General features: G+C 34.6%; 1 protein-coding gene and 2 long non-coding RNA genes across 6 annotated transcripts; 2 read left to right on the forward strand and 1 right to left on the reverse strand.

Annotated features, from left to right (window-relative positions):
- Window positions 1-9,817: 9,817 nt before the first annotated feature.
- LOC139862591 (uncharacterized) lies at window positions 9,818-11,174 on the forward strand. Its single transcript, XR_011764222.1, has 3 exons — window positions 9,818-9,955; window positions 10,048-10,169; window positions 10,404-11,174. It is a non-coding gene; the product is annotated as an uncharacterized lncRNA (long non-coding RNA).
- A 17,275-nt stretch (window positions 11,175-28,449) lies between these two features.
- LOC139862589 (G-type lectin S-receptor-like serine/threonine-protein kinase At4g27290) lies at window positions 28,450-32,618 on the forward strand. The gene is made up of 7 exons (XM_071851207.1): window positions 28,450-29,794; window positions 29,884-30,039; window positions 30,115-30,269; window positions 30,725-30,935; window positions 31,022-31,259; window positions 31,450-31,600; window positions 31,675-32,618. Exons 1-7 carry the CDS (start codon window positions 28,486-28,488, stop codon window positions 31,978-31,980), a joined length of 2,526 nt encoding a protein of 841 aa, XP_071707308.1. The 5' UTR covers window positions 28,450-28,485; the 3' UTR covers window positions 31,981-32,618.
- Window positions 32,619-33,432: 814 nt separating this feature from the next.
- LOC139862272 (uncharacterized) lies at window positions 33,433-36,147 on the reverse strand. 4 transcript variants are annotated; one of them, XR_011764110.1, is made up of 5 exons: window positions 35,757-36,147; window positions 35,458-35,511; window positions 35,175-35,276; window positions 33,850-35,050; window positions 33,433-33,685 (listed from the first exon to the last, which is right to left on the reverse strand). It is a non-coding gene; the product is annotated as an uncharacterized lncRNA (long non-coding RNA). The 4 variants fall into 4 exon arrangements; XR_011764109.1 differs by lacking the exon at window positions 33,433-33,685 and having other exon boundaries at window positions 33,717-35,050; XR_011764112.1 differs by lacking the exon at window positions 33,433-33,685 and having other exon boundaries at window positions 33,717-35,053.
- Window positions 36,148-72,089: the final 35,942 nt, after the last annotated feature.

The following is a 72,089-nucleotide window of genomic DNA, read 5'->3' on the forward strand; positions in this document are numbered from 1 at the left end:
ATTACCTCACTTGAATCCCACGAGTAAGACACAGATTTAGAGGGAGAAAGTAGACTTACAGTGTGCTCTTTACAAGAAAGAGCAATAGCACAGCGGATGAAGCAGAAACAAGAGATCAGGCACGTAACCCTAATTTTGTTATTAAAAATTAGGGCAAATGATCAATCAGACAAGGTCCAGAGAGCACTCACGAATCGAATCAAAACCACCAGAGAGATAATTACGGCAGTAATCGACCCAATCAAACCCTAATTGCTCGTTTGTAAAAGAAACGAACAATCTTCAATGAAAACAGATCCGAATCAGTTTGACCGCTCTGATACCATGATAAAATACTAGAAACTAAATACAATATTATTATTCAAACACAAATCAAGAACCAATATTACAACCAAGTGCCAAAATTGAAGCAGGTATAATATTCGATTGTAAAATAATCACACACGAGTAATAATCTCGAATATACAATGGAGATGATGAAAGTGATAACAAGATTTGAAGAGTAACAATATGTTGGAGATGATTGAACAAGATGAAGAGAAGAAGCAGAAGTATATCACGATTGTACTGAACCAAGGGACAGGAGACACCAATTTATACTTGAACCCTAAAGCCAAAGTTACAGAATGCACCCTGAAGAACTAAAGAAGGAACACATGCACCCACGCTCCTAATAACCTCACACAAGCAGTCCAATAGCTAACGGCCATAAGGAAAAAGGACTAGCACAGGAAGTCCTGTCAACAAACAAAAGATGTGAGAAAACAGAAGGAAACATGATTAAGGTTAGATTGGATATAATTTTAACAGACTGTAATAGTTTGTTCAAGGAAATGATCGGGTGAGTGAGCTCCGACATTGCGTTCGGGCCTCCGTTAGTGACTCCTAACCGCCATTCAAAAAAAAAGGTCAAATAACCCAAAAGAGTTTGTACACGTCTATCACACTTATTCATATCATATGTTTGAATTTTTTTATTTTTTATTTTTTGTAAGCAAGGAAACCCTCCTATGAACGAGCACATTGGCTCCCTCATAGAAGGTAAAACCTCGGGTAATCAAGCCTCCTGAGCGCGAGACCTGGTACCGGGTGAATTGCGCATTATGCGCACCCTCTAGTCACACTCTCTTTTTGAACAATTTGGCATAGCCAGGAATTGAACCCGGGTGGTGTGCTTCATTGGGCAACTCGGTGGCCATTCAGACAAGCCTGGTTATGTTTGAATTTTATAAAAGGGGTTATATATCTCTAGAGTATGCAGTACTTATTTGCTTTTACGAATTACGAGCGTAGATAAATAGATAATGCAAGTTAACATAGTATGTAATAAAATCTAGCAGCTCAATAATTTTTATATTAAATATTAAATATGTTTGCCTTATTATATACATGTTCCATCTTCCATGAGAATCATTTAAATATTGAGTTACTGGTTCCGTTTGATGATAAAAAGCTTAATATCACAGAAGAACACTTGAGGTATTCACCTAATTTCTTTCAGTCATATGTGTTGTTTCATAATTTATTCGTGCATTCTTTCCTAGCTTCTAATATGCATTGCACACAACCTGTTTGTTAAAAGTCCTCAAAGAACATATTAACTTTATGTCTTTATCTTATAATTAAGTACCATACCATCACTATGACTTTACTATAGAAAACGGAATTAAAAATGTGAAATTGTATTGATTGAATTGCTTTACAACTGATTACAATCTCTATTATATACTCTAATCTATCACAGAGTACTTAATTAACTAACACCAGTGGTTAGTAACAACCGTAACTACCTAATAACGATCACTACATATATTTACAATATCAACCCTTCTACTTTGATAATTATACAAAACTAACTTGAACTTCGTAATATATTCCATATCCTCCCCTCAAGTTGGAACTTCATCAACACCCAACTTGCTAGAAAGAAAATTGTGTTGTCGATTACCCAAAGCCTTTGTCATCACATATGCCAGTTGCAAGTGTGTTGGGATATAAGATGTTCGAATGAAACCTTCTTGAACTTTATCTCTTGTAAAGTGACAATCAATGTCTAAATGTTTCGTTCGCTCATGAAAACATGGATTTGCAGCAATTTGCTGCGCTGCTTTATTATCACAGAACAATGAAATGGGAACTTGAACTTCAATATGTAAATCTTTCAACAGATAGGCTAACCAAACTAGTTCACATGTAGTGGAAGCCATACTTCGGTATTCAGCTTCTGTTGAAGATCTTGAAACAGTCATTTGTTTCTTTGTTTTCCATGAAACTAGGGAATGACCCAAAAATATACAATATCCTGTTAATGATTTTCTAGTCATCAGGCAAGAGGCCCAATCTGCATCAGAAAACCCTGCTACCTTCAAGTAAGGTTGAATGGGATAAAACAACCCTGTGGAAATTGTACCTTTTAGGTATTTCAACAAATGTACTGCTGCCTGCATATGAGTGTCTCTTGGTGCAGAGATGAATTGACTTAGGTGTTGAACTGTGTATGAGATATTTGGGCGTGTCATAGACAAATAAAGCAATCTTCTAACCAATCTTCTATAAGTTTATGGAGAAGATAAAAGTTCACCTTTGTCTATTGACAACTTAAGATACTGAGGTAAAGGTGTAGTGTTGGGTTTACATGCAGTTAATCCTGCATCTTTGAGTAAGTCCATGATGTACTTTCTCTGATGCAAATAAGTTCCCTTCCATGTTCTGCACAACTCAATGCCAAGAAAATATCTAGCTAGTCCTAAATCTTTAATGGTGAACTTCTTATCCAAAGCATCCTTGACCCATTTGATTTCTGCATCTGAAGTACCAGTGACAAGAATATCATCAACATACACCAATGCTGCTGTAGAGGTTTCATTTTGAGCTTTCACAAAAAAGGAATAATCATGTTTTGACTGAACAAATCCTAGTGACAAAAGATACTTAGTGAGCTCTAAGTTCCATTGCCTGGAAGCCTGTTTTAAACCATACAATGATTTAGTTAGCTTACAGACTTGGTTTGGCATTGCCTTTGTGTAACCCTCTGGAGGTTTCATGTATATGTCCTCCTCTACATAGCTATTAAGGAAGGCATTATTTACATCCATTTGATGTAATGGCCAATCTTTAGTAGTGGCTATGGCTATAAACACTCTAACTGTAGCAGATTTGGCTACTGGTGAAAATGTGTGCTTATAATCAATCCCTTCCTTTTGATCATATCCTCTAATAACCAGTCTAGCTTTCAACCTTTCTACAGTACCATCTGGGTTGTACCTAGTTTTGTAAACCCATTTAGAAGAAATGGCTTTGTGATTAGGAGGCAAGTCTGTAAGTGTCCATGTTTCATTTTCTTCTAGTGTCTTTAATTGTTTCTTCATTGCTTCATTCCAACCAGGATGAGAAGCAGCTTGCGAATAAGTAGAAGGTTCAGAAGAATTAAGAACATGATATAATGATGCCACATACTCTTCTGTATACTCCGCAAAATCCTTTTGATTGAATAAAGGATATGTAACATCAGTGTATACCTGATTCACCCTTTTTGATGGTTGAATGAAATCTTCTAACCAAGGTGGTAGATTGCTTGTTTTGCTAGATCTTCTTAGTGGTACAACAAAAGGTTGTGAAACATGCTGACTAGTAGGCAAATCTATTTCTGTATTTATTGTTTCTTCCACTTGATCTGGTGATGAAGATAAATGATCATCAGCTTCTGTGTTATGTGTTTCTTCCATTTGATCTGTTGAGAAATGTGTATGATTCATGTCATCATCACTATCATAGACATGTGTTGGAATGACCTGTTTGAACTGCTTCCTTTGATCAACTTTGAAAGGAAAAATGTCTTCTTTAAAAATAACATCTCTGCTGCAGAACACCTCCTTTGTCTCCAGAATATACAACTTATAACCTTTTTGACCTGGTGGATACCCCAACATTATGCACCTAATACCTTTTGCCTCAAATTTGTCCTTCTGAGGTCTAGTCAAAGCAGCATAGCATAAGCAACCAATTGTTCTAAGATTGCAATAGTCAGATGCCACTTTATGTAAAACTTCATAAGGGGTCTTCCAAGACAAAACTTTCATAGGCATTTTGTTGATTAAAAATGTTGATGCTAAGATACAATCACCCCAAAATTGTTTTGGTTAATTGGCATGTAATCTTAAAGATCTCGCAGTTTCTAAAAGATGCCTATGCTTTCTCTCCACTATCCCATCTTGTTGAGGTGTGTATACCATGGACCTTTGATGAATAACACCTATGGATTTTAGAAAAATGCTACATTCTTTATTAACAATCTCTGTACCACTGTCTGATCTTGGGTATTTACTATTTAGGTTTAGTATCAAACTGGGTACTAACATATGCAAAGAAATTGGACAGAGTTTGAAGTATTGTGTCTTTAGTATGTAAGAGGTAAGTCCAAGTACACCTTGAATAATCATCTACAATGGTGAAGAAATAATGTGCACCATTTAATGCAGGAGTTTTATAAGGACCCCATAGGTCAACATGTATTAGTTCAAAAGGAGTTGGTGACCTGGTTTTACTCAAAGGAAAAGATAACCTGTGTGTTTTAGATAGTAAACAAGTGTCACAGAAAAAATGAGATACATTTGCTTGTTTACAATCAGGTACATGAATCAACTTTGAAACAGAAGTATGACCCAATCTTGAATGAAACAATTCAACAGAAACATCAGACACTTTATTTTGAACATCAACAGTATTAACAAAAGAAGAAAGAGCTATGAATGAACTCTTTGGTAGGATAGTTGAAGTAGATTTGCAAATGTACAGGTTGTTGAAACCCTCTTCAGCAGCAACCATCTGCTTAGCTGAAGGGTCCTGTAAGACAAACCATGAAGGGAAAAATATGGCTATGAGGAATTGTGTTTTGAGTAATTTTCCTACAGATAAAAGGTTGACCCGAAATTCAGGCACATAAAAGACTTCAGTCAAGATTAGGGTAGGATTGATTTGTATTTTTCCAACTTTGGTGACCCATTTACTAGATCCATCTGGTAACTTAATCCTAATAGGTCTAGCAAGCAACCTAGTAGATTGAAACAGTTCCAGATAAGGTGACATATGATCAGATGCACCTGTGTCTATAATCCAATCCTTCTCAAAATCAAAGTCTTTATGCTTTTCTGTTAACACCTTAAGTGAAGCATTGAAAGATATACCTGCATGTGGTTTTGTTGAAGTGCTTCCATTATCACCTTCAATTGATTTTCCCTTAAACATCTTCATCATGTCATGACAAACAACATTAACTAACTTCTGGTCAAGATCAATTTTGTCATGTGATAGCTGATTCTCATACTCCAAACTAAAAGGTGTATCCCTTTGCATATAGGTGTCAAGTTCAGAAAACACTTTTGCTGCCATTTTGTTCCCTTTCTTTGCCTTCTTACCCTTATACCAATCAGGATAGCCTACTCTTTCAAAGCATTGCTCAAAAGTGTGTCCTTTCATTTGACAATGAGTACACTTCTTGTCTTCTTTCACTGATTTTTTGTAACTAGAACCAGCCTTATTCTTGTAAATTGCATAAAAGGCAGCAGGTTCAGGATCATGCTGAGTGACCTGCTTTTGCTTTTCAACTTGTTGCACAATATAGTATGCTTTGTTTATATTGGGCAATGGATCCTTAGAAAGTATTTAGCTTCTAACAGATTCAAACTCATCATTTAACTTCATTAGAAACTGCATCAGCTTTGATCTGTTATTTACCTCCAAGAACTTCTCAGCAATTCCACATGAACACTCTCTTAATTTTCCACAACTGCAAACTGGAATCCCATTGAGGCTTTGTAACTCATCCCAAAACCTTTTCAATTTGTTGTAATATGCAGCAACAGTCAAATTACCTTGTGTCACTTTGTTGAGATCTCTTTCCAGCTAGTAGATTAATGGTCCATTACTTTATCCATACCTTTCTTCAAGTTCCTTCCATAAGCCAGCTGCAGATTGAGAGTAGAAGAATGATTCAGATAGATCAGCAATCATTAAATTAAGTATCAGCATGTCACCATGTAATCACACCTTGGCCACCTTTGAAAATTAGGACCTGTAATAACAGGTTTTGGCAGTGTTCCATCGATAAACCCTAACTTTAGCTTAGCACCAAGCGCCATTTTGATTGTTCTACTCCAACCAAGGAAATTTGTGCCATTGAATGCTGTGTTAGTAAGAGTCATCCCCGGATGATCCGAACTTGCCAGATGCAACGGATCATTCACTGCATTTTGATTGTTCATATCAGTCTGATTGTTGAACGAATTCGTCTCAACGTTCACCATAACTTCGAATTGCTATTACTAATTTGAGAAATTGATCACGATCGATTAGTGAATCTAACTTGATTCAATCGGAGAACAAGATCAATTGAACAAAATTAGCGCACGAAATGATGAAATCAAGTGATTAGAGCCATAGCTTTGATACCAAGAAAACGGAATTAAAAATGTGAAAATGTATTGATTGAATTGCTTTACAACTGATTACAATCTCTATTATACATCCTAATCTATCACAGAGTACTTAATTAACTAACACTAGTGGTTAGTAACAACCGTAACAACCTAATAACGATCACTACATATATTTACAACATCAACCCTTCTACTTTGATAATTATACAAAACTAACTTGAACTTCGTAATATATTCCATATATTTGCTATTTATTAGTACGACATATGAAACCTCCTTCTTATGTTGCTTAGTGGTTCCTATTGGGTCGATGATGATATTGGCTATAAGATGATTTTTGATGTTAAAACCTACATAAATTCACAGGTATTTAAGCTTTATGTTCATGCATATATTTTCCGAGGGAAAATATATCCACAAACAACAATATGAGATGGGTTTTTTTAGGCGTCAACGTTGTTAATCTCCGGTCCGGCTACCGTGATAACCCGTACCCGAGATGATGATCTCGGGAGGGTGGCTAACGAATTACCCGTCGGTCGATAGTCGGGATCTATCGACGACCAGAGGGAGAAAAACCCTACGAGATCCGTAGGAAAAAACCCTAGATCGTGTAATCGCCGTAAAGAGACATTTAGCATGAGATGGAGAGAGCCTTATGCGATGGGAGGAGTGTCCTTGATTTAGGTTTTTGCCCCATATTTATAGTTGGGAATTAGGGTTTAGATAACTTGTTCGCTAAGTCAATTGTAGGCCCTAATTAATAAAACCCTACGTCATCAAGTCCCCCAAGTTCGGTATGATATTTTTGTCAAGTATCGTATCGAACTTCTCGTCAGGCTGCGGAAAACAAGTTCACAAGAGCACGCGCAGGCAACTGCGCATAAACCCGCGAACAAATGTGCAAAAACCGCATGCGTGGTGTGCGTAGAACTGCGGACAACTATGCGAAAAACACGCGAAAAGAGAGCGCACGCACAGTTGTGCAAACGCGCGAATGTCTGCGCGAAAGATACCTGCACCTGAACCACATATAACGAATTAAAAGCTCAATAAGATAGACAAACCTTTAATACCCGCGTGATTGTGAGAGTACGAGACGTCACGTTGCGTCTCTTAACATTTGTTCATGGATATATTTTCCGAGGGAAAATATATCCACAAACAACAATATGAGATGGGTTTTTTTAGGCGTCAACGTTGTTAACCTCCGGTCCGGCTACCGTGATAACCCGTACCCGAGATGATGATCTGGGGAGGGTGGCTAACTGTAACGACCCGTCATAATCGCTATTGATGCGGCACGTTAATCATTGATTCCACAGTGAGGTTTTGACCTCTATATGATACGTTTTGATAAAATATTGCATTCATTAAAATAAGTTACTTTCTAAACATAGAAAATTATAAACATATGGGCGAGTGCTTAGGTATAAGCAAAACCCCAAAATACATAAGTCTTTAATTTACAGGTTGACATCACAGTCCAATTATTTATTACACAACGCAGTTTTATTTTGAATGCAATAAACTTTGTACAAAGCATGAGAGACTCCATGCAGGCAACAAGCACATCACAGCGAAAGCATTCTAAGGACCTGAGAATAAAACATGCTAAAAAATCAACACGAATGTTGGTGAGTTATAGGTTTAATTGCTCGAGTCATAAGTATATAAAGATAGACCACAAGATTTCATCAAAACTTTATCAATAGATTCTACGTAACATAGCACCCTGGTAACTAAACTTAACGCTATAAGGATAATTACCTCATTCGTTTTAATACACGCAAACCAACGTGTCATAAACTCAAATAACATACGTCCGTTAAAAGGCTAGCGCTCTAGCTCGGACGGGGATGTCAAGCCCTATGGATCCATATACAATTATTCGCGCCCACCAGTCCATATCCTATGTACTGGCAGCTACTAGTTACCAAAGCTAAGGGATTTTTGGTTTAACTCAGTGTAGAATTTAGTATGTACTTGTGTCTTATTGCGTTTAAAATAAATTGCATGTATTCTCAGCCCAAAAATATTTAAAGTATTTAAAAAGGGAGACTATAAACTCACAGTTCAATATTGCGATTCAATATTGTAGGCAAATTGCGTAGACGTAGTGATGGTAGACGACTGTATGGTTGGCCTTGGATTCAAGAACAATACCCCGAATAATACCCAATATTTCCTTTGCTTAAAGCGGTTTGAAACCCGAATTAAAAACACCCTCGTATATACCTTATTATTATTAAACTTAAATTTAAAATCTCTCTATATATTAAAGTAAACACACAATTGAGTGACAAATCTCTTTAAAAATAAATCCTAGCCATCCAATTTGTTGATCTCCATCAATCTTGACCATACAATAAGGATAATACACTTAATCACGTTCACGTGATTAGACCCTTCCTTATCATCTAATCAGACTAAAATGCCCTCATCAAAATTAAACAAGCGGGGCTGGGCATCTGTTTTAGGGTTCAAGCAAAGAAACCTCATTTGCATTTACACGCTCCATTCTTCATCATTCTTCCTTCTTACGCTACACTCCTGCATTCAATTAGGGTTGCGATTCAAAAATCATTTTCCATTCTCTCAATGAAACCCAAGCCCTCAATCGAAATACATATAGATTCAACCGAATCGCGTATGAGTTTCATACGAATCAAGGTCCAAGTGTTCGATTCAATCTCAGCATTTAATTCACGAATCAGAGATTAGAAAATCAACGGTACGATCATATTGTTGATAATTTTTTATAATTTTTTTTATTTATAATTCATATGAAACATGAAGATGTTTTAGAAGTTTATGGCTAAGCGTTCTAAAAATTAAGAGGTTTCATTATTTGCGGTTTCTTTGTTTACAGGCGACAGTTACGATTCAGGAGGTTACAAATGCAATTTTCTGAAATCGAAATTCTAATTCAAAATTCTAATCAAAATTCTTTGTGATGTCGCTGTTAAATTCACTTCCGCCATTGATATCTATGTTGTTCCAATCGGTCTATGGTATGGGTTCTTTAACTGACAATTAATTAGGTGTTATGTATATTTTTAGTTTAGTATTTGGCAGGAATTTTTCGTAGTTAGTATTTGGTTGTTACGATTTTGAAGAGTTATACAATTAAGAGGTATACGATTTCGATGTTTAGGGTACGTAATTTAGCCGTTGATATTTAGTTAGTGTAATTTGTAATTGGCGGTATGTGTTACCTGTTTCGGCCCCAGAGCCTTCTACTAAGAGTGTTGTTGTTATTGATTAGGCTTTTTTTTCTCGATTTATGTGATGATTCTAAAATTAAGTGTTAGGGTTATGGTATATTTGTTGATTGGTGGAAGTACGTGTCAGGTCTTGCTGATATGATGTTGTTTTGTTAGAAGCGATTAATTTAGTGAAGGATGTGCTCGGGAATTGTGGAAAGAAGGCAGCTGATGCGATGAAAAATGAGCAGGATTATGCTGGTAAAGTCACAACATCAGACACCTGAAAACGTACAGTAACCTTGCAAATCTAAGGTGAGTTCTAAAAAATTTAAATGTTTCTTAGGCTTTTATAACAATGATCAGGGACTAACCAGCAACAACCACAATATATCAACTCCGTGCAGTGGTACATTGTTCCACTGACTATGGAATGAGCAGGCAATGAATTTTGACATCGAAGGATACTAATCATTGCTCAAACCAGTTGTTCCGACCATTATCTCCAGTTGGGTTATGAACTACAAAGGTATCATTTTTCAGCCATATATATTCACTCTAATTCATACACTGCTTACTCACCCATGCCTTACATCAATCATAACCAGTGGTTATTGTTAATTATGTATTTTCTACTGGTACTACTTGCACGGCCATGGATCAACATTAAGTTAAATTTTTCTGCATTATTGTTTTATGAAGTTATTATGTTACAATCCATTTTAGTTAATTTTTGGGTTTTTTCCTATTTTCGATCATGAAGATGGTTTTTCTGAGGTTAATGTTTCTGCATACTTAAGAATATGGAAGGTGATCATAAATTTTGGTATTTGAGGATCAAGAGTTGTATTCTGATATTTCCAATGATTGCTGACAGCATGCTTTGAATTTGGTGTATCATGCTAAAAGTGTCCAATGTTGTTGTGGTAATGAAATGCCAGATTGGATGAATGCGCCCAGTCCAACTTCTCTTTGTTAATTTTGGTCAGATTATAGAATATGATGTGTGCAGTTGTATCTTAAAAACACTTATATAATCCTCAAGTGTGTATTGATTTTATTGGGTCAATTGGGTATGGGTCAGCAACAATGTGTGAATTGCTAGATGAAGGCTATATGGGTCGGTGGAGATTTCGCATGGTGGATGAGTAAGATATCTGATTCGAGTTAGGATAGAATTTGTTGGATCAATTTTGATTACTATATATGGGAGTTAATCAAAAGAATTGTTTTTTTGACTTTACCATACCATACAACTGAAAGTCAAGATGGAGCATTTGAATTGACTGAAGGTAGCTTGAGCATTTTTTCTGGTATATACATATAAATGACTTTTATGGATGTTGTATTTTTGTTTAATTGATTCATGATTTGATTTTAATTATGACTCATATGTGCGTATTGTGTCTGTGTGGTTTTTTTGAATTATGATGTCTTGAACTAGCATGTTCATATAAAGCATACATATTGTAATTAGTTTTTTCAAGTTACATTTTATATAGGTTATAAGCTTGAGGAGTAATCTAAACTCATTTACATGATTTGTTTTCACCTTTTCCACATGAAGGATTCAAACTGAGGCTTCACGAACTTTCAACAACTTATCCCGGGTTAGAATTCTTACAGAGCATGCCCGAGTTTCAAGAGAGATACAATAAAATCCTTTTACCTATTTATGCGTTACTTTATTATTTATAGTATTTTAGGAGTTCGTTAATCATTTTTTTACATTTCTATTGTGATGGTCAGCTGACAGAATATTATACTACGTGAATACAACGAGTAACGGCTGTCTTACTCTATAAGTGCTCAAGTGTGGGAATTAAGCTTCTTCAATGCTTCATTCTGATGAAAAGGAGGATATAAACAAAGTTCTAAAATAGTTTCATATAATTATAATTATTCTTTCTATAAAATAAATTAAAATGGTTGTACAACTATTATTTTCATGCAAATTCTTTTCTTATGAGCACTACATTCACTTACAGGATTTTTAACAGAATATTCTCCCAGGCTTGTAAATAATTAAAATAATGTTAATTTCATTATTATTTTAATGTTTTTGTTATTATTTTGTTTTACTTTCCAACACTTTTTAAGTAGTTACACTTTTAACCTACTTGCGTATGAATGGGTCGATTGTGGATAGGTTTGTTGTTTGAATTTGTCATACAAATTAGTTTTCTTTCATTCACATTTGTTAATTGTAGCTTATTTGTAAATTCCATTGTAGTTACCTAATTAGTTTAATTATCTTTTATTCAGTTGGGTATTGTTAAAAGATTATACATAATGATGTTATTTAATATTGAGACATGGTACGTCAGTTTCCATATAATTAATGTTTCAACGTATTGTCACTATAACGAGCTTCTGTTTTGGTACAGGTATTGAAAGGGAATATAAGATTTTTTTTGCAGGGTTCGACCTTTATTGGTTGATGATGCCGTTGACTGATGATGTAGCGTGAGGGTACGAAATAGTATTATTTTTACTAGGAAATACTACAAAATATGACACAAGTTTTATTAATTTACGGATGGGATATACCTAAACCTTGCTACAACACTATAGGCAGTGTACCTAATCGTAAAGTAGTGTAGTTTTTAGTAAGTCCGGTTCGTTCCACAGGGAGCTGGTGAAACTTACTATATTTTTAACTATATTTATACAAAATATATATAATTATATAAGTAGTAATATTATTATAAAAGGGGGGTTTTACCGTTTAATGACCGGTTTGTCGATTCTATATTTTAAGCGTAAAGATAAATGACGATAATTAAAGTGCGTAAAATAATGACAATAAATAAAATGACAGTAAATAAAATTGCGAGTAATAAAATGACAGTAAATAAAGATACGATGAGAAATATAATAAAAGAATTATGCTTATTTAAACTTCCGTAATCATGATGTTTGACGTGTTGATTTTAATTTATTACCATGGGTTAATTGTCCTTTGTCCTGGTTTATTTGATACGTCTATCTGGTTTTTGTCCATAATAGTTCATCGGTCATAAATATAAAGTGCGAGTATCCTCGTCAAATTACCCTTATACCCGAAGTCAAATATTCCAACTGATTAAGGATTTAAACTGTGACGCAGTTATCACTTCTGTCAACAATTACACCAGTTATCACTGTATGTAATCCACCCCTGTTTTAATTAGTTTATGAATATTAATTCATCCACTTGATCAGAATGAATAATCAATTACCCAACCCAATTGATTAATTAAATGATTATAACAGATTCCATATGAACGTCACTAAATAGGACAACCATAATCATTATTAATTATTAGGTTAATTAATTTGAAGATAGGTTCGACAGACTCCAATGAGTTGTCACTCAATTAGACAATACCCCCCATCTATTAATAGTCAATAATCCAATTTCCACAAGTGTCGGTCTTTTGCCCAAACCTTAATTATGGTCCAAAGTTCAATAACCCAATTTTAGTAATTAGCCCAACATCATGAGTACTTCATTTTAAATAAGCATAATAACGACTTAGCTACGAGACATTAATGTAAAAAGGTTGAACATAACTTACAATGATTAAAAATAGCGTAGCGTTACACGGACAGAATTTCGACTTACACACTCAAACGATCTCTATCATAAATCTTATTATTATCATAATTTAAAATTAAAATTAAGATTATTGTTATATCTGATTACATTAACATTATGATAGAGAATTATAAATATAGATATTGATATTTGATAGATAGAAAAATAAGAAAAAAATAGAAGAAGAAAAAAAAGATCGGAAAAAAAAGTTCTCCTCTTCATCGTAATACATCGTTCCTTTTATAGGAAAATTAGAATTCAAATTTTCATTTACGACCCCTGAACTATGCTCAATTAACAACTTTTTATTATTTAATATTATTCTTATTATGAATTATTTAAATATTATATTTTATTCTTGTGCATAGTTGACTCGTAATTTTTACACCGTTGCGTCGAGCGCTGAAAGTTGGTTCATGCCTCGGTTCCGGATTTTCGAACGTCCTTTCGTACAATTTTATATCTTGTACTTTGCGTTTTGTAACTTGTACTCTTGTCATTTTTAGACGTTCTTCATCAATAAATTGAACCTTTTGAATTGTATCTTGTACATTTGAGCTTTTTGGACGTTTTGGTCTTTCAAATCTTCGTTTTTGTCTTTAAATCTTCATTTTCGAGCGATTTGCGTCTTTCGTCTTCGCACTTATTTATTTAACTATTACAACTAAAAATAAGGAAATTACATTTAAAAACTTTACATATTGGAACGATATTGCTACTAAATATATGTTCATTTGGAGCACTATCAAATATCCCCACACTTGAGCGTTGCTTGTCCTCAAGCAATACAGAACTTGAAATAAAAACATACATGAATCACTTTTTTATTCATCACATTTTGTACATCAGTGATTTTGATATAGCGGTATAAACAATGACAGTAATGATGGTTAAAGGTGGGTGTGTCATCCACAGTTGCCTCGGGTTTAGGTCAACGACACTTGCAATCAAATAGCCGATTTACTTTCGATTTCCAAAGCAAAGTACACATTTGAAAGGCGGTTTACAGTCCCACATGACTATAAAAATGTAGATCCTTTAGGGAAATTGGATCTTTATGAAAACATTTAATCTTTTGAAAATTCAATCTAGCTTTTACCCTAGATAAGTTTTCTGATTTGATCCACCATTGGTGTTGCAAAATATATTTGTGGATCAATATTTTGGCTAAAAACATTTAGGTTCGTGTAATCCACTGCTATCCCGGTATCGGAAAGCACACATCCAGTTTACTTGTTCCGTATATTACCTTTCGGCAAACTACCGTCCGGTTGTAAAGGAAAGCGATGAACAAGAAACTGTTAAGGCAATGTCTAATGACATGCTTTTGGTTATGGTCTTTTAACGTGTCGGATGCTAGAACTATCCTTGGTAGGAGCGATAGTAAAGATCATCCTATGATTTTTCGGTCTGGCACAAGGTCCTGTCTCCGACCATGCTATGCAACCACCGTTCTTACGGTTGACACCCGATTTGGTTCAGGTGACCTAATGAATTCCAGGTGAATTCCTAGGATTTTACGTTCAATGGTAATGAACGCATTGAAAATGGGTTTTCAGAAAACAAATCGGTTTGTATTTTGATCAAAATATTTTCTCGTTCAAGCTCGAGTTTAGACATCATCGAATTCCATGAGTTTGAATTCTCAATCTTTAAGGTCAATCTCAAGGATTGAGTAATATCAGGCTTAAAAGCTGATTTTTGATCTTTAAGGAGATTATCCTTTCTGGGGATCTGATTCATTAGTCTTATCAAGCTAATTTGCACGGTGCCTCCCCATTGTACGAGATAAATCCTTCTCATGGTTAGGATAAATCTGACCACTTGGCGACCCTGTTTGATGCTGAGGTCCGTGGATTTCCTGCTGATTTTAGAGATGACTTTTCTAGATTTTTCGTCAACCTACAGCTGGTCTGGACGACAACTTCTTGACCTAAATCAAGAAGCGCGTGTCTTTTTCGGAAGACTTTACTTCCTTTTAATGATGGAATTGATTCATCGTGTAGATCCATCTTTCTTTCAAATATATTACAGTAAACCGGGTAAAACTGATTAGTATCATCCAAAACAAAAGTACCTCTAATAATCTTGTACAAAGATATGTGATAGATAGTTTTTAATTGAATAACTTGGTACATTCTCCCCACACTTAGTTTCTTTCTTTGCCTTTTTATTCTCCTTTATTCCATTTTAAATGAATTCAAGCAGTTTAGGTTGTTTCTCAATTTATGTCCTTTCCGATGTAACGATAATTTCGGTATTATCACCTAGTTTTCACCGTTCATAAATATGTATAAACATGATTTTGACTTCATTTAATTGAAAATTTTTCAAATTTTTACAAAATTTGGCAAATAAACCAAGTATAAACCTGAGAGAATTTATAACCCTTCCCCACACTTGAGATCATGCAATGCCCTCATTTGCATGAAATCAGACTATAATTATAAATTCATGAGGGTGATTAGTGTAGAAAAGTTATTAAAAATACCGAGTTTGCAAACATATTGTTATTTCACATTTGATTTTTTTGCGTCTTGTCAAAATCAGTAGCTTTTGCTGAACTTCATGACAGTCTTTGAAAGTGCGCTGTTTTACCCTGTTTTGTACATAAGATAATATACAAACATATATATATACATATTTTTGAAGTTTGGTACATAACCCCACGTTCAAAAATTTATAATATATAATATTTTTGGCATGCTTTAGATCAATAAAATTAAAAATAATGATAACAAAATTTATCGCCCCGCCCTCGGGTAAAGCAATTTCGGTTCAATGACCTACTGTTCAACTTACGACGAATTTTAAAAATCATATTTTTAACTTAAAGAAATAAAGTAAATTTTGTTTTTTTTAAAATCACAATAAAACATAAATTAAAATGCATATTAATTTCAAATAAAACCTAAAAAAAAATAAAAATTCAGAATGGAGGGAGAAAACTAGTTCTTTAGTGTCTGCTAGCGGAAAAGACCAATCGGGTTCCATTCTCGGAACTACACGAGAACAGAACAACTAACTCTAGATAGCATTTTCTTTTTAGAACATTTGAATCTCCCCACACTTAGGTAGCCGTGGTGTCAAAATTGTGATTAACTTCATCGTTAATTTCTCTTGGTCCATAATCAACTTGCATATCCGTGACTTTTTCTTTAAGCCAGTGCCCGACTTCTTCCGTAATATCCCAAAATTCAACTAGTTTCGCCTTTTCTTTAGGTGACAGATTGGATACTAACCGGTTACATAACTTAAAGTTCCCCTTACTTCTAGCATCGATAGCCCGTTTAAAAAGTTTCTTCATTGAACTGTTAATAACGGGGTCATTTAATTTCGTATCAACAACGGGGTTCTTTATTATCAAGTCATCATTAGGTTTTACTTCATTTTCCCCACACTTAGGCGTTTTATTATTATTAAGCACTACCGTTGGAGTTGGTAAAACAACATGGTTGTTACCAATCGTTTTTGCTGGTTCAATGGTTTTGGTTGGTGGAGATTTAGACTTTCGAATCATAAAGGTGATCGATTTGTTACCACTACTAAGTGTCATTCTTCCATTTCCTACATCAAATAACGCCCCGGTGGACGCTAAGAATGGTCGACCTAAAATTAGAGGAATGTTTGGGTCCTCTTCTATGTTAATGACAATGAATTCGACTAGAAAGGTTAAATTGCCTACTTGAACGGGTAGGTTGTCAGCAATTCCAACTGGGTGCTTAATGGTTTGATCAAAGAGTCGAACACTCATATCCGTTGGACTTAACTTACCTACACCTAATCTCTTATATAAGGAAAGAGGCATAACACTTATACTCGCACCTAAATCTGCTAGTGCATCATACATGACACAATCACTAAGTAGACAAGGAACAATAAATTCACCCGGATCACCTACCCTAGGTGGAGGTTTTGGTGGAACTGTCTTCACCGGGTTTATATTTACGGCTTTTGTTTCTTGCACTTTCTTATTCTTTTTCTTCTTCTTCTTTCCAGAGGTATCACAATCTTTATTACCTATCACTTGCTCATACTCAACTCCTTTTCTTGGAAACGGGATGGGCGGTTTGTATGGTGCCACCACTGGCTTTACATACTCGGGTGGTGGTGGTGTAACTTCTTCATTGTTACTCTCATCTAAAACCTTCCCATCTTCTGATGCTGGTTTTTCAGAATTCGTTGACACCATATTAACATTCTCATTCCGAGGATTTACTTCAGTATTACTCGGTAGCTTTCCTTGTTCCCTCTCACTCATCATGCTAGCAAGAGTACCTACGTGTTTTTCTAGATTCAAAATGGAAGCTTGTTGAGTTCTTAATGACTGATCAAACCTCTCGTTCGTTTGGGTTTGAGATGTAATGAATTGTGTTTGAGATTCAATCAGCTTTGCCATCATTTCTTCTAGATTTGGCTTTTTCTCTTCGGGTTGTTGTGGTGGTTTATACAAGCTAGGTCTTTGTTGATTGAAAGTGTTGTTTTGAGTTGGTTGGTTATTCGGACCTTGTTGGTTATACCAGTTATTTTCGGGTCCTTTTGGATTGTAAAGAATGTTTTGATTTCGATTTAAGTTTAGCCTTGGCGGTTGATAATTATTTTGATAATTATTTCCCGGCCTTTGGTTCATATAGGAAACATTCTCTCGTTGTTCCATCGTTGGTTCAATGTGACAATCTTTCAATAAGTGTGGTCCACCGCATTGCTCACAACTGATTCGTATTGCGTGAATATCTTTATTCATCTTTTCCATTCGTCTTTCGAAAGCATCTATTTTTGCGGAAACGGAATCAAAGTCATGGCTAGAATCGGCTCTAGCCACTTTAGATGATCGAAAGATATCTTTTTCTTGATGCCACTCATGTGAGTGGGAGGCTGTGCTATCAATGATCTTGTAAGCTTCAGTTGCGGTTTTCTTCATAATGGATCCACCAGCGGTTATGTCGATGTCTTTTCGTGTGGCGATGTCTACGCCTTTATAGAAGATTTGTACTATTTGAAAAGTATCTAATCCGTGTTGAGGACATCCTCTCAACATCCTTCCGAATCTTGTCCACGCCTCATATAATGTTTCATTTGGATTTTGCGCGAACGTAACAATTTCTCCTTGAAGTCTCACGGCTTTGGATGCCGGAAAGAATCGTTTAAGAAATTTTTCAACTAAAACATCCCATGTGTCAATCGCCCCTTCAGGTAACGATTCTAACCAATCTTTGGCTTCTCCCTTTAAAGTCCAGGGAAATAACATGAGATAGATTTGTTCGTCTTCCACTTCTCGGATTTTGAATAGTGTACAAATTCTATTAAACGTACGAAGATGTTCGTTTGGGTCTTCATTCGGCGCACCACTGAATTGGCATTGATTAGTCACCATGTGTAGAATTTGTCCTTTGATTTCATAATCTGGAGCATTAACTTCTGGTTTAATAATTGCATGACCTTGGCCCGTGCGTGTAGCTCTCATTCGGTCTTCCATACTTAGAGGTTCTAGATTTTCCATGATTGGAAGTGTTGTATCTGAATCACTAGAGGTTTCTGATTTAATGGTTTCTTCCTCAACAATCTCTGTTTGAATGATTGGTGGTTCCGGAGGAATAATTAATGGATCAGGGTCTCGGAATTGTCCCTGAGTATTCTCCGGATTCTCAATTGTGATATTGGTTTCAAAAACTGGATTATCGGAAATTTGAGTTGAAGTACTCGGTCGACTTGATGACGAGTATAAAGAAAAATCAACGGCAGCTATATTTGTTAAACGATGTCTTGATCGAGTTACAGGTGGTGAACGTACAAAAGGTGGTGAACGTCTTGCTCGGTGCATTCACTGAATATCCTATTAGTTTTAAAAAGGAAAGAAAAATTATAATAAGTTATCCAACCAATAGACTTTTCTGATTTTGCCCACGTTTCGAATAGCCAAAAGATGCAGCAGAGGGGCAGGATTCGTTTGGTCTCAATATAATTGAGGACTGTTTGGCTCCAATAACCCGGTCCACGTACAAATCCAACTATTACTACGAACCAGAAAATTTTGATGTCTATCAATTTAACCACTTAAAATAAATTTTCGTAATTTTAAGAAATTTAGAGAAGAAGTAGAAAAAAATTCTAAGTCCTAAAAACTAGAATGGCGAGAAATAAGAAAGAAATAGATTGCGCGTCGAAAAATGTCGAAAAATAAAAGGTCGAAAAATAGGCGTCGAAAAATAAAAATAAGAAAGTAGTGCGAAATACGGCGTCGTAAAATTCTAAAGCACCTAAAACTTAGTCTAAGGAATAAGCACTTAAGGGATTTTACGGCAAAGCCTAAAAATTCTAGAAGTAAAAATAACTATGGCAAAACTAAACTTAATACTAAAAGTTGCGACTATAGTCTAAAAATCTAAAGGTAATAAAACTAAAAAAAAAACATTTTTTTTTTATAGACAAAATTTTAAAAATATATATATTTTTTTTAATAAATTTTTTTTTTTTTTTTTTTTTTTTTACGTTTTTTTTTTTTTTACGTTTTTGTTTTTTTTTTTTTTTTTACGTTTTTTTTTTTTACGTTTTTTTTTTTTTTTTTTTTTTTTTTTCAAAAATTTTTTTTTTTTTTTTTTTTAAACGATTTTTTTTTTTCTTTTAAAAAAAAACGATTTTTTTTTTTTTTACACAAATTTTTTTTTTTTTTTTTTTTTTTTTTTTTAAAACGAAATTTTTTTTTTTTTTTTTTTTTTTTTTTAAAAAAAACGATTTTTTTTTTTTTTTTTTTTAAAAACGATTTTTTTTTTACAAATTAATAATTTTTTTATAATTAAAATTTTTTTTAAAACTTTTTTTTTTAATTCATTTACTATTCATGAATAGTAAATGAAAATAAATTAATTAATTTACTATTCACATGAAAGCGATATGATAGCAATTATTAATTATAAGTTACATAATATACCCCTGAAGTATTTAATAAATACGACTTTTTTTTTTAAAAAATTTACGTAAAGATTCTTAAATATTTTTATATTATTATATTCTATTTCAATATTATTATATTATTATATTCTATTTCAATATTATTATATTATTATATTTTATTTCAATATTATTATAATTAAAAATATAGCGTTTTAGCGCTCCCCGGCAGCGGCGCCAAAAACTTGATGTCAAAGCAGAGGGGTATAAAATACTATTAATTTTTAGCAGGAAATACTATTAAATACGATACAATTTTACACAAGATATTTATTTATTTATAGAATGGATATACTTAAACCTTGCTACAACACTATAGGCAGTGTACCTAATCGTAAAGTAGTGTAGTTTTTAGTAAGTCCGGTTCGTTCCACAGGGAGCTGGTGAAACTTACTATATTTTTAACTATATTTATACAAAATATATATAATTATATAAGTAGTAATATTATTATAAAAGGGGGGTTTTACCGTTTAATGACCGGTTTGTCGATTCTATATTTTAAGCGTAAAGATAAATGACGATAATTAAAGTGCGTAAAATAATGACAATAAATAAAATGACAGTAAATAAAATTGCGAGTAATAAAATGACAGTAAATAAAGATACGATGAGAAATATAATAAAAGAATTATGCTTATTTAAACTTCCGTAATCATGATGTTTGACGTGTTGATTTTAATTTATTACCATGGGTTAATTGTCCTTTGTCCTGGTTTATTTGATACGTCTATCTGGTTTTTGTCCATAATAGTTCATCGGTCATAAATATAAAGTGCGGGTATCCTCGTCAAATTACCCTTATACCCGAAGTCAAATATTCCAACTGATTAAGGATTTAAACTGTGACGCAGTTATCACTTCTGTCAACAATTACACCAGTTATCACTGTATGTAATCCACCCCTGTTTTAATTAGTTTATGAATATTAATTCATCCACTTGATCAGAATGAATAATCAATTACCCAACCCAATTGATTAATTAAATGATTATAACAGATTCCATATGAACGTCACTAAATAGGACAACCATAATCATTATTAATTATTAGGTTAATTAATTTGAAGATAGGTTCGACAGACTCCAATGAGTTGTCACTCAATTAGACAATACCCCCCATCTATTAATAGTCAATAATCCAATTTCCACAAGTGTCGGTCTTTTGCCCAAACCTTAATTATGGTCCAAAGTTCAATAACCCAATTTTAGTAATTAGCCCAACATCATGAGTACTTCATTTTAAATAAGCATAATAACGACTTAGCTACGAGACATTAATGTAAAAAGGTTGAACATAACTTACAATGATTAAAAATAGCGTAGCGTTACACGGACAGAATTTCGACTTACACACTCAAACGATCTCTATCATAAATCTTATTATTATCATAATTTAAAATTAAAATTAAGATTATTGTTATATCTGATTACATTAACATTATGATAGAGAATTATAAATATAGATATTGATATTTGATAGATAGAAAAATAAGAAAAAAATAGAAGAAGAAAAAAAAGATCGGAAAAAAAAGTTCTCCTCTTCATCGTAATACATCGTTCCTTTTATAGGAAAATTAGAATTCAAATTTTCATTTACGACCCCTGAACTATGCTCAATTAACAACTTTTTATTATTTAATATTATTCTTATTATGAATTATTTAAATATTATATTTTATTCTTGTGCATAGTTGACTCGTAATTTTTACACCGTTGCGTCGAGCGCTGAAAGTTGGTTCATGCCTCGGTTCCGGATTTTCGAACGTCCTTTCGTACAATTTTATATCTTGTACTTTGCGTTTTGTAACTTGTACTCTTGTCATTTTTAGACGTTCTTCATCAATAAATTGAACCTTTTGAATTGTATCTTGTACATTTGAGCTTTTTGGACGTTTTGGTCTTTCAAATCTTCGTTTTTGTCTTTAAATCTTCATTTTCGAGCGATTTGCGTCTTTCGTCTTCGCACTTATTTATTTAACTATTACAACTAAAAATAAGGAAATTACATTTAAAAACTTTACATATTGGAACGATATTGCTACTAAATATATGTTCATTTGGAGCACTATCATTGACACTGAAACAAAGGTTGCTACTTATCCGACATCAATCTAAAATCTTGGCCTACGCGTTGAAATAATGCGACAAGGTACTATTAAAATATATCCTTTTGGGCATAGTCGACTTTCTTGACCAGGTTTAGTACTCTTATCTGTTTTTTTTTTTTTTTTTTTTTTTTTTTTTTTTTTTTTGCTTTTAAAAAGGGCAAAAGCAATATTTCGTGTTTGATAAGGTGTTCTTGCCTGAATCATCACAGGAAGAGGTATTTGTGGAGGTCTCACAACTTGTACAAAGTGCTTTGGATTGTTATATGGTAATTTATGTTGCTAACTATCTTATAACATAATATCGAACAAAAGTGATATGGATTTGGGTTGAAAAAAACATTTTTAGTTCGGTCAAATGGGTCAAGAGTTGATCTACACGTTTTTTTTTTTTGAGTTTTTCTAAATAAATAATGAGTTGGTTATATTTACTAGAACCTAACTATTGCATAATAATCTAAATCTTTAACTAAAACGATATAATAGGTAGTATAATTCTTGCACGATAATACTTTAGGCGACTTTTAGCCCGTTTTACCCATTTGGACAATAAAAGATATGTTATAAACACAGAATCTTATAACAAGGGTATTTGGCAGAGTGGCTATTTCAACCCATTTATGAAATTAGTTAATTCTGTTATATTTACGGGTTGCAAATGGGTAAATTCTCATTGGAACTGGTCGAATGGGTTGAACTTGAAAGTAACCTGAATGGTTTATAGATGCTTACAAACTGATAAATTACTTTTATCAGAAATTTTTTAGGCTTTCTTTAATTAATTTACGTGATCACTTTTGAAACTTCAATCATGCATCTACTTTTACCAGTTTTGATCATTTGATAAAAGCCATCTTAGAATTTATAGTCTTTCATGATGTATCCAGCTTGACCTTTATTAATTAACCATACACTTTTGAAACTTCAAACTTTCTTTATGTTTTCATAATATGTTGACTTTTTTTCAGTTACTGTATGCGGGTACTTATGGAAGAGGCTCCCGCATTCTGAAAATGCGACAAATGTGAACAAAGTAAGGTGATTTCACCAACAAAAATCTTTAGAGGTCAAAAACCCGAATCTTGTGCACCAAAAAGCGCTTATACAACACTAAAAGCCACAACAAATACAGAATTTTTAATGAAAAAGAGTCCGCTAGCCGCCACAGTTACAAAGAGGCACGGGTTCATAAAGGCAATACACAGTTTAAGGTATGTTTGAACTTACGTTATGAATTGTAAGGTCACAAATTAAGGTATGTTTGAACTGATGTTGTTACTCAAATATGTTTAAGTTAATCTTGATTAGGGTTTAAATCCATTCAATTCACATCAATTGATTACGGGCGGTTCGCTGACTGATCGATCACACTTGATTCATCTTCTTTATGTGTGTATATATACAGATAGAAATTGTTTTATAGATAGTTGTGGAATCAAATCGGATAATAGCAGGGTAACACCGGACCAAAAACCCCTTCGCCGCCAATTAACATATTTTCCGGTGAGTGATCTTTCATTTGTTATTATCATTTTCGATTTACCTTTCATCTCATCTGGGTTATTTCCATCCTGAAAATATTTCAACATCTATTCATCAAAAGCCCAAACTTTCTAACTTTATCCCCTTTTTTAACGTTACCGCCTACAGTTGCTTAATGTGGGTAATTAAAATATGTTACAATCTTGAGTTGATTGGGAATCAGAGTATCAGACCATGTGTGTTCTTTTCCAGTTCCATGCACCAAATTAATCTAAAAATGTAAGCTTTTTAGCAGATTGTAGAATAGATGGCTATTTACTTAGTATTAGACCATGTCATTTTTCTTTAAAAAATATTCATAAGTCAAGTTGGGACTTCCATAAAATGAGAGAATTGATGGTTGCAACTTAGGCGGGTTGGCGAATTGGGTTAAGTGTAAAATATTGTAGCAAATTGGTAAGTTATTTATAAGTGAAGTTGGTCTAATACACTTATGTTCAATGACTTTGGTATCATGATACTCCATAAGGTAAAAAATAGATTTCTTTTTGTTAGCAGCATTCGATGTCAAAATTTTCATTCAAAAAGAAAAACCAGTTAACGTAACGAAAACTGATGTTGAATATTATAGGTGTCTTTCAACTTCTAACAAAATTCGAGTTCTAAGAGGTCGAATTGTGGGAGATGAGAACACCTGAATTTGGATCAATTGAATGCGGGTTTGCTCTACGTAGGAACTTGGTAGCATGTATTAGTTAATCATGCCAGGTGTTTGATAAGATGTTCGATACTCTAATTTTTGTGAAGTATAGCTTGCTTATTTGGTTATTATGTGCTTCGTAATTTTTTTTTGTTTTACTGAAGTATAGCTTATCCGATAATTTCCTTGATTTAAGAAATATGTCTACAATTCAGGACAACTACTTAATTTGCTTTGATTTTTATCTTATGCGGGTCCAGTCTTTTTGCATAATAAGTTATGACTTCTGTTGACTGAATTTATGTCTGTAGGAAGAAAAATGACAGGATTTTTGGTGATCTGAATGTTGTAGAGATGGTGGTCAACGCAAAAGCAGTGGCACAGTACAAAATGTGTTAAAGGTCTCCGAGCAGTACAAAAGGTGTTAAAGGTCTTCGGGCATTTAGTTAACAGTTAAATTCAGTATCTCGATGTAAATAAGTTGGTATAGTAAAAAATGGTATGGACAAGGAATTCGGGCATCGGGTGTAAGAGACCCAACTTGAAGTTTTTCTTTCAGCAAATAAACATATACATGTATTGTCTTGAAGAAAACGATTTGTGGTTGTATTATTAAAATTCACATTGTTTAAACACTCGGTAGAGGTGGAAAACTGATCACAGGCCAACAATATTCAGGTTTTGAGACAATAACGTTTGTTACAGCCACACCATTTAATTATGGCAGTGGTCATGTTAATCCCAAACCGCTTTGGATCCTGGCCTCATTTTTGATGCATGTTTGTTCTTTTTATGCACAACTAATATGGTATGAAATCAAGTTTGCAAACTGAATGGGTTGTGTTATCCTAAAAACTTATTGACGACATTTTTGACTCCCAACAACAATTATTATGTCAAACATAACTACATAAATTTATAATGTCTCTTTTTATAAAGTCTTAGCCTTATAAATATTAGCCTTATAACTACAGAAGTGTTTTATTGACAAAAAAATCTACACATTATAAATCATGTAGCACTGTTATTCAGTTGATTTACTATAAACCTAACAAATACTTATTAACATATAATGATTCTAACAAGTCAACACATGTTCAAAACTTACTGATCCTGCGTTACATTATTTCTTTATAAACACTCACATAGCCCCGCGAATTCGCGGGTCCTCCACTAGTTATAATTATGATATAAATATAAATAAATTACAGAAGAAGAAAAAAAAAAGATGTGTTACTTCGTCGAGCAAAACTGACATTTTATAGTACTTTTCCATTTACTGTAGCTCATGCGATCGCATGAGTTTTCAGCGTTTTTGCCATGCGATCGCATGGCCGCCTTATCCGTTTTTGTTTGCTAGTTCGTCGACATCAAATAGTGTAATGTAGCAATAGTGTTTACTGTAGTAAATAGTATTTACCGTAGCAAATAGTGTTTACTGTAGCAAAGTCGTTTTCATTGTAGCAATTCACTGTATCAAAGTCGTTTTCACTGTAGCTACTGTAGCAAAGTCGTTTTCACTGTAGCAAAATAGTGTTTTACTGTAGCAAAGTCGTTTTTACTGTAGCAAATAGTGTTTTACTGTAGCAAAGTCGTTTTTACGGTAGCAATTAGTGTTTTACTTGTATATATATATATATATATATATATATATATATATATATATATATATATATATATATAATATTAAATCATATAGAGAATTGGTTTAAAATAGTTGAAATTTTCCGGGTCATCACACTAACGAATTACCCGTCGGTCGATAGTCGGGATCTATCGACGACCAGAGGGAGAAAAACCCTACGAGATCCGTAGGAAAAAACCCTAGATCGTGTAGTCGTCGTAAAGAGGCATTTAGCATGAGATGGAGAGAGCCGTATGCGATGGGAGGAGTGTCCTTGATGTCGGTTTTTGCCCTATATTTATAGTTGAGAATTAGGGTTTAGATAACTTGTGCGCTAAGTCAATCGTAGGCCCTAATTAATAAAACCCTACGTCATCAGTTTAGTTATTAAACAAAACAAAATAAAATTAAAATAATTTAGTATTGTGGCATTTCCATCCGTACGACATTTTTTTTTAGGGTGATGATTCGTACACTACCAAATTTTAGCCATTCACCACTAGTTGTGCTTTAAAGCACTGTACTGTACAACTGTCTGATGCACATTTAGTGGTGTATGGCTAAAAATGGTGGTGTACGAATCAGCTCTTTTTTATATACTATTTTGATGTAGAACAAAACGTCAAACTACACGCTATCCTTAAGAATTTCCTTTGTCCCTACTGTCCTATGTCGACGAATTTATTTTAGAATGTTTTTGTTTTTCGTTTTTTATTCTCAGCTGTCAACATTTGCTTTGTATTTTTTTTATATAATAAAATACTATGGCTCTATTAATCGAGTCAACAACAAATGTCGATTTATTAGCCTCTTGACTGTCGCTTAGAGCCTAAATTGAACTTCAGGTATGTTTAAAACCCATGAAAATTTGTAACTACCATTTTCATGGCGTCTCACACTTTTTTTCTAATCTACTTAGTGGCCGGAGGTCCATTCGGAAGCAATCTCTCTTTCCGCTGAACATTGAGAGGGATGAATTTCTCTACTCTTAGGGTGTTTCACTCAGATAAATGACTTTTTTTTTATTTTATGATAGAGGAATAATTGTGTACATCTTACTTCCTCATGCTCCACTTACGTAAGATTGAGTTTTGTTGTTGTAATAATAATAGTATAATATTAAAGTTAATTAATTACTCCCTTCGACCAAATTAATTGTCCCTAAGAAAAAGTGATTGTACCTTTTGTGTACTTTTTCTTTACTTTACAATTTTACCCTCAATCAATTAATTGGAAAACTCACTTACTTTTGTAATATAATTAATTGATTAAGGACAATATGATATACCTGACTAAATTTATTTTTCATATTTGATAGTGGACAATCAATTTAGGACATTTCAAAATAGAATACTGAATAATTAATGTGGGACGGAGGGAGTAATATTTAATATTTAATATAATATATATAATGTAAACATTGGACATTTGTAAAGTTCTTTGTCATTCACAAAAAAAGATAAAATTAATATAGAGTTGTTTTCTGACCAAAATGTAGGTAATTTCGTGGTAACAGACATATCCAGCAAATAATTTATTTCTTACAATCACGAATTTTCAACATATTATGTAATGAGAACTTAATGAGTATATAATTTTTATTTAGCAATAACTCATTATACATGATATATTTAGTTGGTAAATGAACTCAAGGCCACACAGTCAGATAGCACTCGGGCCATCATGATCAAGCATTTGGGTAGTTTTTTTCAGAATGGGACCAAGTTTTTATCATTATATGAAAAATTCAAGCTAAAATGTATGTCTATAATTAAAGCTATTCTCATTGAAGAAAATGGATGGTTTTAAAACTATTGGTACTGCCTGTTACCACCAAGGTTGCTAAATTTGTATTTTCGGGATTAATCGGCCGGTACTTTAGAAGGAGTAATTTGAAATTCGGAAATTAATCGAAAATTAATCAGATTGTACTTTATATATTTAAATATTAAATATTAAATATTATATGTGTAAATATAGAAAAAAACCATAAACATAAAATTTACTCGTAACAAATTATCTAAAATTGTTCATTTGTCCATAAACTCTAAAGTTTTAGTCTAAATTCATGTTAAAATGTTGATCAATTTTGACTTTGACCGATTTTGATTACCAAATTCGATTTTGATTCATCAATTGACGTTGACCGATTAACTAAACATATTTTGGAAAATCTGAACATGTTACTTTTAAAAATGAGTAGTCGGTGATTAATCGGATTTTTTACAACGGTGGGTGTTAGTTTGTTACTACAAAAAAATGCGCTAGGTGGGCCATCATCTTTGACTTTTGAACAGCTGCACAAACTAATTCCCTCGGTCAGGAAATTTCCTGTTTGCTGTTATTAGTTCATATTTTTAATGTCATACATTTCAATTCAGATTAAAATAATCCTGAATATCATATGAGAGAAACCAGTTCACATTCATCAAGTATAATAAACATACTTTATTGTTCTTGTGTTCTGATTTCAATCTTGATAACTTGTGCAGCTGTAGATACCATATTAGTAAATCAAATTATCAAAGATGGTGACACCATTTTGTCATCTGACGAAAATTTCAAATTGGGATTCTTTAGTCCCGGCACTTCGAAAAATCGATATGTCGGAATATGGTACACCAACATATCGACTTGCACTGTCGTGTGGGTCGCTAATACCGAGACTCCGTTGACCAATAATTCTGGTATCCTCAGAGTTGGTCAACGTGGATTAGAAATTCTCAACAGTAACGGTAACGGTAACAGTAACAGCAACAGTACTGTAATTTGGTCGACGAATTTAACGGTATCTGTTACGAATAATGGTGTCGTAGCGCAGCTTTTGGATACCGGGAATCTCGTTTTACGGAATCAAGAAGGTATTATTATATGGCAAAGTTTTGATTATCCTGGAGATACACTTTTATCAGGGATGAAAATTGGGTTGGATTTGAAAACGGGTAAAGATATACACCTTACGTCATGGAAGAGCGATAATGACCCATCTGCGGGTTCGTATGTTCTTCGTGTTGATAAAAACGGGTATCCACAATTGTTTGAAACGCGGGATTTGGATCGACAGTCGAGGTTTGGACCATGGGATGGTCTTACGTTCAACGGCATGCCTAATTTAGGATTAAATGCAATATTTACACACCAGTTTGTGTTTAATGATAATGAGATATATTATAGATATGATCTTGTGAACAACACACTTGTTTCCAGGATGTATTTGTTCCCGGATGGAAACATTCGATACTTGAACTGGATCAATCGCACGCAAAGTTGGAATTATTTTTCGACTGCAACGATTGATAATTGTGCACGTTACGGGATTTGTGGTCCAAACGGGGTCTGTAACATTTACAATGCCCCGCCTTGTAGTTGTTTGGATGGGTTTGAACCACGAAGCCCTAAAGATTGGAACATTTCTGATTGGACAAGTGGCTGTCAGCGAATAAAACCGTTAGCTTGTGGAACCGGGGATGGGTTTCGTAACGTTTCGGGTATAAAGTTTCCTGACACGAATGTTTCGTGGTACAATCAGAGCATGACACTTGGCGAATGTGAATTGGCTTGTAAGAAAAACTGCACTTGTAATGCTTATGCTAGTTTAGATATTAGAAATGGTGGAAGTGGATGCTTGCTATGGTTCGGTGATCTAATGGATATTCGGTTGTACGATGAAAATCAAGAATTTTACATAAGAATGCCGGCTTCCGAATTAACAAGTAAGGCTACACATGTTATATAAAGTTCATGTTTTTATTTGTATAAAACAAGAATATAACAATTATTGTCAATAACATTTGGAATAAAGGTCCAACATCTTCGGGAAATGGATCAAAAAAGACAAAGAAGAAGCAAACGATCATAATAGCTGTGACGATTTCGCTTGGTTTGGTCCTTGTATGTCTGATTTTTGCAATGTATGCAGCATGGAAGAAGAAAAAGAAAGCGCAAAAACCGGATTTAGGTTACCCGAATTAGTTCCTTTCTGTAGTTTAAAACTAGCCTGAAGTAAAGACAGTAACTTTATCGAAATTTGTAGGTCCAGGGCAAGGTCGCGATGAGAACTACGCCAATGAGAGTCATAAGGACGATACAGAGTTGTCGTCTTTTAGCCTTTCTGTCATTGCTAAATCTACAAACAACTTCTCTCCCAATAATAAGCTTGGTGAAGGTGGATTTGGTCCAGTTTATAAGGTAAACTGTATAATTATAATTATATAGACATATGAGGATTAAATATATAACTTAGGGTGCGTTTGTTTGACTCTTAAGTCAATGGTTTAACATTCAATATTCAATGTTGAACCATTAAGCATTCAGTGCGTTTGTTAGTGATATCCGAATGACAAATGATGTTGAACCATTCAACAATTTGTGTTGAACCATTCAGAGTTGAAATACTCTCTTAACCATTCATCACCTTCATTACCTTTAATATCTTCCTTAAGTTATGTCCAACACTTATCAAACAATTATATACTTTTATGTATTCAATTAAAAAGTTAATAAATTAATTTTACATCATTTATATAGTTCATTCAGAATTATTATCAAACAAGTTATTGTCGTTCAAAGTTCAGTCAGAACCATTAAACACTTAACCATTCATTCAATGTTAACCAAATATCTATAACCTGAATCGTCTTCAGGGTGTACTGGAAGATGGTCTAGAAATAGCTGTGAAACGGTTGTCGAAAACTTCAACACAAGGGCTTGATGAGTTCAAGAACGAAGTTAAGCTCATTGCTAAACTTCAGCATCGGAATCTTGTGAAGCTTCTAGGATACTGTATTCAAGGAAACGAAAGAATGTTGATTTATGAATACATGGTGAACAAAAGCCTGGACTCGTTTATATTCGGTTCGATACACAAGCTTTAATCCTCATATATGCTAGTAGTACAATTTATTGTATTGCAGGTAATTTAGTAACTAATGTTTGAACAGATACATCAGAAAGTCCAATGCTTGATTGGGCTCGTCGTTATCGTATTATACATGGGATCGCTCGTGGGCTTCTTTATTTGCATCATGATTCACGTTTACGAATCATCCATAGAGATCTAAAAGCTAGCAATATTCTGTTAGATAAGGACTTGAACCCGAAGATATCAGACTTTGGCCTTGCTAGAAGATTTAGCGGATACGAGAGCGAAGTTAATACAAACCGAGTAGTTGGAACATAGTAAGAATTATAATTCCTTTTTTTTTTTTTTTTTTTTTTTTTTGGAACAACAAACACACCCTGTTTTTCACGACGAGACTCGAATTCAAAAGTTGATGGGTTCCCTTAATACCGCTAGACCAGAAGCCCTTTGGTTTATTAGAGTTTGTTATTTTTTCACTCAAAATGCTCATATTAAACTTCTTTGTAGCGGTTACATTCCTCCAGAGTATGCAGTGCACGGGCTTTTCTCTGTAAAGTCGGACGTCTATAGTTTTGGAGTTTTGGTGCTCGAAATTGTGAGCGGGAAGAAAAACCGAGGGTTCTCTCAGGAAGAACACAACGATACACTTATTGGACATGTAAGTTTTGGGTTCGTTTATATAACAAACACGTACACGTTCTTGTTTATGATTGTTTGTTATTGATTACTTAGGCATGGAGACTGTACAAAGAAGGAAGGTCACTTGAACTCGTGAGCTCGTCTGTAAGACTCTCGTGCGTCGAGTCTCAAGTATTACGATCGATACATATTGGTTTATTATGTGTGCAGCATCTTGCAGAAGATAGGCCAACTATGTCATCAGTGGTTCTCATGTTAGGAAATGAGAATGCTCTACCTTCACCTAATCCACCTGCATTTTTCGCCGAAGAGGAATTGCCTATACTCACATCTATTTCATCCGGACCCACTTTGGGTTCTGTTAATGAGATCACTATAACACTTTTGAATGCCCGATAGCATAGAATACAAGTAAACGGATAAGTTTTTTCATTGTTCGGGGGTGAGTATTTTCGCTCGGTTGTACGTGGCCTCACCGGGTGATCCCATGACCATTTCTGCCTCTTTCCTAGACCACCCCAATATAGGCTGCTAGTAAAGTTTGAAACTGAGACATTTTGTGAGGATATCATTACCTTTTTTAATGACTCTTGATAGCATAGTATATTCTTCCTTGTTAGGCTGTATTCTCGAGATTTTTTTTTGCAAAGGGGATGAAAGGAATGGATAAATCACTATTTAGTGATTCTTGAGTTTTTTTAATCAATGGAAAGGAGTAGAAAGGGGATGGTTAGGAGGGATAGTAAATTAGCTTTTTACAAAGAGCACTGTCTGCTCAATTTTGGACTGATTACGGTGGAAAGCAAATCACCTATATATATCAGAACCAAATAAACAAGAATTTTGGACAGATCTGCTATATGTATATGTATGATATGGTGTGCTTTTTGCTTTTATTTATTTAAATTAAACTAGCAAAAAACTGGCCGCACTGCGGCATGTTTGGTACTATCCTTTTGCAAGTGATTGTAATTATCAAAAGAATCATTACAGTGACTGTAGTTGTTTGCTTTACACACTATAGTAACATATATATTAGTATACTTAACAAAAGAGCAGTTGACCAAAGGGGCCATTATAGACATTGTAGTTGTTTGCTTTACACACTATAGTAACATATATATTAGTATACTTAACAAAAGAGCAGTTGACCAAAGGGGCCATTATAGACATTGTAGTTGTTAGCTTAGCGAAGTAACATTACATATATATATCAGCATACTTAACAAAAGAGGTCGTTGGAGATTACATCTGTAGCATAGGTGTTGTAATAGTTAGCAAAGTGCTTATGGAAATGCCAACTTCCTTATGTTTTGATCAATAGTAATGCAGCGACAGTAACTGAATTGATGCTACTAACATGGAAGTAACATATAAAAAGACAATAAAAATGATGTAGGCCCCTGAGCAAACTCGTTACTGCAATAATAAGCGCACCATGTGATAATATGTCATGTAAAAAAAGAGATTAACAAGTTCAAGCTCAAAACCAAATACATCCTAACAAAAGTATCGCCCCCTTTAATATTTAAGCTTCCACCTAACCATACATTTCACTATTTCAAACTTCTCATCTAAATAAGAACATTTGGCGAAATTCTTATAAAACAATTTGTACTTGTCTACTGCTACATGACCATCACTTCATCTTAAAATGTCTAGCTCATGTGAGATACATAACCAAGTATCACGTTGCGTTCAAAATTGACAATTTAAATGCTCAATAAATCAAAACATCATGAAATGTCTAGCTCATGAGCAAATATATGCAGCTAAAGCATCACTTCATCTTAAATACAACAGATGCTTAGCCTTTGATTTCACTAATTACTGAAATTCATAAATTTGGTAACAATTTTCACATGAAATCAAGTATTCATTTACTCTCTGAATTGACAACAGCAACAGGTAGTACATACTCTGATACTAATTCCGAATCAAAAACACATCTACACGCAACTAAACAAAAAATGAAACATACTTATATTCAAAACCCTAGCGAGCAGAACAATACCTACCTATACTTGATCATATCAGGAAAAATCAAAACATCTCCATCAGATAAACCAGTAACATCACCGCCCTGGCATATCGTCAACAGAGTCTACAAAAGTAATAACACTAATTAACACTTTAAACATTCAAATATTCCGCGGCGGCCAACCATTAATACGTTTAACGCGAGTCAATTTACTAATTAATAAAAGTAAACAATGGTGTCACAACTGGAATATGTAGTACGTGGAGTATATAACAAAGGTGTCACACCTGGAATAGATAACAATGGTGTCACACTTGGAATAGAAAACAATGGTGACACAAACAATTATACTAAAGTTTACACAACTCGATGGGTAAAAGCAACGCTTTCGATCCGTTTCCCATTTCAGTGAGGACAGCAACATTAGTACTTAGCAACAGCAATACGCCTTTTTCGTGAATCTTGATATAAAGATGACACACCTGCAATTAATAAAAAAAAAAAGGAAATATGCATTACACAATGTCATGTTAAATTTATAACAGTTGGGGGCGAATGAACATTGTCAAAATGAGTAAATATCATTAATGGAAAGAGAATCTGCACTCAAATAACATAAATAGTAGTAGTTGTCAATATGAAACATCCAACCTAAGCTTACCTTAAATAGGCACTTTACAAAAAGAGTAAGTACCTTTATTTGTAGAGCGATGAAGGAGTACCTACACTCAAACAACTCAAATAATAGGCTTCAATGAGAAGCCCAAAGTGAACGCTTATTTTGTTTATTTTAAAAGACCAAACTACTACAAAAACCCTCCACAAAAGCACGTACCATGATAAAACTCACATTCAGTAAAGCATAGAAGAAAGCAAACGAAAACCCAAAAACATTCACATACCATTTTTCTACATAAGTAACAGTGTTGGCATTCGTTTTTCCTCCCGAGACCAACGAAAAATATAAGATTTAGAATTCCAGCTAAAGCTGAATATAAGTTACAGCAACTGCACTAAGCTGATTCAAATTGTAGTTAAAGTAACATTAGTAAATTTAGAGCTCATTTCATAATATGCATAGTGTAAATGAATTAAAGTAGTATATATCACAATTTTATCCCAAATTCCGCATGTTAATTGGGCAATATGATAATAGAACTGTTGTTAAAGCTTTAGATTTTCAGTATTATAAGTAATATGGGTACTCTAACCTTATAGTTTGTGGATTTAGGTACGTACTTGGTATTTATTTTTCCTTTTTTTCTAGTTCGAGTTCTTCAAACTATACGGGGGTTGATTGGAAGTATGTTATTGTCTGCATATCATCTTTGGTACCTGTGATTAAAAAGCTTCTGATCAGATTTGAATAATCTAATGCAGAAAGAACGCTTTATTTGAGCTAATGACTCTTGTATCAACTGGTCAAACTCCTCCACATCGGGCTTTAGGTGGTAGTGGGTTGCTGAGATTCCAAATACGGTGGTTTTCCTGCTACAATGTAATGGTGTAATGTGTTATATTCCTGGCTTCGTTAGACAATATGGTGTTTACGGTGTATATAGATTTTATTATTTGTAACTGTAATACAAATTTTTAACATAATTCAACATACCATTATATATTGAAGAAATATCACAATACTTCGCTGATGTCGAGTTATCTGATATCGATCCACCACTGGTGCTCAACAAAAGTTCAAGTTTTTAATTTCCAACTGCAACAAATAGATTGAGGTAAAGGTCCGTTATACATAATTTTCAAAGTATAATTAATTGATTGCACATAACATGCTGCATTCCAATTAATTAGACGAATGCTAAGACTCCAAAACCTAATGAATTTATATTTATATCTACATTAATCAAAAAGTAATAAGAACAAAATGAAACGCTAACCTTAATGACGATCTTCCCTTGTTAACTTCTTTGATCCTTTTAATTAGTTGCCATCTTCCGTCGACATTTTTATTTACACGTCACAAAATAAAGTTAGTCAAACACCTTAAATGAAAAATCATAAAGGAACGACATTATACCTAATTCGTTTAGTATGCAATGTAAAATGGCTACTAACATGTGCCAAAAAAAAAAAAAAAAAAAAAGATCGTATCATAAGAATGTCAGATTAAACTTAAAAAGGCCAAAATGTCACCTGGATACAAAAAAGTGAATGAGAGAACAATAGATAAAAGTACCTGCAAATAAGATAAAATCACCATCGATTTTAGAAGCGTATACCAAAATTGCAGCAAGTTTAAGGGAAAACGAATATATCAAAAAGTATCAATAACAGAGCCATACCAAAAAGCCTCTTCAATCAGTGTTAGTAACCCAGAAAAATCCAAATCAATCGCAAACAACAAACCAACTTAAAACCCTGATTTTTTAGTTCCAAACTGTAACCCGAAGGTGACCAAAAAGCAGGGTATACAAAACAACACTATAAATGAAAACTAAATTTATTATATCCATCCAAAATATGTATAAATCTTTCTATATAATTCGAAATAATAGTTCACAGTTTGAAACTAACTACTAATTTAAATCATAATCTCCATGTTCATAAATCAGAATATATAATTCCTAAATTAAATTAATGCTCCGAATCCTATTTTTTTTTTTTATATTTAGATAGTGTATAAACTTATTTGGTTAACAATTACCTGGAAAGCCGGCTTTAACAACCATCCATTTATAAGCGGCGGTGGTGATGGGTTTGTTGGGTTTATTAGTTTGTTTCCATTTATGTGAAAGTAATGGCCCAAGCCTAACAAATTAGGCCCAATTGGTTGTTTGACTTGGTCAACCATCAGAGGGCATCTTTAATTTGAAGTTGTGCAGCTGTTTTCAATGATACGAGAGAGTGAGATTAGATAGAGATCAAGAAAAAGAGTGAAAAACACATTTCCCGTCTACAGTGACAGCAGGCCAGAAAAGAGACGATCCTCGGAGATCCGACCGTTGAATCTTCACGATATTTGGGCTGTGTCTTCCTGACATCAGTGCCAACATTTTCAACCGTTGAATTCGTCTAGAAAGGCCTGTAGCTCGTGATTTTGCTGCTGGAACAGAGGGCAGTTTATTGGTAGTGTTGTTCATCTTTTGTCTTTAATTTCTTCATATACTTGTTGATTATTGTTGTTCAAGAGTATGATGATGTTGTATACCTCTAGTTGAGCTAGAGAAGGATTATTGTATTGCTCTCCTTGTTGATGATAGTGGAATTTAAGTGGCTTACGAGTCCCGTGGTTTTTACTCTCGATTTTGAGGAGTTTTCCACGTAAAAAAGTCTCGTGTGTATTGTGTGTGCTTTGTTATTTCGTATTTGCTGATTTGGGACAGAATTGGGGCTGATTTGTGGTGATTGTGGTATACCTTATTTGTTAGTTTCCTCACGGGTTCATACGGGTCGGGAAATGCTTGTCAAACGGGTTTGTTTCCGCTTTGTAGTTTGCCCGTTGTGACAATTTTCCCATCAAATTGGTATCTAGAGCTAGGTTATTTGATTTGACTTGTGTGAAAGATGGAAGCTAATACAAGTAAGATGATTAGTTTAAATGGTTCAAATTATCATGTTTGGAAAGGCAAGATGGAGGATCTTCTTTATGTAAAAGATTATTATTTGCCTGTTTTTACTGAGGATAAACCTGAGGAAAAATCTGATGCTCAATGGAAAATTTTGCATAGACAAGTATGTGGGTATATTCGGCAGTGGGTTGATGATAATGTAGTGAACCATATTACTGGGGAGACTGATGCTAAAGCCTTATGGAAAAAGCTTGAGCAGTTATATGAACGAAAGACTGGGAATAACAAGTTGTTCTTAATTAAGCAGATGATGGCTTTGAAGTACCATGATGGGACTCCTATTACAGATCACCTAAATGCATATCAGGGTATTATAAATCAGCTTGCAGGTATGGGTATCAAGTTTGAGGATGAGATTCAGGGTCTCTGGTTACTTGGTACATTACCGGACTCTTGGGAGACTTTTAGGACATCTTTGTCCAACTCTGCACCGAATGGTACTATCACCATGGAATTGGCTAAGGGTAGTATTTTGAATGAAGAGATGAGAAGAAAGTCACAAGGTTCCTCTTCACAGTCAGATATCTTGGTCACAGAAACGCGGGGGAGAAGTCATAGTAGAGGTCAGGGTAAAAGAGGCAATCATCGTAGCAGCTCACGCAAAGGCAAATTTGCTAATGTTGAGTGTTATAATTGTCATGAAAAGGGGCACACAAAGTGGTATTGTCCAAAGTTGAAGAATGAGAAGAAAAAGGCATATGACAAGAATAAACAAAAGAAAAGTGATGGTGGTGATGATGATAAGGTTGAAGTTAACGCTATCACAGATGAGTTCTTTGTTTGTATTGATTATGATATGATCAATCTTACTCATGATGACACGAGTTGGATTGTTGATAGTGGTGCTACATGTCATGTTGCAATTTGTAGAGATCACTTCTCATCTTACACTCCAGGTGACTATGAATTTGCTAGGATGGGTAATGCCGGGTTATCAAAGATCGTTGGTATTGGAGATGTTTGTTTGAAATTTGACACGGGAATGGAGTTAGTTTTGCATAATGTAAAACATGTTCCGGATATGAGACTTAATGTTATTTCAACAGGCATTCTTGATGATGATGGTTATTATAACGGTTTTGGTAATGGTATTTGGAAACTAACTCTTGGTTCTATGATAGTGGGAAGAGGCAAGAAAGACTCAAGATTATACATCACGCGTCCGAAGATTATCCAGAACATTGTTAACGCAGTGGACAATGTTGATTCTACTGAGTTGTGGCATAAAAGACTTGGCCACATGAGTGAAAAGGGGATGTCTATCTTGTTTAAGAAGAATGTGTTGTCGGGTGTTAGTGATATTAATTTGAGTAAGTGTTCTCACTGTTTGGCAGGGAAACAGACCAGAGTTGCGTTTAAGAGTCATTCTCCTTTTCGAATGGAGAACATACTTGATCTAGTTCATTCGGATGTTTGTGGGCCTATGAAGACTAGGACACTTGGTGGATGTTCCTACTTTGTTACATTCATCGATGATCATTCCAGGAAGGTGTGGGTTTATACCTTAAAGTCAAAGGATCAAGTATTTGAAAAGTTTAAGGAATTTCATACACTAGTTGAAAGGCAAACGGGGAAGAAACTCAAGTGTATTCGGACTGATAATGGCGGTGAATACATTGGCAGGTTTGATGCTTATTGTAAGGAGAATGGTATTTGTCATAACCCGTCCTTAACCATAAGAACGTGTTAGATAACGTATGATTTCATTGCGAGGTATTGACCTCTATATGCGACATTTTTAAAAGAGAAACTGCATATATTATACATTACAAACCATAACCATTATTTTTGTTACAAGCTTTAGACAATAAAAAGATGATTATCGTTTAGCGATAATCTTCGACTTACAAACTTTACATATAATGATAACAACACGATTTCGAGCATATTTTACAACACAAATCCTTGGGTATGCAGTTTTATTTTTGACACAAATATGCGTACGCAAGATCCTGCTCAAATTCAACATAATGCAGCGGAAGCTTTAGTAATCACCTGAGAATAGACATGTTTTAAAAGGTCAACATAAAGTTGGTGAGATATAGGTTTAATGCCGGCAGCAATATATATATATATAGACCACAAGATTTCGTATATAAACAGTTTAATAAAAATATTCTAAGTGGTTGAGCACTTGGTAACCATACTTAACATTTAATCACGTCGCATATTCCCTTTATTATGAAATCTTACTACACCGTACCAAGTGTAGTCACGAAACGAAGTACTGTGCAACCGTTGAATACTGGTCGTCCAGTCCGGTTGGGGTTGTCAGGCCCGATAGATCTATCAACAGGATTCGCGTTTACAATACCGCTGTAAATAACAGTTACCAAGCTACAGGGAAGTATGCCAGTGGTACAACTCAACGTAGAATATATTTTTCAGTTACTTGTGTCCATAACGTAAAACATAAAATACATGTATTCTCATCCCGAAATATTTAGAGTTTAAAAGTGGGACTATATACTCACTTTCGTCTTGAAGATATATATATAATTTGACTTGGTCTCCGGTTGATATCACGAACCTATCCATATATAATATATCAATACCTTTTCTTTTTAAACAACCGTCACATATATATACTTGTTATACTTTTAATACTTTGAATAATTCCTTAGTCCGTAGTTAGCAGTTCGTTGTTAGTAATTCAATTTTAATGGTTCATTTTTAGATGTTTAATATACCCGCAATGAAATAAATAAAACCCCCAACGAAATAAATAAAACCCCATCGTATATGTATTGGTCGAGATTAATCTTGACCCATGGTACCGGTGTTGTCAAATGACGTGTTGCGTACATAAAGTACCGGTGTTGTCAAATGACGTGTTGCGTACAATCATGGGATCTTATGATTAATCTTCTCGTGTTGTTTACGGGTGATCCTGAACCATATAAAATTGAATTATAAGTACATATATATAAAATATCATGTTAACTTAAAAAGATGTGATTTATTTAATTTTTTCCCAATTATTTTCGTGGCTAAACTAGTCTTGGATATCCGATTTTGTTTCGGTCATAGTTTCTTCGTTACAACTCCGTTTTCGTTGATTCAACTTGCCATCTCCTTGGATCGAGTCCCTCTTTAAGACTATGAACTATAAATACCTTAGTTTGTATTCAAAATCACACGGCATAGGTCAAACTTTAGTGAAACTTATGAAGTTAATCATTTTCCATCATGTAAACAACCTCAAATGATTATTTTTCTAAAAATACTTATACTTTGAGTTAAATCATGAAATTTTTATGTGTTATCATATTCATAGTAAAAATCATTTTTCCAGAAAATAAAACTCCAATTCAAAGTTTAAGATGGTTTTTAATTATCCAACCCAAAACAGCCCCCGGTTGCACTCCGACGTCGTAAATTCAGTTTTTAAGGTGTTCTTTGAAAAACCAAGTTATACCTTGTTAAGTTAGCATATAATTAAGATATGTTACAGGTCTTGAAGTATTTTAAAAGTTAAGTTAGAAGGATCTATTTAGTTTGCGAACAAGTTTGAAATCATTCAAACTATGTTCTAGTTTATAAACTCTTATATATATAGCTTTAAATATATGAATTGAAAAAGAGTTGAAGTAGAGTTTTTACCTCAAGTTTAAAATGTAAAGTTTCTGGAAAGAAGTAGTAAAATAAAAGATGAGAGAGTTCTTGCAAGTGTGTGTGAAAATTGGAAGTAAAATTTGGAAAATGAATGTGTAAAAATGAGTTAGAAATGGTGCTTATTTATAGGCTTGAAAATTTGGTTTTTAGTGGAAATATCTAAGATAAGTTAAAATTTATTATGTCATGAATGACATATTATTCCAATAATTGAAGATTTCTATTGGTATATACCAATAGTAAATACTTCTAGAAGCTGTGTATAGTACCCTAGATATACGTATAGGATTATTGAGGAAACGGAACGAGAATTCAAATATAACTATCTTTTGTAAATATACTTATATTGTTTTATGTATAAAAGCCCTTTAAAAATGATTAAATACATTACTTATACGATATATGTATAAACATTATAAATCATCAGTATTTATGTCAAATAACGTTACGTAGGTTATTGTTTTGAAAACTTAAGTTAGTAGTTTCAAAATATACTTATGACTTTTTGTTATTAATACAAAATGAGATATTAAAACATCCTTAGATCATGTTAAATATGTATGTATAATTATCATATATTGTATAGTTCGTGATATCATCGGTCAAACTAGACGGTCAAACGTTGTGTAAAACTCTTTTCAAAAACATAAGTCTCAACAATTTGGATTGCTTATCATGTTGGTAAGGTTTAATTTATGTAAATATTAATCTCATAAGTATAGAATTATCGGAAAAGTGCGGGTCGTTACAGTACCTACCCGTTAAATAAATTTCGTCCCGAAATTTTAAAATTGTACCTATTTTGCGTCATCGAGAAACAAGTGTGGATACTTTTGTTTCATCTGATCCTCTCGTTCCCAAGTAAACTCAGGACCTCTTCGAGCATTCCAACGAACCTTAACGATTGGTATGTTGCTCTGCTTGAGCTGTTTAACTTCACGATCCATGATTTCGATTGGTTCTTCGATGAATTGTAGTTTCTCATCGACATGGATTTCTTCAAGAGGAATGGTGAGGTCTTCTTTTGCAAGACACTTCTTAAGGTTTGAGACGTGAAAGGTATTGTGTACTCCGGCGAGTTGTTGCGGTAACTCGAGTCGATAAGCTACCGGTCCAATGCGTTCGATGATCTTGAACGGGCCTACATATCTTGGGTTCAGTTTACCTCTTTTACCGAAACGTATTACACCTTTCCAAGGTGACACCTTTAGCATAACCATGTCCCCAATCTGAAACTCTAATGGTTTCCTTCGGACATCGGCGTAGCTCTTTTGGCGACTTCGGGCTGTTTTCAATCTCTCCTTGATTTGTACTATCTTCTCAGTCGTTTCGTGTATGATCTCGGGACCAGTTAATTGTCGATCTCCTACTTCATTCCAACAGATAGGAGATCTACACTTCCTTCCATACAATGCTTCGAATGGTGCAGCTTTAATGCTTGCATGATAACTATTATTATACGAAAATTCTGCTAACGGTAGATACTTATCCCATCCGTTTCCAAAATCGATCACACATGCCCTGAGCATGTCTTCAAGAGTCTGAATCGTTCTTTCACTCTGCCCGTCGGTTTGCGGATGATATGCGGTACTCATATCTAAACGAGTTCCTAGTGCCTCCTGCAGTGATTGCCAGAACTTTGAGGTAAATCTACTATCACGATCGGATATAATGGAAATAGGTATTCCATGCCTTGAAACAATTTCCTTTATATACAATCGTAATAGTTTCTCCATTCTATCCGTTTCCTTTATAGGCAAGAAATGGGCAGATTTGGTAAGACGATCAACAATTACCCAAATAGTGTCGTATCCCCAGGCAGTCTTTGGTAACTTCGTGATGAAATCCATGGTAATACCGTCCCATTTCCATTCTGGGATTTCTGGTTGTTGAAGTAATCCTGACGGCTTTTGGTGTTCTGCTTTGACTTTGGAACAAGTTAAACACTCCCCAACATATGTTGCAACGTCTGTCTTTAAATTAGGCCACCAATAATGCGTCTTAAGATCTTGATACATCTTTCCAACTCCAGGATGTATCGAGTATCTTGTCTTATGTGCCTCATTCAATATCAACTTCCTTAATCCACCCAACTTCGGTACCCAAATACGGTTTGCAAAATATCGAATTCCATCTTCCCGTATAACGAGTTGCTTCTCATACTTCTTCATTATTTCATTTCCTATATTTTCTTTAGTAAGTGCTTCTCGTTGAACTTCTTTGATTTGTGAGTTGAGATTCATGCGAATTTTTATGTTCATCGCTCGTACTCGAATTGGTTCTCGTTCCTTTCTGCTTAGTGCGTCAGCCACCACATTCGCTTTCCCGGGATGATAACGAATTTCACAATCATAGTCGTTTATTAACTCGACCCACCTACGTTGCCTCATGTTCAGCTGTTTCTGATCAAAAATATGTTGAAGACTTTTATGATCAGTAAACACAGTGCATCTAACCCCATATAAGTAGTGTCTCCATATCTTTAACGCAAACACGACTGCTCCCAGTTCTAGATCATGCGTCGTATAATTCCGCTCGTGAATCTTCAATTGTCGAGATGCGTATGCAATAACTTTCTTTCGTTGCATAAGAACACAACCAAAACCTTGTCGCGAAGCGTCACAATATATTTCAAAATCATCGTTCCCTTCAGGTAACGATAAAATAGGCGCCGTAGTTAACTTCTTCTTCAGTAATTGAAATGCGTTCTCCTGCTCCGAGGTCCATTCGTATTTCTTCCCTTTTTGCGTTAATGCTGTCAACGGCTTAGCTATTCGGGAAAAATCTTGAATAAACCTTCTATAATAACCGGCTAAACCCAAAAATTGGCGTATCTGCATTGGTGTCTTAGGAGTCTCCCATTTTTCAATGGCTTCAATTTTTGCTGGATCAACCTGAATTCCTTTGCTACTAACAACGTGGCCAAGAAATTGCACTTCTTTCAACCAGAAAGCACACTTAGAAAATTTAGCGTATAGCTGTTCTTTTCTCAACAACTCTAATATCAACCTTAAATGCTGCTCATGCTCTTGCTCACTCTTGGAATAGATAAGAATGTCATCAATGAAAACGATAACAAACTTATCTAAATACGGACTACAAACTCGATTCATGAGGTCCATGAATACAGCTGGCGCATTCGTCAATCCAAACGGCATGACCAAAAATTCGTAATGACCATAACGTGTCCGAAAAGCAGTTTTCGGAATGTCCTCTTCTTTGACACGTAGTTGATGATAGCCCGATCTTAGGTCGATTTTCGAATAAACACATGATCCCTGGAGTTGATCAAATAAGTCGTCAATTCTCGGTAGTGGATACCGATTTTTGATAGTTAACTTATTTAATTCACGATAATCTATACACATCCTAAAAGATCCATCTTTCTTTTTAACAAATAGAATCGGAGCTCCCCACGGTGAAGTACTTGGTCGTATGAATCCATGATCCAGTAATTCTTTTAACTGACTCTGAAGTTCTTTTAACTCGGACGGTGCAAGTCTATATGGAGCACGAGCCACTGGTGCGGCTCCTGGTACTAAATCTATTTGAAATTCTACAGATCTAAATGGAGGTAATCCCGGCAACTCTTCCGGAAAAACTTCAGGAAAATCTCTTGCCACAGGCACGTCGTTGATGCACTTCTCTTTTTATTTCTTTTCGACTTTATTAACATGTGCTAAGATAGCATAGCACCCTTTCTTCAAGCACTTTTGAGCTTTCAAATAACTAATGAGTTTTAGCTTTGAGTTACCCTTCTCTCCATAAATCATCACCGGCATTCTATCCTTACAAGGAATGCGAATTGCCTTCTTGGCACACACAACTTCAGCTCCTACTTTGGACATCCAGTCCATGCCGACTATTACATCAAAACTTCCTAATTCTACGGGTATTAAGTCAATTTTAAATGTTTCTCCGGCTAAATTTATTTTACAATCACGGCAAATTTTATCGGCTTTAATTAGTTTACCATTAGCTAACTCAATCATGTACTTAGCATCTAGAGGTAATGATGAACAATTCAATTTAGCGTAAAAGCCTCTACTCACGTAACTTCTATCGGCACCAGTATCAAATATAATAGATGCGGATAAGTTATTAATGGTAAACGTACCCGTAACAAGCTCCGGGTCTTCACACGCCTCTCTAGCATTAATAACAAATGCTCTCCCACGTGCAGGTCCGATATTCTTCTCTGGATTCGGGCACTGGCTCTTATAGTGACCTTGTTTTCCACACCCAAAACAAGTAATGGTGGCCAAAGCAGTTCTATTTGCATTGGTGGCAGGAGTCTTGGTACCATTTGTATTTGTAACGAGAGCCCTACAATCTTCAGCAAGATGACCCTTTCGATTACATTTGTTGCATACCACATTACAGTAACCAGAGTGATGTTTGTGGCATCGGTTGCATAAAGGATTTTGTCCTTTATAACCAAAGCTTAAACCACTACCCGCACCTTGCGTGTTTTCTTGTTTCTTAAAAGATTGTTGTTGGTTACCTCGATCATAATTTCCATTCCACTTTCTTTTGTTACCTGATACCTTCACATCAGTATTGGATACTTTCTTATCCATGATGACCTGATCCATTAGCTCGTTTGCCATGGTTATAGCTTCATGAATTGTCTTAGGTTTCGATGCTGTAACATTTGCCTTGACCTTTTTGGGCAAACCATCTTTGTACATTTCAATCTTCCGTTCTTCGGTTGGAACCAATTCAGGACATAGCAAAACTAATTCCATGAATCGCTGATTGTAGTTGGTGATTTCAGTACCAATAACCTTCAGACTTCGTAACTCATCTTCCAACTTCCTAACCTCGTTCCTTGGACAATATTCGTTGATTAACATTGTTTTGAATTCTTCCCACGGAGTATCATAAGCTACATCTCCTCCTACAGCCTTCACATAATTTTTCCACCACGTGAGTGCACTATCTTGTAAAGTGCATGATGCATACTTGGTCATGTCCTTTTCAACACAACCACTGATTTTAAACACAGTCTCCATCTTTTCTATCCACCGGGTTAAACCGATCGGTCCTTCTGTTCCACTGAATGATGAGGGCTTGCAAGCTTGAAAAGTTTTGTAAGTGCACCCCACACGAGGATTTGGGTTAACTGCAGCACCTCTTGCAGCCTCGACCCATAACATTCTGTCGTTCACTCGCTGATTGATGAGTTCCTGGATTTCTTGTTCCGTCATTCGGTTCAATCGCGCCATATTCTTCTATAAGAATGAAAAGAAAATAATTATTCACATGGAATATTATAGATGTAGTGTATATTTACAGTACATTATAGCTTATTAATAATATGAACCAGGTATTATTATAAAAGCCTTTTCTTCTTATTAGCGTTTTATAATTATATCTAGGGTAGTACCTACCCGTTAATGTCCATACTTAATAGCTTAGTACAGAATCAATTACCACCATCTAAATAATACTTAACCATGGAAAATTATTGCATTTCACACTTCACTATTTTACATATGCTTATCTTATATCGAACATTAAGCAAACCATACTAATAATATTATACAAAACATTATATGATCCCATGGTTTAATACGGCAGCGCATCGTTTGGTCTATTTTCTAGGACGTTTAGGTTCAAGGAATGGCCTAACGCTTATCCTAGCTGTCTGCCTATATTTTGGCTGTGGGGCTGAAGAACTGGATGCCGGGACAGAACGAATAGGAATAGCGGGAATAGGGGTGGTAGTGTCTAGTGGAGTTGGTGCCACATCATCCTTATTAAACTCAGGATTTGAATTTTCTAATTCATTAGCCTTTCGTTTCTTTCCTAGTTCGAACTCGTCTTTTGTAATTTCCTGTATTTCTTCCTCGGGTTCACTTTCCTCCTCGGGTTCACTTTCCTCCTCGGGTTCACTTTCCTCCTCGGGTTCACTTTCCTCCTCGGGTTCACTTTCCTCCTCGGGTTCACTTTCCGGGTTCTCTATAGTTGGTTCATCCGGAATTTGTGAGTCTTCCCCAAAGATATCATTTTCGTCATCGGATAGGTTAATGACTGGAACACCATCTGAAGATTCTGGTTCGGAGTCGCTGAATGTGATAACAAGTTTTGAGCCCGACATCTATCATACAACAACTAACCCATTAGTACTACATAATATTTACATATAAATTTTAACCAACAATGATAAGCAATGGTTTTTAAATCAGACCCGGTCAAAGTCCAGACTTACTAATGTATCCTAACGATTTATCGGTTAGACACACTAATGCAAACCTGGTTCGCTAAGACCACCGCTCTGATACCACATGTCATAACCCGTCCTTAACCATAAGAACGTGTTAGATAACGTATGATTTCATTGCGAGGTATTGACCTCTATATGCGACATTTTTAAAAGAGAAACTGCATATATTATACATTACAAACCATAACCATTATTTTTGTTACAAGCTTTAGACAATAAAAAGATGATTATCGTTTAGCGATAATCTTCGACTTACAAACTTTACATATAATGATAACAACACGATTTCGAGCATATTTTACAACACAAATCCTTGGGTATGCAGTTTTATTTTTGACACAAATATGCGTACGCAAGATCCTGCTCAAATTCAACATAATGCAGCGGAAGCTTTAGTAATCACCTGAGAATAGACATGTTTTAAAAGGTCAACATAAAGTTGGTGAGATATAGGTTTAATGCCGGCAGCAATATATATATATAGACCACAAGATTTCGTATATAAACAGTTTAATAAAAATATTCTAAGTGGTTGAGCACTTGGTAACCATACTTAACATTTAATCACGTCGCATATTCCCTTTATTATGAAATCTTACTACACCGTACCAAGTGTAGTCACGAAACGAAGTACTGTGCAACCGTTGAATACTGGTCGTCCAGTCCGGTTGGGGTTGTCAGGCCCGATAGATCTATCAACAGGATTCGCGTTTACAATACCGCTGTAAATAACAGTTACCAAGCTACAGGGAAGTATGCCAGTGGTACAACTCAACGTAGAATATATTTTTCAGTTACTTGTGTCCATAACGTAAAACATAAAATACATGTATTCTCATCCCGAAATATTTAGAGTTTAAAAGTGGGACTATATACTCACTTTCGTCTTGAAGATATATATATAATTTGACTTGGTCTCCGGTTGATATCACGAACCTATCCATATATAATATATCAATACCTTTTCTTTTTAAACAACCGTCACATATATATACTTGTTATACTTTTAATACTTTGAATAATTCCTTAGTCCGTAGTTAGCAGTTCGTTGTTAGTAATTCAATTTTAATGGTTCATTTTTAGATGTTTAATATACCCGCAATGAAATAAATAAAACCCCCAACGAAATAAATAAAACCCCATCGTATATGTATTGGTCGAGATTAATCTTGACCCATGGTACCGGTGTTGTCAAATGACGTGTTGCGTACATAAAGTACCGGTGTTGTCAAATGACGTGTTGCGTACAATCATGGGATCTTATGATTAATCTTCTCGTGTTGTTTACGGGTGATCCTGAACCATATAAAATTGAATTATAAGTACATATATATAAAATATCATGTTAACTTAAAAAGATGTGATTTATTTAATTTTTTCCCAATTATTTTCGTGGCTAAACTAGTCTTGGATATCCGATTTTGTTTCGGTCATAGTTTCTTCGTTACAACTCCGTTTTCGTTGATTCAACTTGCCATCTCCTTGGATCGAGTCCCTCTTTAAGACTATGAACTATAAATACCTTAGTTTGTATTCAAAATCACACGGCATAGGTCAAACTTTAGTGAAACTTATGAAGTTAATCATTTTCCATCATGTAAACAACCTCAAATGATTATTTTTCTAAAAATACTTATACTTTGAGTTAAATCATGAAATTTTTATGTGTTATCATATTCATAGTAAAAATAATTTTTCCAGAAAATAAAACTCCAATTCAAAGTTTAAGATGGTTTTTAATTATCCAACCCAAAACAGCCCCCGGTTGCACTCCGACGTCGTAAATTCAGTTTTTAAGGTGTTCTTTGAAAAACCAAGTTATACCTTGTTAAGTTAGCATATAATTAAGATATGTTACAGGTCTTGAAGTATTTTAAAAGTTAAGTTAGAAGGATCTATTTAGTTTGCGAACAAGTTTGAAATCATTCAAACTATGTTCTAGTTTATAAACTCTTATATATATAGCTTTAAATATATGAATTGAAAAAGAGTTGAAGTAGAGTTTTTACCTCAAGTTTAAAATGTAAAGTTTCTGGAAAGAAGTAGTAAAATAAAAGTTGAGAGAGTTCTTGCAAGTGTGTGTGAAAATTGGAAGTAAAATTTGGAAAATGAATGTGTAAAAATGAGTTAGAAATGGTGCTTATTTATAGGCTTGAAAATTTGGTTTTTAGTGGAAATATCTAAGATAAGTTAAAATTTATTATGTCATGAATGACATATTATTCCAATAATTGAAGATTTCTATTGGTATATACCAATAGTAAATACTTCTAGAAGCTGTGTATAGTACCCTAGATATACGTATAGGATTATTGAGGAAACGGAACGAGAATTCAAATATAACTATCTTTTGTAAATATACTTATATTGTTTTATGTATAAAAGCCCTTTAAAAATGATTAAATACATTACTTATACGATATATGTATAAACATTATAAATCATCAGTATTTATGTCAAATAACGTTACGTAGGTTATTGTTTTGAAAACTTAAGTTAGTAGTTTCAAAATATACTTATGACTTTTTGTTATTAATACAAAATGAGATATTAAAACATCCTTAGATCATGCTAAATATGTATGTATAATTATCATATATTGTATAGTTCGTGATATCATCGGTCAAACTAGACGGTCAAACGTTGTGTAAAACTCTTTTCAAAAACATAAGTCTCAACAATTTGGATTGCTTATCATGTTGGTAAGGTTTAATTTATGTAAATATTAATCTCATAAGTATAGAATGATCGGAAAAGTGCGGGTCGTTACAGTATTCGACATCAAAAGACTCCACCAAAGACACCTCAGTTGAATGGCTTAGCAGAGAGGATGAACAGAACTTTGGTTGAGAGAGTTAGATGTTTGCTTTCACATGCAGGGTTGTCCGATTCCTTTTGGGGTGAGGCTTTAAATACGGCAGTTCATATTATTAATCTAACCCCTTGTGTTCCTTTGCGTTTTGATGTTCCTAACAGGGTTTGGAGCGGAAAAGATGTTTCTTACCGCCATTTACGAGTTTTTGGATGTAAAGCTTTTGTTCATGTTCCCAAAGATGAGAGGTCAAAGCTTGATATGAAGACTAAGCCATGTGTATTCCTCGGCTATGGTGAAGATGATTTTGGGTACAGGTTATATGATCCAGTTCAGAAGAAACTTGTACGAAGCCGAGATGTTAAAAGATGTTGATAAGGCAGATTCAGTTCCTCAACCTAGTGCTGATCTTGTTGATTTGGATCCAGTTACTCCACAACATGTTGGAGATGATGTTCATAATGATGAACATGGTACTGATGATGATTATGCTCCGGAGCAGGTAGAGATTCCAGTACCAGATGTGCCCCCATTTGTCCCACTTAGGCGGTCTACCCGAGACCGTCATCCTTCTGTTAGATATTCTGCTGATGAGTATGTATTAGTTACTGATGGGGGAGAGCCAGAATGTTATTCAGAAGCAATGAAAGATGAGCATAAGAAAGAGTGGGGTGAAGCTATGCAAGATGAGATGAATTCCTTGCATGAGAACAATACTTATGAGCTGGTGAAGTTACCTAAAGGCAAGAGAGCTTTGAGAAACAAATGGGTATTCAAATTGAAGACAGATGAGCTTACTTCACAACCAAGGTACAAAGCTAGGTTAGTCGTTAAAGGATTCAGCCAGAAAAAGGGTATTGATTTTGATGAGATTTTCTCACCGGTTGTGAAGATGGGATCTATTCGAGTGGTTCTTGGATTAGCTGCTAGTCTTGATCTTGAGGTTGAACAGATGGATGTCAAGACTGCTTTTCTTCACGGTGATTTGGATAAGGAAATCTACATGATGCAACCTGAAGGTTTTCGGGTTAAGGGTAAAGAAAATTATGTTTGTAGACTTCAGAAAAGTTTATATGGGTTGAAGCAAGCACCGAGACAGTGGTATAAGAAGTTTGAGTCGGTTATAGGAAAGCAAGGCTACCGAAAGACAACTTCAGATCATTGTGTTTTCTTTCAGAGGTTTGGTGATGATGATTTCATCATATTGTTGTTATACGTTGATGATATGTTGATTGTTGGTAAAAATATTAAAAGAATTGCGCAGTTGAAGCGAGAATTGAGCAAGTCTTTTGCTATGAAAGACTTGGGACCAGCAAAACAGATTCTTGGCATTCGGATTTCTAGAGATAGAGGTGCTAAGACGTTACATATATCACAAGAGCAATACATTGAAAAGGTGCTAAGTAGATTCAACATGAAGAATGCTAAAGTGGTTAGTTCCCCTCTTACAAACAACTTTAAGCTAACAGAAAGAGATTGTCCTACTTCAAAGGAGGATGTTGAGGAGATGGATATAGTTCCATATGCGTCAGCAGTTGGTAGCTTGATGTATGCTATGGTGTGTACTAGGCCTGATATAGCTCATGCGGTAGGTGTTGTTAGTCGGTTTATGTCAAATCCGGGTAAGAAGCATTGGGAAGCGGTTAAATGGATTATGAGATACTTACGAGGTACTTCAAAGTTAGGTATCACATTCGGAAATGGAGAGTCGATGCTTGTTGGTTATACAGACTCAGATATGGTAGGAAACAAAGATAACATGAAATCCACTTCTGGATATTTGATGACTTTCGCAGGGGGAGCAGTTTCATGGCAATCAAGGTTACAAAAGTGTGTTGCATTGTCTACGACCGAGGCTGAGTATATGGCAGCAACAGAAGCGTGCAAAGAACTATTGTGGATGAAAAGGTTTCTACAAGACCTTGGGTTTAAGCAATCACGATATGTGGTTCTTTGTGATAATGAGAGTGCGATTCATTTGGCTAAAAATTCTATGTATCATAAGCGGACAAAACATATAGATGTGCGGTATCATTGGATTAGAGAACGTCTTGAAGATGGTTTGTTTGAACCTGATAAAGTTCATACCGATGATAATGGTTCCGACATGTTCACAAAGGCTTTAGCAAGTGAGAAGCTCAAGGTATGTTGCTCGATCGCCGGGATGGCGAACTCTTTCACATAATTGGAAAGGGGGAGATTTGTTGAGTTTATTAGTTTGTTTCCATTTATGTGAAAGTAATGGCCCAAGCCCAACAAATTAGGCCCAATTGGTTGTTTGACTTGGTCAACCATCAGAGGGCATCTTTAATTTGAAGTTGTGCAGCTGTTTTCAATGATACGAGAGAGTGAGATTAGATAGAGATCAAGAAAAAGAGTGAAAAACACATTTCCCATCTACAGTGACAGCATGCCAGAAAAGAGATGATCCCCGGAGATCCGACCGTTGAATCTTCACGATATTTGGGCTGTGTCTTTCTGACATCAGTGCCAACATTTTCAACCGTTGAATTCGTCTAGAAAGGCCTGTAGCTCGTGATTTTGCTGCTGGAACATAGGGCAGTTTATTGGTAGTGTTGTTCATCTTTTGTCTTTAATTTCTTCATATACTTGTTGATTATTGTTGTTCAAGAGTATGATGATGTTGTATACCTCTAGTTGAGCTAGAGAAGGATTATTGTATTGCTCTCCTTGTTGATGATAGTGGAATTTAAGTGGCTTACGAGTCCCGTGGTTTTTACTCTCGATTTTGAGGGGTTTTCCACGTAAAAAAGTCTCGTGTGTATTGTGTGTGCTTTGTTATTTCGTATTTGCTGATTTGGGACAGAATTGGGGCTGATTTGTGGTGATTGTGGTATACCTTATTTGTTAGTTTCCTCACGGGTTCATACGGGTCGGGAAATGCTTGTCAAACGGGTTTGTTTCCGCTTTGTAGTTTGCCCGTTGTGACAATTTTCCCATCAGGGTTTATTCGTTGGTGCAAATTACGTCGTTGTCGATGGCGGTGAGGGTGGCGTTGGTGGTTACGCCGTCAACGATGGTGGCGAGGGTGATTTCGTTTCGCGGGTGACGACAATACCGCCACGGTGGTTAGGTTGGTGTTCAGCGTATTTAGCGGCGGTGGTGATGGTTAGGTTGTTGGCAGAGAGAGATGGGGATGAATGAGGTGTTTGGTTGAAGAAAGTGATCGAAAATTCTGGGAGGCTGATGAATAAATATCCATGAGTGTCTAAAGATCAAAATACCTTTTTTAAATATAAAAAAAAACTAGTTTATAACCCGCGCATTCGCGTGTATTTTATCCTACAAGATTTTAAAAATATATTATTAATAACTTATTTATGCTAATGATATTGTAATAGTTAACAAATGCTTATCATTATCAAACACATCTGCATTAAAACCCCAATCACCTCTCACGTTAAGTTTCTCTATAACATACAACACACACATGTTGGACACTTGATATAAAGTTGTATTTTTATATATTTAAAAAACCATAATATATGCCAAAACCCTTTAATATTAATATTGATATATGGAAATAAAAAACGGAATTTTTAATTCTATATTTTGCATCATGAAATCATTAATCATAGTAATCATAGTAACCAACATTGAATCCATATGCTTTAACCAGAAAAACAAATAAAGTTAGATTGTCAGTAGGCTATGAAATCAAAATATGAAGGGCTATTTGAGAAGTAGCATGTAAGCTAACAAATACAAGAAATTAATAACAACATAAAAACATATATAACCTGAGACAAAAATGACCCATTTGCATTATTCGTAGAATTAGACGATAACTTACCCATTTGCATTTTTTGTCTCTATATGTGTAAAAATTACTCATGTAATCTGTATATATATATATATCTTCATCTTCATACAAAATGGACACAAAAATAACCTAGAAAAGCATATTAAAACATAAAACAACAAAACACAAAACTTAAACCGTGAATCTTCATTAATCGGTTTTTCTATAGAGTTTTCAATTTCTAAGTATCATGACCATGCCGGCATTCGAGAGCAATGTTTTACTACATACACATTGACGGTTCGATATGAAGCGTAGACAAATTAATTTGAAAGTAAGAATAAGTAAATAAATAAGTGAGATGAGGAATATATCATACCAGATGTTGTTGGAATGAGAGAAAAAATCAAATCAACATGACGATTTTTTAGTTTACTCGATAATCACCGAAATTATTATTTTTTTCCCTAGTTTGATGAAATCGATTGAAGTATGAGAAAATTGAAGATGGGAGGGGATATAGATTGGAGCAGTTGTATTTCGCTTTAGCCATAACGCATCTCAGATGATCGATCTTCATTGAACTCTAATTTGTGTTCCCATGCATCTGTATAAGTGTGAGAGATTTGGAAGAAATGTGAGAATGGAAGAGGCGTAAATAATTTGTCATACAGTCTTTTCATAAACGATGGTTATTAAATATGTTTGAAGACTTTAATTCATGAATTTGTAACTGCCGATTAGATCTCTTAATCAAGGGTAGGTGGGTAATTATATTTGTAAACTGTCCCTAATTTCAAGTAATGACGTCAATAACAATTTAAAAGGATGAGATTAATTTAAGTAAGTCTAATCTAAAGGCTAGAATTTTGCCATGTAGGAATTTTTAAATTTTAATGTCATCATAATAGTTTTCTTATTATAGATAAGAAAGATGTACTGAACAGTGTAATGAAATTTGCTCCACGGAAGCTTCTGGCACTCTACGTGATAAGTATCTTATTTGTAAAATGACTAAATTAACCTTTTCGAATAAATTATTGGAGTGAATAGTAAAAACATACATTCAATTGATATATATATATATATATATATATATATATATATATATATATATATATATATATATATATATATATATATATATATATATATATATATAATCCCATGATCACTCATGTTCGTGGGCGATGTGGGATTTGTCTAGGGTGTTACATTCACCCCCCTTAGGGACTCATCGTCCTCGATGAGGTTTGCCCCACCACCCCCAACGGCACATGAGTGGCTCTGATACCAACTGAAAGGACCCGTTCATATACATTATAAACGATTCACAATAGTTGATTACATTGCGAGGTATTTGACCTCTATATGATACATTTTACAAACATTGCATTCATTTTTAAAAGACAAACTTTCTTTACATCGAAAATTGACAGGCATGCATACCATTTCATAATATCCACTATCCAACTATAAATTGATTTAATAATAATCTTTGATGAACTCAATTACTCGAATGCAACGTTCTTCGAAATATGTTATGAAAGACTCCAAGTAATATCTTTAAAATGAGCAAATGCACAGCGGAAGATTTCTTTAACACCTGAGAATAAACATGCTTTAAAGTGTCAACCAAAAGGTTGGTGAGTTCATTAGTTTATCATAATCATTTATTTCCATCATTTTAATAGACCACAAGAATTTCATTTCCAGTTCTCATAAATATACGTCCCATGCATAGAGACAAAAATAATCATTCATATGGTGAACACCTGGTAACCGACATTAACTAGATACATATAAGAATATCCCCTATCATTCCGGGATCCTCCTTCGGACATGATATAAATTTTGAAGTACTAAAGCATCCGGTACTTTGGATGGGGTTTGTTAGGCCCAATAGATCTATCTTTAGGATTCGCGTCAATTAGGGTGTCTGTTCCCTAATTCTTAGATTACCAGACTTTAATAAAAAGGGGCATATTCGATTTCGATAATTCAACCATAGAATGTAGTTTCAATTACTTGTGTCTATTTCGTCAAACATTTATAAAAGCGCATGTATTCTCAGTCCCAAAAATATAAAGGGTAAAAAGGCAAATGAAACTCACGCATATAAATATTGTAAAACAGTTAATAAAGCATTTGCATGTATTCTCAGCCCAAAACGTAAAGAGTAAAAGGGAATCAAATGAAACTCACCATACTGTATTTCGTAGTAAAAATACATATAACGTCATTGAACAAGTGCAAGGTTGGCCTCGGATTCACGAACGTATCAATATTGAGATTCAATATTGCAGGAAAGGTACATAGACGCAACGGAAATGATAAACACTATATTGACCTCACGAGCATACCCATGAACCATACTCAATCACCTCCATAGCTATAACCCATAATTTCCTAAATCCTATCCTACTCGAAAAACAATTTCGAAATCACTCGGACAGCACTCCGTCGTAATATTTTATGTATACTAATAATATCTTGAAATAATACAGAGTAAATATATATATGTAAATCGATTGAGAGAGTTTAGAGAAAAATATTTTCAAATTTCTATGAAATAATGAAACCTATTAAATTCTATTTATAATAGATTTTTGAATTATTAAAGTGAATTATTAAAGTATGAATTATTAAAGTGAATTATTAAAGTATGAATTATTAAAGTGAATTATTAAAATATGAATTATTAAAGTGAATTATTAAAGTATGAATTATTAAAGTTAAAGTAAAGTAAAAATAAAGTAAAGGTAAAGTTTAAGTATAGTAAAAGTATAAAACTATGTACGTATAATACGCGTATAAATATATATAATATTAATTTAAATCGTTATACATATTTAATAAAATAAAATATAAATATCGTTATCTTTATCATACTAGTTAAGTAATGAGTTGTCAAAAGTGATTCTAGATATTTATAAAAGTTATATACGTTTTAATAATAAAGTTCTTTTTAAACTGAAAACGTTTTTGTACGTTTGAAACTAAATAGATCAATCGAGTCTTTATGAGATTCAATCTTCCACTATCATTTGTCTAGTTCTCAATGATTGACAATTTGTTCTTATTTATAAATCACTTTACCATTTTTCGAATATTGTTAAAATGGAAAGATTTCTCAAATCAACGTGGGCCTTTCAACAGAGACTTGTAATCATAATTCAATATATCTGATAATTCAATCATTTGATCTTATCTTCTAATTCCATTGATAAACATTTTAAAACAGATACAATCATATAAAGTATTTAATCTAATATTTTGTTTACGTTTCAAGTTATAATATATATACACATATACATATATAATCATATTCGTTTAATGGTTCGTGAATCGTTGGAACTTGGTCGAGGTTGAATGAATGTATGAACATAGTTTAAAATTCTTGCAATTTAACTTAACAAATATTGCTTATCGTGTCAGAAACATATAAAGATTAAAGTTTAAATTTGGTTGGAAATTTCCGGGTTGTCACAGTACCTACCCGTTAAAGAAATTTCGTCCCGAAATTTAAGTGGAAAGGTCGTGAATGATAATAAGTATGTTTTCATGATGCATACGGGCTGAAAATTAGAGTTTTATCATCAGCGAATAATTTGGATAAACAATTCATTTATATAAAGAGTACGAATGAAGCTAACATAGAAGAGTGAAATGAGTAAGTGTAGATTCATCTTATCATTTGACGTAGATATGTTTGATTCCCAGATTTCAAGGGATTTGAAGAAAATCTTCTTAATAAGATTTGACTCTCCGGTAATCAAGGGAATTAGGATCCGCTTTAAATGCGATCGTCCATTTTAATTGTTCTGTCGGAGATTTTCTTATAAATTCACCTCCTTCGTTTCCTTACAACTCACACCTTCTGTTGATGCATTTTATGCAAGTCCTTAGACATCTACCCATGTCCATTGCAGGTACAACAGTTTACAGGCCACATGATTGCTCGTTATTATCCTATCCGTGTTTGTATGTGGTTACAGGAACTGCAGGAATGAGATTTAGATGTTTGAATATGTTAGACTTAGTCAGACGTACGAGTGAAGCCTCACTAGTACTTCTGACAGGATCATACGCACGGTTGATGCTGAGCTAAGTCACAATTACAACCTAAATGAGAAGACATGAGTGAGTGATCATCCGTACGGCTGATGAGGCCAACTCGTACGTGTGATGAATGAATCGTATGGGTGAGTCAACAGCAGGGGTATATAAAGTCTTATGTTCTTCATTTTAGGTTAAGCCTCTCATTTGTTACACACACTCAGATCTAGTGAGCTCCTCCGATTCTCTCTCAGTCCAAATCACCCAGGTGGTGAATAATAGCTCTAGGTGTTGATCTAATCACACTTGATTTAGTTGTGGTTTGACTAAATTAATCAAAAAAAAAACATAACCTATTCACTAGAGGGTTTGATTCACTTATTCCGCCATTGTGTGAGTTAAATCTGTTGATTTCTAAGTTCCTAGTCATGTTTCATCACCTTCTATTCTTTCCCCCTCAACTCATATTTTAAAGTATTCATCAATATGCTCCATCCAGTTCTGATTCTCGATATACTTCTAATTTTCATATCGGTCATTCTTCTTTTTCATCTACCGCCAGAAGAATCTATTTACTTCTACTATACTCTTGGGTTTATAGTGTTTCTAGTTCTCCCGTGTCTTTATATTGCTATATGCATCGATATATATGGTTTATAATTTCTGGTTTATCGTTGGGCTTTATATGTTCCCTTATATTTCAAAGTCTCTGCTTTTGTCTTCTATAATCATTATCATTCACAGTTAATGCTCTCTTTTATTTGCTGCAATTTATACCCCAATTTCTATTTCGGAGTTTTGTCCTTTCGTTTCTTCTTCTTGCGATTAAGCACCGCTTGTAATGGTCCAGAATTCACAGATAAGAATTTCGGAATGAACATTGTTAATGTTCTAGGAAGGAAATTGTGATGGCACGATCTTGACTTGTCAAATTACTAGAATACCTTAGAAAAGGCCGAATCATCAAGAAATATTTTCTTGATATTTTAGAGGTTAAATAGAATACAAGAGTCGTATAACATGGCACATGATGATGTTATGATCTGTGAATCATCACGTTCCATTTAGAAACTTAGCATGACTTACTGTAATATAATCACGTTGATCAAGTGTCATTATATTATACTAATTCATGCTTCAGTTCCCAACACTACTTCAAAATATTCATATTTTAAACTTGAATGTTTCAGAATTTAGAAACTAAAATAGTTTCTTTTATGATGTAATACAGATAGCGCGAAGAGGTAAATGATTTCAAATAAGAAAAATTAAGAAAATATCTTCAGAAATATGGAGGATATTTATAATGAAAGATATGATGATATTTTAGAATTTCTAATATCAGAGGATGATGAAGAATATTGTCCGCAGGGGTTTAGAGTCAGGAGCAAGGTATTCGTTAATGACTTTAGCAGGTACTGAATTATTTGGATCCTTTGAAGTCAGGTTCAGTCTTTGTAATTTGTCCACAGCCTCCTTCCTACTTTGCTCAATCCATTTTCCAGTTCCAAAACTTCTCTTTTTCTGCGCTTTGCCAGCACACTTCATCATTATCATCCAGCTTTTACCGTTTAAAGTCGTTTATAGTTTTTGCTGCTTCATCAGCATTTTTTTTTTATCATTTTCGGAGAACCAGTTCGTAGTTCGGAGTGTTTTTCAGAAAATTCACATTCAAATTAAGTCCAGAAGATAGACGTTATATATACACATATATCTGTTGGCGTAGACATCCTGCAAGATTTCAAAATACTGATTGCTAATTCCCAATGATTCGTATGGCAATTCTCATTACAAGATGCGAATGAGTAAATGATGGGGTTTCAATGAATAATTATAATGACTTTTTGGAAAGGCTAAAGTCAAAGGGTAATGAAGTTGTTGGTACATCTGCTAATAATGTGGTGGAATGTAAAAGGTTCTCTGGTAACAATGGTGTATATCTCAAGGTTATAATAAGGTTAGTCTGACTGAAAAGTCGAAGTTGACTTGCTGGAGCTGTGACAAAACTGGCTACTTTGAATAGGAGTCGCAAAGTTATTTTTGCTAATAAATGCCAAAGAATCTGACGCGGATACGTTGTTTAAACTTTTACTTTGGTTTCAAGAGTTTTTCGGGTACATAACTGTGGGTAACATGTGGTTGGATCATCATCTTGATTGCTCATCATTCGAAGTGTCTTCAGAAATTTTCGAAGGGTTTGAACACAGATTGTAATCGTTAACATACATTTGATGTTCTAACACAGTTTTGAAGTCAAAATATAGCTTGTGAAAGATGTAAGGATCTAAGAGTGATGATTTTGGTCATATCTCAAGTTGAATTTTGAGATTTCAAAATCAGAATATGTAATTAAATTTTGAATGAGTATGGTTGTTTTGATTTCTATAAAAGAATGTATATTGTTGTGAAAGTAGGGAGTATAATGGATGATTTGCTGAATCAGGTTCGAAGAATGTAACATATTAATTGTGAATTTATATATCTCTCGGGTATTACCTACCCGTTAAAAAAAATTTCACATTTAATATTTTGTACAAAAGAATTTATTACAGTCTTTATGAAAATATATATATATATATATATATATATATATATATATATATATATGTATATTTTCTTCAGATGTAACATAGATTTAATGAGTTAATGTTAAATTAAACTCATTTGATTTACGGTTGAAACTAGAATTGAATAATCCCTAACGGCTTTAAAAAGTACATAACTTTTACGCAGTATTTCTTTAATGACATTGAAATTATGAATCAATACTTCGTTATTTGTTGATGTATGATGTTCGGTTCGTTGAATTCTTGTGAATTTCGCAAAGTACGAATGATGTTATCTGAAAACTTTCGGGTACATCGATGATGAAAGTGTAAAATCAAATATATACTTGATTTATTATGAATTGGAATTTGTTGAATTGTGACAGAGATTGTAGTTAACGCTGGTTAAGTTGCGGCCGAAGGACGTACATTATTGCATATTTGTAATATGAATTAACCGAGTAGTTAAGATTCACATACAATAGCTTAGCACGGAAAGATTTATTTCAAAAAAATATATATATATATATATATATATATATATATATATATATATATATATATATATATATATATATATATAATATTCATATAATTTCTTCAGAGGGAATGAGTTAATTCTTCATAACTCGTTGATACAATATACACGTTATTGATTTGTAATGATGTCCACAGTGATTCTTGAACTGACTGAGTTTGTGATGTTATCGGTGTTGTTGATTCGGATGTTGACTATACTGACGATGCTGGTAACGCTGATGGTACTGTTGATGCTGTTGGTAAAGCAAGTTTAGCTTGTTAATCACACACCATGTGGGAACCCATAAGTTACGATGTGTTTACTTTGACGCATATATTGCGGGGAACCCAAATGCTATTTTATGCAACGGGTTAAGAAATTATTTTGACTCAATGTATCCGAATATAGGACTTCATGATTTAGAAAAAGCGGCTAACATGCAACATAAATAAGCATGCTATGCTTACGGGTTAGTAATGTTCACTTCTCACCAAAGTGAGAACAAGAACATCGGGCTACAACTATTAAACAAAACGTTCCCACAAGTGACGGAGTCAGTAATTGGGGTAAGAAATGAGGTTTTTAGGTTATTACGAGACTGTTGGTCATTACGTAACCCTCGTCCCTTTGACGACGTTACAACACGCTGTCTTATCAACGGCCATAACGGTTATGTTCCACAAGACCAAGGATGGGAAGTAGTCCTAGTAAAACCAGAATGCATGACTTGTTTCTGGACGTATGAATTACGTGTCTTTATTGCCTTTACTGAACGACTTGTGTACTAGCTAGAATTATCTTCACAACTATCTTGTATCAAAGTTATTATGTGCTATATTTTATGCTTTATGTAAAATAAGCGGTATTGTAAGTTTGTAAAATATTGTATAAAAGTTTGAACGCGAAATATTATTATAATCAGTTTTTCATATAGAATTGTAGTAGTTGAATTGTATATTAGCTACTAAGTATGAACTTAACGGGTAGGTACTACCCGAATTTAAACTTATAAAACGCTAATATGAAGAAAAAACTTTTATAAATGAGTTCATATTATGCTACGAAATACTATTAACTACTCTTAATATTCTGTATGATTAACTTGTTCCATTTGACTATTTTGAAGGAAATGGCACCGACTACTCGACACACCGTGAATATGAATGAAGAGGAATTATGTACTTTTCTAGCTTCAAACATAGCCGCAGTACAGGCTGCGCTACATACCAATAATAACCTTGGATCTAGCAGTACAGAAAATCGTGTAGGATGCACCTACAAAGAATTCACTGCCTGCAAACCTTTAAAATTTGATGGAACCGAAGGACCGATCGGATTGAAACGGTGGACCGAGAAGGTCGAATCGGTGTTTACCATAAGTAAGTGTATTGAAGAGGACAAAGTGAAGTACGCTACGCATACCTTCACAGGTTCCGCGTTAACATGGTGGAATACCTATCTAGAGCAAGTGGGACAAGATGATGCTTACGCACTACCGTGGTCAGCATTCAAGCTCTTGATGAACGAGAAGTACCGTCCCAGAACCGAGGTCAATAAGCTCAAGACAGAACTTAGAGGGTTACGAACCCAAGGATTTGATATTACCACGTACGAAAGACGATTCACAGAATTGTGCCTATTGTGTCCGGGAGCGTTCGAAGATGAGGAAGAGAAGATCGACGCGTTTGTGAAAGGATTACCGGAAAGAATCCAAGAAGATATAAGTTCAAACGAGCCCGCCTCCATACAACAGGCATGTAGAATGGCTCACAAACTAGTGAACCAGATTGAGGAAAGAATTAAAGAACAGACGGCTGAAGAGGCCAATGTGAAGCAAGTCAAAAGAAAGTGGGAGGAAAACGGTGATAAGAATCACCAATACAACAACAGCAGCAATTACAATAATAATCGCAACAATTATCCCAACAATCGCAACATCAATCGCAACTACAACAAATGGCCCAACAACAACAACAACAACAATAACAACAACAACTACAACAATCATCCCAACAACAATAACAACCGCAACAACAACAACAATCAGAAGCAGCTATGCCAAAGGTGTGAAAAGTATCACTCGGGGTTCTGCACCAAATTTTGCAACAAGTGTAAAAGAAATGGTCATAGCGCGGCGAAGTGTGAGGTCTACGGACCAGGAGTTAACAGAACGAAAGGAACAAATGGTGTCGGAACGAGTAATGGCGGAGCAAGTAGTGTCGGAGCAAGTTATGCCAATGTAGTTTGTTATAAATGTGGAAAACCGGGCCACATTATTAGAAATTGCCCGAACCAGGAGAACACGAATGAACAAGGCCGCGGAAGAGTTTTCAATATTAATGCGGCAGAGGCACAGGAAGACCCGGAGCTTGTTACGGGTACGTTTCTTATTGACAATAAACCTGCTTATGTTTTATTTGATTCGGGTGCGGATAGAAGCTATATGAGTAGAGATTTTTGTGATAAATTAAGTTGTCCATTGACGCCGTTGGATAGTAAATTTTTACTCGAATTAGCAAACGGTAAATTAATTTCAGCAGATAATATATGCCGGAATCGAGAAATTAAACTGGGTAGCGAAATATTTAAGATTGATTTGATACCAGTAGAGTTAGGGAGTTTTGATGTAACAGTTGGCATGGACTGGCTGAAGAAGGTGAAAGCAGTGATCGTATGTTATAAAAATGCAATTCGCATTGTACGAGAAGAAGGAGAACCCTTAATGGTGTACGGAGAAAAGGGCAACATGAAGCTACATCTTATTAGTAATTTGAAGGCACAAAAACTAATACGAAAAGGTTGTTATGCTGTTCTAGCACACGTCGAGAAAGTACAAATTGAAGAAAAGAGCATCAATGATGTTCCCGTAGCAAAAGAATTTCTCGATGTATTTCTGAAAGAATTACCGGGACTACCTCCACATCGATCTGTTGAATTTCAAATAGATCTTGTACCAGGAGCTGCACCAATAGCTCGTGCTCCTTATAGACTCGCACCCAGCGAGACGAAAGAACTGCAAAGCCAACTGCAAGAACTATTAGAACGTGGTTTCATTCGACCAAGCACATCACCATGGGGAGCTCCTGTTTTGTTTGTCAAGAAGAAGGATGGTACATTCAGGTTGTGTATCGACTACCGAGAGTTGAACAAACTTACCATCAAGAACCGCTACCCACTACCGAGAATCGACGACTTATTTGATCAACTACAAGGCTCGTCTGTTTATTCAAAGATTGACTTAAGTTCCGGGTATCATCAAATGCGGGTGAAAGAAGATGATATTCCAAAGACTGCTTTCAGAACACGTTACGGTCATTACGAGTTTATGGTCATGCCGTTTGGTTTAACTAATGCACCAGCTGTGTTCATGGACCTTATGAACCGAGTGTGTGGGCCATATCTTGACAAGTTTGTCATTGTTTTCATCGATGACATACTTATTTACTCAAAGAATGATCAAGAGCACGAAGAACATTTGAGAAAAGTGCTAGAAGTATTGAGGAAAGAAAAACTGTACGCTAAGTTTTCAAAGTGTGCATTTTGGTTGGAAGAAGTTCAATTCCTCGGTCACATAGTGAACAAAGAAGGTATCCAGGTGGACCCGGCAAAGATCGAAACCGTTGAAAAGTGGGAAACCCCAAAAACTCCGAAGCATATATGTCAATTTTTAGGATTGGCTGGTTACTACAGAAGATTCATCCAAGATTTCTCCAAAATAGCAAAACTCTTGACTGCATTAACGCATAAAGGGAAGAAATTTGAATGGAATGATGAACAAGAGAAGGCGTTTCAATTATTGAAGAAAAAGCTAACTACGGCACCTATATTGTCATTGCGTGAAGGGAATGATGATTTTGTGATTTATTGTGACGCATCAAAGCAAGGTCTCGGTTGTGTATTAATGCAACGGACGAAGGTGATTGCTTATGCGTCTAGACAATTGAAGATTCACGAACAAAATTATACGACGCATGATTTGGAATTAGGCGCGGTTGTTATTGCATTAAAGACTTGGAGGCACTACTTATATTGTAGTGACCCGAACTTTTCCATGTTTATATATATTAATTGAGATTGATATTTACATGATTAAATGTTTCCAACATGTTAAGCAATCAAACTTGTTAAGACTTGATTAATTGAAATATGTTTCATATAGACAATTGACCACCCAAGTTGACCGGTGATTCACGAACGTTAAAACTTGTAAAAACTATATGATGACATATATATGGATATATATATAGTTAACATGATACTATGATAAGTAAACATATCATTAAGTATATTAACAATGAACTACATATGTAAAAACAAGACTACTAACTTAATGATTTTTAAACGAGACATATATGTAACGATTATCGTTGTAAAGACATTTAATGTATATATATCATATTAAGAGATATTCATACATGATAATATCATGATAATATAATAATTTAAAATCTCATTTGATATTATAAACATTGGGTTAACAACATTTAACAAGATCGTTAACCTAAAGGTTTCAAAACAACACTTACATGTAACGACTAACGATGACTTAACGACTCAGTTAAAATGTATATACATGTAGTGTTTTAATATGTATTTATACACTTTTGAAAGACTTCAATACACTTATCAAAATACTTCTACTTAACAAAAATGCTTACAATTATATCCTCGTTCAGTTTCATCAACAATTCTACTCGTATGCACCCGTATTCGTACTCGTACAATACACAGCTTTTAGATGTATGTACTATTGGTATATACACTCCAATGATCAGCTCTTAGCAGCCCATGTGAGTCACCTAACACATGTGGGAACCATCATTTGGCAACTAGCATGAAATATCTCATAAAATTACAAAAATATGAGTAATCATTCATGACTTATTTACATGAAAACAAAATTACATATCCTTTATATCTAATCCATACACCAACGACCAAAAACACCTACAAACACTTTCATTCTTCAATTTTCTTCATCTAATTGATCTCTCTCAAGTTCTATCTTCAAGTTCTAAGTGTTCTTCATAAATTCCAAAAGTTCTACTTTCATAAAATCAAGAATACTTTCAAGTTGCTAGCTCACTTCCAATCTTGTAAGGTGATCATCCAACCTCAAGAAATCTTTATTTCTTACAGTAGGTTATCATTCTAATACAAGGTAATAATCATATTCAAACTTTGGTTCAATTTCTATAACTATAACAATCTTATTTCAAGTGATGATCTTACTTGAACTTGTTTTCGTGTCATGATTCTGCTTCAAGAACTTCGAGCCATCTAAGGATCCAGTGAAGCTAGATCCATTTTTCTCTTTTTCAGTAGGTTTAACCAAGGAACTTAAGGTAGTAATGATGTTCATAACATCATTCAATTCATACATATAAAGCTATCTTATTCGAAGGTTTAAACTTGTAATCACTAGAACATAGTTTAGTTAATTCTAAACTTGTTCGCAAACAAAAGTTAATCCTTCTAACTTGACTTTTAAAATCAACTAAACACATGTTCTATATCTATATGATATGCTAACTTAATGATTTAAAACCTGGAAACACGAAAAACACCGTAAAATCGGATTTACGCCGTCGTAGTAACACCGCGGGCTGTTTTGGGTTAGTTAATTAAAAACTATGATAAACTTTGATTTAAAAGTTTTTATTCTGAGAAAATGATTTTTATTATGAACATGAAACTATATCCAAAAATTATGGTTAAACTCAAAGTGGAAGTATGTTTTCTAAAATGGTCATCTAGACGTCGTTCTTTCGACTGAAATGACTACCTTTACAAAAACGACTTGTAACTTATTTTTCCAACTATAAACCTATACTTTTTCTGTTTAGATTCATAAAATAGAGTTCAATATGAAACCATAGCAATTTGATTCACTCAAAACGGATTTAAAATGAAGAAGTTATGGGTAAAACAAGATTGGATAATTTTTCTCATTTTAGCTACGTGAAAATTGGTAACAAATCTATTCCAACCATAACTTAATCAACTTGTATTGTATATTATGTAATCTTGAGATACCATAGACACGTATACAATGTTTCGACCTATCATGTCGACACATCTATATATATTTCGGAACAACCATAGACACTCTATATGTGAATGTTGGAGTTAGCTATACAGGGTTGAGGTTGATTCCAAAATATATATAGTTTGAGTTGTGATCAATACTGAGATACGTATACACTGGGTCGTGGATTGATTCAAGATAATATTTATCGATTTATTTCTGTACATCTAACTGTGGACAACTAGTTGTAGGTTACTAACGAGGACAGCTGACTTAATAAACTTAAAACATCAAAATATATTAAAAGTGTTGTAAATATATTTTGAACATACTTTGATATATATGTATATATTGTTATAGGTTCGTGAATCAACCAGTGGCCAAGTCTTACTTCCCGACGAAGTAAAAATCTGTGAAAGTGAGTTATAGTCCCACTTTTAAAATCTAATATTTTTGGGATGAGAATACATGCAGGTTTTATAAATGATTTACAAAATAGACACAAGTACGTGAAACTACATTCTATGGTTGAATTATCGAAATCGAATATGCCCCTTTTTATTAAGTCTGGTAATCTAAGAATTAGGGAACAGACACCCTAATTGACGCGAATCCTAAAGATAGATCTATTGGGCCTAACAAACCCCATCCAAAGAACCGGATGCTTTAGTACTTCGAAATTTATATCATATCTGAAGGGTGTCCCGGAATGATGGGGATATTCCTATATATGCATCTTGTTAATGTCGGTTACCAGGTGTTCACTATATGAATGATTTTTATCTCTATGTATGGGATGTGAATTGAAATATGAAATCTTGTGGTCTATTATTATGATTTGATATATATAGGTTAAACCTATAACTCACCAACATTTTTGTTGACGTTTTAAGCATGTTTATTCTCAGGTGATTATTAAGAGCTTCCGCTGTCGCATACTTAAATAAGTACGAGATTTGGAGTCCATGCTTGTATGATATTGTGTAAAAACTGCATTCAAGAAACTTATTTTGTTGTAACATATTTGTATTGTAAACCATTATGTAATGGTCGTGTGTAAACAGGATATTTTAGATTATCATTATTTGATAATCTACGTAAAGCTTTTTAAACCTTTATTGATGAAATAAAGGTTATGGTTTGTTTTAAAATGAATGCAGTCTTTGAAAAACGTCTCATATAGAGGTCAAAACCTCGCAACGAAATCAATTAATATGGAACGTTTTTAATCAATAAGAACGGGACATTTCAGTTGGTATCCGAGCGTTGGTCTTAGAGAACCAGAATTTTGCATTAGTGTGTCTTATCGAGTTTGTTAGGATGCATTAGTGAGTCTGGACTTCGACCGTGTTTACTTGAAAAATGATTGCTTAACAAATTTTGTTGGAAACTATATATTTTTAACATGTGAATATTATGTGATATATTAATCTCTTAACACGTTTGATATTATGTGATAGATGTCTACCTCTAGAACAAGTCCCATTGACTCACCTAATAATAATGAAGAGTCAAATGTAAATTGGAATGATTCGTGGACTGATTCACAAGTTCCCGAAGAGGAACCGGAAGAAGAGTCGGAACCAGAAGAAGAATCGGAACCGGAAGAAGAATCGGAACCGGATGAAGAAATAGAACCGGTGGGGGAAATAATAAAACGGTTAAGTAAAAGAAAATCCTCAACCAACCGACCAAGGTTAATTATGGTCAATGGTGTTTCCGCCAAGGAAGCAAAATATTGGGAGGATTACCAATTCTCCGATGAATCGGATTCCGACGAGAATTCCGATGATGTTATAGAAATTACCCCAACTGAATTTAAAAAGGCAAAAGAAAATAATAAGGGAAATGGCATAAAAATAGAGAAATCTAATTCCAACCCCGATGAACTTTATATGTATCGTCAACCCCCGAAGTCCTTAAGTTGTAACAATGACCCGGGAACCTCTAAACCACCAGGTTTTTCTAAACCAATGTGGATCACGACGGCTCGTATTAGGGAAACATCATATATCCCTAGAAACTTGGCAAAACGAACCAAAACCGAAGAAGAAGAAACAAGCGAGTCGGAATAAGATAGTTGTATTCGTGTGGTGTAATATATGTAATATAGTGTGCTTATGCTTTATGATATATGTAAAAATTGCTTGTATTAATAAGTATTTTTTTTATGAATCTAACTCTTGTCTATTTTACAGTATAAAAACACAAAATGGATAGACAACCTAATATTTTAAGAGACCTACCCGGAGACATGATTGATGAAATCTTGTCTAGAGTCGGTCAGAATTCTTCGGCACAACTATTTAAGGCAAGATCAGTTTGTAAGACATTCGAAGAACGTTCCAAGAATGCCTTGGTTTATAAAAGGCATTCATTCGGAAGATGGGGGATATCACATTGGGAAATCCATAAGTTACGATGTGTTTACTTTGACGCATATATTGCGGGGAACCCAAATGCTATTTTACGCAATGGGTTAAGAAATTATTTTGACTCAATATATCCGAATATTGGACTTCGTGATTTAGAAAAAGCGGCTAACATGCAACATAAAGAAGCATGTTATGCTTACGGATTAGTAATGTTCGCTTCTCACCAAAGTGAGAACAAGAACATCGGGCTACAACTATTAAACAAAACGTTCCCACAAGTGACGGAGTCGGTAATTGGGGTAAGAAATGAGGTTTTTAGATTGTTACGGGACTGTTGGACATTACGTAACCCTCGTCCCTTTGACGACGTTACAACACGCTGTCTTATCAACGGCCATAATGGTTATGTTCCACAAGACCAAGGATGGGAAGTAGTCATAGTAAAACCAGAATGCATGACTTGTTTCTGGACGTATGAATTACGTGTCTTTATTGCCTTTGCTGAACGACTTGTGTATTAGCTAGAATTATCTTCACAACCATCTTGTATCAAATTTATTGTGTGCTATATTTCATGCTATATGTAAAATAAGCGGTATTGTAAGTTTGTAAAAGTTTGAACGCGAAATATTATTATAATCAGTTTTTCATATAGAATTGTAGTAGTTGAACTGTATATTAGCTACTAAGTATGAACTTAACGGGTAGGTACTACCCGAATTAAAACTTATAAAACGCTAATATGAAGAAAAAGCTTTTATAAATGAGTTCATATTATGCTACGAAATACTATTAACTACTCTTAATATTCTGTATGATTAACTTGTTCCATTTAACTATTTTGAAGGAAATGACACCGACTACTCGACACACCGTGAATATGAATGAAGAGGAATTCCGTACTTTTCTAGCTTCAAACATAGCCGCAGTACAGGCTGCGCTACATACCAACAATAACCTTGGATCTAGCAGTACAGGAAATCGTGTAGGATGCACCTACAAAGAATTCACTGCCTGCAAACCTTTGGAATTTGATGGAACCGAAGGACCGATCGGATTGAAATGGTGGACCGAGAAGGTCGAATCGGTGTTTTCCATAAGTAAGTGTACTGAAGAGGACAAAGTAAAGTACGCTACGCATACCTTCACAGGTTCTGCGTTAACATGGTGGAATACCTATCTAGAGCAAGTGGGACAAGACGATGCGTACGCACTACCGTGGTCAGCATTCAAGCACTTGATGAACGAGAAGTACCGTCCCAGAACCGAGGTCAATAAGCTCAAGACAGAACTTAGAGGGTTACGAACCCAAGGATTTGATATTACCACGTACGAAAGACGATTCACAGAATTGTGCCTATTGTGTCCGGGAGCATTCGAAGATGAGGAAGAGAAGATCGACGCGTTTGTGAAAGGATTACCGGAAAGAATCCAAGAAGATATAAGTTCACACGAGCCCGCCTCCATACAACAGGCATGTAGAATGGCTCACAAACTCGTGAACCAGATTGAAGAAAGAATTAAAGAACAGACTGCTGAAGAGGCCAATGTGAAGCAAGTCAAAAGAAAGTGGGAGGAAAACGGTGATAAGAATCACCAATACAACAACAACAGCAATTACAACAATAATCGCAACAATTATCCCAACAATCGCAACATCAATCGCAACTACAACAAACGGCCCAACAACAACAACAACAACAACAACAACAGCAACTACAACAATCATCCCAACAACAATAATAACCGCAACAACAACAACAATCAGAAGCAGCTATGCCAAAGGTGTGAAAAGAATCACTCGGGGTTCTGCACCAAATTTTACAACAAGTGTAAAAGAAATGGTCATAGCGCGGTGAAGTGTGAGGTCTACGGACCAGGGGTTAATAGAACGAAAGGAACAAATGGTGTCGGAACGAGTAATGGCGGAGCAAGTAGTGTCGGAGCAAGTTATGCCAATGTAGTTTGTTATAAATGTGGAAAACCGGGCCACATTATTAGAAATTGCCCGAACCAGGAGAACACGAATGGACAAGGCCGTGGAAGAGTTTTCAATATTAATGCGGCAGAGGCACAGGAAGACCCGGAGCTTGTTACGGGTACGTTTCTTATTGACAATAAATCTGCTTACGTTTTATTTGATTCGGGTGCGGATAGAAGCTATATGAGTAGAGATTTTTGTGCTAAATTAAGTTGTCCATTGACGCCTTTGGATAGTAAATTTTTACTCGAATTAGCAAATGGTAAATTAATTTCAGCAGATAATATATGTCGGAATCGAGAAATTAAACTGGTTAGCGAAACATTTAAGATTGATTTGATACCAGTAGAGTTAGGGAGTTTTGATGTGATAATCGGTATGGACTGGTTGAAAGAAGTGAAAGCGGAGATCATTTGTTACAAAAATGCAATTCGCATTATACGAGAAAAAGGAAAACCCTTAATGGTGTACGGAGAAAAGGGCAACACGAAGCTACATCTTATTAGTAATTTGAAGGCACAAAAACTAATAAGAAAAGGTTGCTATGCTGTTCTAGCACACGTCGAGAAAGTACAAACTGAAGAAAACAACATCAATGATGTTCCCGTTGCAAAAGAATTTCTCGATGTATTTCCGAAAGAATTACCGGGATTACCCCCACATCGATCCATTGAATTTCAAATAGATCTTGTACCAGGAGCTGCACCAATAGCTCGTGCTCCTTACAGACTCGCACCCAGCGAGATGAAAGAACTACAAAGCAAATTACAAGAACCTTTTGAACGTGGTTTCATTCGACCAAGCACATCACCGTGGGGAGCTCCTGTTTTGTTTGTCAAGAAGAAAGATGGTACATTCAGGTTGTGTATCGACTACCGAGAGTTGAACAAACTTACCATCAAGAACCGCTACCCACTACCGAGAATCGATGACTTATTTGATCAACTACAAGGCTCGTCTGTTTATTCAAAGATTGACTTACGTTCCGGGTATCATCAAATGCGGGTGAAAG

The sequence above is a fragment of the Rutidosis leptorrhynchoides genome, chromosome 8 (genome assembly GCF_046630445.1).
Source record: "Rutidosis leptorrhynchoides isolate AG116_Rl617_1_P2 chromosome 8, CSIRO_AGI_Rlap_v1, whole genome shotgun sequence".
Lineage (NCBI taxonomy): Eukaryota > Viridiplantae > Streptophyta > Magnoliopsida > Asterales > Asteraceae > Rutidosis > Rutidosis leptorrhynchoides.

Excerpts from the sequence above, each read along its gene's own strand:
- LOC139862589 (XM_071851207.1), top strand. The coding sequence starts at position 28,486 with ATGAGAGAAACCAGTTCACATTCATCAAGTATAATAAACATACTTTAT. Across the intron at positions 30,270-30,724 it reads GATTTGGTCCAGTTTATAAG|GGTGTACTGGAAGATGGTCT; the intron begins GTAAACTGTATA and ends AATCGTCTTCAG. Across the intron at positions 31,601-31,674 it reads ACGATACACTTATTGGACAT|GCATGGAGACTGTACAAAGA; the intron begins GTAAGTTTTGGG and ends TTGATTACTTAG.